This window comes from Rutidosis leptorrhynchoides, chromosome 2 (genome assembly GCF_046630445.1).
Source record: "Rutidosis leptorrhynchoides isolate AG116_Rl617_1_P2 chromosome 2, CSIRO_AGI_Rlap_v1, whole genome shotgun sequence".
Lineage (NCBI taxonomy): Eukaryota > Viridiplantae > Streptophyta > Magnoliopsida > Asterales > Asteraceae > Rutidosis > Rutidosis leptorrhynchoides.
In genome coordinates, this window is record NC_092334.1 from 622,897,404 (window position 1) to 622,969,492 (window position 72,089).

A 72,089-nucleotide genomic window follows, 5' to 3' on the forward strand; every position below is an offset into this window, starting at 1 on the left:
CACGCCTAATTGACACGAATCCTAAAGATAGATCTATTGAGCCTAACGAACCCCATCCAAAGTACCGGATGCTTTAGTACTTCAATTTCATTTTTATCATATCCGAAGGATTTCCCGTAATGATATGAGATATTCTTATATGCATCTTGTTAATGTCGGTTATCAGGTGTTCAATCCATATGAATGATTTTTTGTCTCTATGTATGGGACGTATATTTATGAGAACTGGAAATGAAATTCTTGTGGTCTATTAAAATGATGAAAATGAATGATTATGATAAACTAATGAACTCACCAACCTTTTGGTTGACACTTTAAAGCATGTTTATTCTCATGTATTAAAAAAATCTTCCGCTATGCATTAGCTCATTTTAGAGATATTACTTGGAGTCATTCATGGCATACTTCGAAAGACGTTGCATTCGAGTCATTGGGATCAACAAGATTATTATTAAGTCAATTATAGATTGGATATATTCTTAAATGGTATGCATACCTGTCAATTTCCGATGTAAAGAAAGTTTGTCTTTTAAAAACGAATGCAATGTTTGTAAAATGTATCATATAGAGGTCAAATACCTCATGATGTAATCAACTATTGTGAATCGTTTATAATGTATATGAACGGGTCCTTTCATTTGGTATCAGAGCTGGTATAACGCCGTCCATGTGTGGCGAGTTAGTCGTAAAGGAGGTTCTCACAGTGTTACCTGTGATGAAGCATTGGCTCTTACTCCTTTCGATCCCTTACGAGGGTTGGCAGTAGCCGAGAGGCAGGCCCTAAAATCAGTATCTGAGGTACACTCAGTGGTCACCAGGTAGTTATCTGGGAAGGCACTGGGTGGGACGGTGGTTGTCCCCACTAATTATAGTTGGTATCAGAGCGGTGGTCTTAGCGAACCAGGTCTGCATTAGTGTGTCTAACTGATAAGTTGTTAGGATGCATTAGTGAGTCTGGACTTCGACTGTGTCTGCATGTCAAAAGTTTTGCTTATCATTTCTAGTCGAAAATCATCTGCTTATCATCCTTAGAAAATTACCTGCTTATCCTTATTAGTCTAGACACGTCTTGCTACATTAATTGCATGAGTAATGTATAGACAAAATTTATATCTTAGCGTATCTTCCAAATCATATCTTATCGTATCTGTTACTTTAAACTTTGCCTGACATATCCCGCAAATTCCTCCGTAATCTACGAAATCTTTTGATCTATATATATATATATATATATATATATAGATAGATATCCTATGTAAATAGAATACCACCCGATAGTCGGAAAAATCATTTTATATCGAAAAATCCTTTATCCAATCGTACGAAATGGAATTTGTCATCAGTTCAAGTCACTCGGATTCCGAAATGGAATCTCATTCAAGCTCCGAAAGCATTGTGACCGGAATGGATCAGCCAATCAGTCATCATTTATTCTGGATGAATTGGGGATGGGCTCGTAGCCTCCTTAATCATTGGAGATAAGAAGAAGTCGATCCTTTCCATCCACCACATTGCCCTCTTGGTGATGAATCTGAAGCACTTTTCGGCGAACCTGTTCGAGACACTATTTTCTCTCTCATTTCTAGAGTATCTCGTCACGATTATATACTACATCAAATTCTAGATTTTATTTATCCGCTCGTCCGAACCGACAATCACCCCGGTGTACTAGAAGAAGTCAACGAACTTCGCGCTCGGGTAGTGGCTTTAGAGAATATGGTGCAGAGATTACAAACACCAGCAGCAGCACCAGCAGCATAATCAGTACCACCATCATCAACGCCAACAGTACCATTACCACCTCTAACCACAACCGCGTCGTAAACCTCAACTTCACAATCTGTCCCACGAGCATCAACGTCATACGCACCATAGATACCAAGGAGTACCAATAACAATAACTGACGAAGTATTAATTCATAACTTCATTGGAGAAACATTCCGCGACGATTATGTAATCTCTAAAGTCTTAGAGATTATCTAATCTAGCCCTAACCATAAATCAGTTAAGCGAACCAAAATGATAGAAGGAAGAGTAGAAACCCTGACAAAAATGGTGTGTGATTAACAAGCTAAACTTGTTTTACCAACAGCATCAACAGTACCGTCAGCGTCACCAGCATCGTCAGTACAGTCAACATCAGAATCAACAACACCTATAACATCACAAATTCTGTCAGTTCAAGAATCACTGTGGACATCATTACGAATCAATAACGCGTATATTGTATCAACGAGTTATGAAGAATTACATCATTCCCTCTGAAGAAATTATGTGTATATTTTATATATATATTGAAATAAAAAAAAATCTTTCCGTGCTAAGCTATTGTGTGTGAATCTTAACTACTCGGTTAATTCATATTACAAATATGCAATAATGTACGTCCTTCGCCCGCAACTTAACCATCGTTAACTACAATCTCTGTCTCAATTCAACAAATTTCAATTCATAATAAATCAAGTATATATTGGATTTTACACTTTCATCATCGATGTACCCAAAACTTTTCAGATACCATCATTTGTACTTTGCGAAGTTCACAAGAAGTTAACAAAAACCAACATCACGCCTCAACAAATAACGAAGTATTGATTCATAATTTCAATATTATTGAAGAAATACTTATGTAATCTCTAAAGCCTTCAAGGGATTATTCAATTCTAGTTCCAACCGTAAATCGAATGAGTTTAATTTAGTATTAACTCATTAAAATCTATGTTACATCTGAAAAGAATATATATATATTTTCATAAAGACTGTAATAAAATTCTTTTGTACAAAATATTAATTGTGAATTTTTTTTTTAACGGGTAGGTAATACCCGAGATATATATATATATATATATATATATATATATATATATATATATATATATATATATATATATATATATATATATATATATTCATAATTAGTATGTTACAATTCTTCGAATCTGATTAAGCAAATTATCAACTATACTTCCTACTTTCACAATAATATACATTCTTTCATAGAAATCAAAACAACCATACTCATTCAAACCCAATTACATATTATGATTTTGAAACCTCAGAACTCAATTCTAGATATAACCGGTATCATCACTTTTAGATTTCTACATCTTTTAAAGCTATACTTTGACTTCAAAACTGTGTTAGAACCTCAAATGTATATTAACGATTACAATATGTGTTCAAACCCTTCAAAAATTTCTGAAGACACTTCAAATAATGAGCAATCGAGATGATGATCCAACTACATATTACCCACAGTTATGTACTTAAAAAGCTCTCGAAACCAAAGTCATAATTCAACACATATCTGTGTCAAATCCTTTGGCATTTATTAGCAAAAATGACTTTTCAATTTGTCACAGCTCCAGCAAGTCAACTTCGACTCTTCATTCGACGCAACCTTATTATAACCCTGATATATATGCGTGCTCTTTTATTGTTACTGGGGAACTTTTTGTATTCCACCACATTAGCAATAAACTTATTCACAACTTCATTGATCTTTAAGCCTCTCCGAAAAATCGCTGTACCTATTCATTTGAAACATCCGCATCTTGTAACAAGAATTTTCATGCCAATTACTGGGAATCAGCAATCAGTATTTTGAAATATCGCAGCATGTCTACGCCAACAGTTATATGTGTACATATAACGTCTATCTTCTGGACTTACATACTTCGAATGTGAAGTTTATGAAAAACACACTAAAATGCGAACTAATTCTCCGAAAGTGGAAAAATGCTGATGAAGCAGTAAAAACTGTAAACGACTTGACAGTAAAAAGTTTGATGATAAAGATTAGTGTATTAGCGAAGTTCAGAGAAAGAGAAGTTTTGGAACTAAAAAACAGATTGAGCAAAGTATGAAGGAGGCTGTGGACAAATTACAAAGACTGAACCTACCTTTAAAGAATACAAATGATTCAGTACCTGCTGAAGTCATTAACGAATACCTTGCTCCTGACTCTAAATCCCTGCGGACAATATTCTTCATCATCCTCTGATATTAGAAATTCTGAGATATCATCGTATCTTTCATTATAATTATCCTCCATATTTTTGAAGATATTTTCTTAATTATTCTTATCTAAAATCATTTACCTCTTCGCGCTATCTGTATTACATCATAAAAGAAACTATTTTAGTTTCTAAATTCTGAAACATTCGAGTTTAAAATAGGAATATATTTTTTTAAGTAGTGTTGGGAGCTGAAGCATGAGTTAGTATAATATAATGACACTTGATCAACGTGATTGTATTACAGTAATTCATGCTGAGTTTCTAAATGGAACGTGATGATTCACAGGCCATACCGTCATCATGTGCCATATTACACGACTCTTGTATTCTACTTAATCTCTAAAATATCAAGAAAATATTTCTTGATGATTCGGCTTTTTCCGAGGTATTCTGGTAATTTGACAAGTCAAGATCGTTCCATTACAATTTCCTTCCTAGAACATTAACAATGTTTATTCCAAAATTCATATCTGCGAATTCTGTACCATTACAAGTGGTGCTTAATCGCAAGAAGAAGAAACGAAAGGACAAAATTCTGAAATAGAATATAGGGTATAAACCACAGCAAATAAAAGAAAGCATTAACTGGAGATGACAATGATTATGGGAGACAGAAGTAGAGACATCAAAATATAAGGGAAGATATAAAACCCAACAACCACCAAGAAATTATAAACCGTATATGTCAATGCATATAGCAATATAAAGACACGGGAGAACTAGAAACACTATAAACCCAAGAGTATAGTAGAAGTAAATAGATTCTTCCGGCGGTAGATGAAAAAGAAGAATGATCGATATGAAAGTTAGAAGTATATCGAGAATCAGAACTGGATGGAGCATATTGGCGAATACTTTAAAATATGAGTTGAGGGAGAAAGAATAGAAGGTGTGAGTTGTAAGGAAACGAATGAGGTGGATTTATAGGAAAATCTCCAACAGAGCAATCAAAATGGATGATCGCATTTAAAATGGATCCTAATTTCCTTAATCAAATCTTATTACGAAGATTTTCTCCAAATCTCTGGAACTTAAAAAAAATCAATTCTATCTACGTCAAAAGATATGCCGAATCTATAACTACTCATTTCACTCTTTTGGTGATAGCTTCACTCGTACTCTTCACAAAAAAATCAAAATGTTTTTATCCATATTACTCAATGATGAAAAAACCCTAATTTTCATCTTATATGCGTCATGAAAACATATTTATTGTCAGCCATGACCATCCCAATCAAATTTCGGGACGAAATTTCTTTAACGGGTAGGTACTGTGACGACCCGGGAATTTCCGACCAAATTTAAACTTTAATCTTTATATGTTTCTGACACGATAAATAAAGTTAGTTAAGTTGAATATCAAAAATTTTAAACTGTGTCCATACATTCATTTAAACCTCGACCAAGTTCCAACGATTCACGAACCATTAAACAAATATGATTATATATGTATGTGTATATATATATTATAACTTAAAACGTAAACAAAATATTAGATTTAATACTTTACATGATTGTATCTGTTTCAAAATGTTTATCGATGGATTTAGAAGATAAGATTAAATGATTGAATTATTAGATACATTGAATTATAATTACGAGTCTCTGTTAAGAGGTCCACTATGATTTGAGAAATCTATTCTTTTTAACGGTATTCGGAATAAATGGTAAAGTGATTTATAAATAAGAATAAAAGTGTCATTAACAAGGATTGGACAAAAGTTAATGGAAGGTTGAATTTTATAATACTCGATTGATCTATTTTCAAAAGTATGAAAACGCTTTTCAGTATAATGGCACTTGATTATTCAAAATGTTTTTGATTAAATGAACCTAGGTTGGTATATTGATTGTTATATATATAAATAACTTGCAACGTGTATATAAAACGTATTCATTAAAATATATATGTTTCCAAATTAGTTTAGTACACGATAGTAACTCTCGTTTAGTGATACGAATGATATTTAAAAAGTTAGTACATGAATGAATTATATCTATTCAATTATCCAAATAAAAACGTTACGAGTTATAATATTTTTCTAAACGATTATAAAACGAACCTTGAAATATAATTAATTTTGAAAGACTAAATATTATATCATTAGATAAATATTTCAAACATATATATTATGTACAAATTTACAATTCTAAATAAAAAAATATATATATTTTAACTCAGTCATAAAACGTCCTAATTTAAAATAATATATTTTGACAAACAACGAGTCACTGATTTATAGAAGCAAATGACCACAACACTCAATTTTTATAAGTTACATTTTTTTAAAATAATTTATTGATAAGTAAGTCAAATTATTTTTAAGGGTACGTAACGTAAAAGGCTAGTTTTCTAAACATAAGAAAGTGTGCTCGAAAAACCGAAAGTGGTACATGAGTCGAGTGACAACGTACAAGTCATTTTAGTAAAAATTACATTTTTACCATGAGCGTAAATATAATATAATATATAATTAATTATATAGATTAAATAATTATTTATAATTAATATATATAAAATATAAGTGTCGGCATGGATTGTAAATGGATACCAGCTGAGAAACCTTGTCATGCGACCGCATGAAGAAGCAACATCATCCCCATGCGATCGCATGGGGATCAAATCCTGGAAAGTTGTTTAAAAGGTCGACGAGTTCATTCTGTCTCACACACACATATATTCATCCATCTATATTACTCTGTATATATTTATAATTATATTTATATTATTATTATTATTATTAATCATATTATTATTATTAAGAGTGTTAAGTGTTATTATTATTATGTATTATACATAAAATACTACGACGAGGTTCTGCCCGCGTGATTCCAAAATGAGCTTTTCGAGTAGGATAGGGCTAAGGAAATTATGGGTTATAGCTATGGAGGTGATGGGTATGGTTCATGGGTATACTCGTGAGGTGAATCTAGTGTTTATCGTCTCCGTTGCGTCTATGTACCTTTCCTGCAATATTGAATCTCAATATTGATACGTAAGCGCTCATAATTTAATTTTTACATACTATTAGTGTATCCCTGACTAGTGCTCGAGTATTTAGGATTATGCATGCTTGTACTTTTGATATTGCCTTTAGTTAGGTTATGTTGAATCCTGAATTAGTTACATATGCGGTTGAGATAAGGTATAAGATATGCATGTCGTTGGAAAGCTAGCGAAAAATTAAGAACTTTTTCCTTTAGATATCGAATGGTTTCGATGAACGGATTTGAAGTTATAGTCAATCGAATTTTTGTATTATTATTAAAAATGATTATTATTATCGTCGTTATTATTGTCATTCTAGTTTTATCTTATTATTATTAGCTTTATCAATAAAAGGTTTTATCATTAAAAATTGTTATTTTTATTATTATTATTACTATTGTTATTATTGTTAAAGTTATAATTAGTATTATTATTATTATTATTATCTAATTATTATTATTATTATTATTATTATTATTATTATTATTATTATTATTATTATTATTATTATTATCATTATTATTATTATCATTATTAAATTATTAATATATATACATCATTATTTAAAAATGGTTATTGTTATTGTTATTATTATTATTATATTATCATTAAAATAATTATTAGTATTATCGTTAATAATATTATAGTAATTATCATTATTAGTATTATTGTAATTAAAACTAATATTAGTAACATCTAATTATTTTGATTACTATTATTATCATTATTATGAAAACGATATAAAAGATGATTAAAAGCTATTAAACGAAACGATTAGGAAATAATGAGTATGAGTATCATGATGAAATTAAAATATTGTAAGATATTGATTTAGATAAAACTACCGTTCTTAGTATTTTTTATCATTACTATAATTAAACGTATCGTTAGTATTGAAATTATCATTTTAACAAAAACTATCATTTTAAATGAAATGTCATTGTTATTATAAAATATCATTATTATTATTATTTTAAATAAAATTATTATTTTAAAGTTAATATTAAAAGGTATCGTAAATATTAAAGTTATTATAATTAGAATTATCATTTTATCATGATACCAATTTGAGAAAATATAAATATTGATATTTTTATTAATTGAATAATAATTATTATTATTATAAAATAATATAACTTTTACTTATTATTATCATCAATGTTATTTTATCAAATAAATATGTAATACAAATAATATAATTACCTTAATAAGATTTATCATAATATTTTTATGAACTTTATAAATTTTATTACTTAAGATATATAAAAGTATATTTTTTTTATATATAAAGTTATTTATTAATAAATGAATTATATTATTTACTTTATTAAATCTTTTAAAAATATTTAGAGATATAAAACGACGATATTTAAACTATATAATAATCATGTATAAATTTTGGAAATCATTTTAAGTCAAATTGATTTTTGTCGACTTTTGCATACTACACTCGAGCATTAGGATTGTGGTACACTATGACTTGACCTAAATTGTTAGACAAATATTGACCAACATATAAATATATATAATTAATTTAGGTTTGTGAATCCGAGGGCAACCTTGCACTTGTTCAATGACGTTATATGTATTTTTACTACGAAATACAGTATGGTGAGTTTCATTTGCCTTTTTACCCTTTATATTTTTGGGCTGAGAATACATGCGCAATTTTTATAAATGTTTTACGAAATAGACACAAGTAATCGAAACTACATTATATGGTTGAATGATCGAAGCCGAATATGCCCTTTTTTGCTTGGTAGCCTAAGAATTAGGGAACATCACTAATTTTGAGAACATCACTAATTGACGCGAATCCTAAAGATAGATCTATTGGGCCTAACGAACCCCATCCAAAGTACCGGATGCTTTAGTACTTCGATTTTATTTTTATCATGTCCGAAGGATTTTCCGAAATGATAGGGGATATTCTTATATGCATCTTGTTAATGTCGGTTACCAGGTGTTCAATCCATATGAATGATTTTTTGTCTCTATGCATGGGACGTATATTTATGAGAACTGGAAATGAAATTCTTGTGGTCTATTAAAATGATGAAAATGAATGATTATGATTAACTAATGAACTCACCAACCTTTTGGTTGACACTTTAAAGCATGTTTATTCTCAGGTATTAAAGAAATCTTCCGCTGTGCATTAGCTCATTTTAGATATATTACTTGGAGTCATTCATGGCATATTTCGAAAGACGTTGCATTCGAGTCATTGAGATCAACAAGATTATTATTAAGTCAATTATAGATTGGATATATTCTGAAATGCTATGCATACCTGTCAATTTTCGATGTAAAGAAAGTTTGTCTTTTAAAAACAAATGTAATGTTTGTAAAATGTATCATATAGAGGTCAAATACCTCGCGATGTAATCAACTATTGTGAATCATTTATAATGTATATGAATGGGTCCTTTCAGCTGTGTCGATGTCTTTTCGTGTAGCAACGTCGACACCTTAGTAGAATATTTGTACTATTTGATAAGTGTCTAAACCGTGCTGAGGACATCCTCTCAACAACTTTCCGAATCTTGTTCACGCCTCATATAATGTTTCATTTGGCTTTTGCGCGAACGTAATAATTTCTCCTTGAAGTATCATGGCTTTAGATGCCGGAAAGAATCTTTTAAGAAATTTCTTAACTATAACATCCCATGTGTCAATCGCTCATTCAGGTAATGATTCTAACCAATCTTTGGCTTCTCCTTTTAAAGTCCAGGGAAACAATATGAGATAGATCTGTTCATTCTCAACTTCTCTGATTTTGAATAGAGTACAAATCCTATTAAAGGTTCGAAGATGTTCGTTTGGATCTTCTTTTGGCGTACCACTATATTGGCACTGATTAGTTACCATGTGTAGGATTTGTCCTTTGATTTCATAATCTGGCGCATTAATGTCTGGTCGCGTAATGGCATGTCCTTGGCCAGTGCGTGTAGCTCTCATTCGATCTTCCATACTTAGAGGTTCCGTTATTTACATATTTGAAATTGTTGAATCCGAATCACTAGAAGATTCTGATTTAACGGTTTGTGGTTCAGGAGGAATGATTAGTGGTTCAAGATCTTGGAATTGTCCTTGAATATCCTCCGGGTTCTCAATTGTGAGGTCAGGTTCAAAAAATAGATTATCAGAAATTTGAATTGGAGTACTCGTTCGACTAGATGATGATTCTAAAGAAAAATCAACAGCGGCAATATTAGCTAAATGTCTTGATCGAGTTACAGGTGGTGAACGTATGAAAGGTGGTGAACGTTTTGCTCGGTGCATTCACTGAATATCCTATTAGTTATAAAGATAAAAATTATATTAGTTATCAAATTAATAGACTTTTCTACTTTTGCCCACGTTTTGAATAACCAAAAGATGCAGCAGGGAGCCAGGAGCCTTTAAGTCGGAAAATCCACAACTCAGCCACTAACAAATCCAACTATTACTACGAAGCAGAAAATTTTGGATGTCTATCAATTTAATCGCTTGAAATAATTTTTCGTCGATATTTTAAAGAAATTCTAGGAAATTCTATGTCTTAAAAACTAGAGCGTAGAAATGAGAAAGAAAAAAATGCTCGTCGAAAAACATCGAAAAATAAAAAGTCGAAAAATAATAATTAGAAAGTATAGCGTCGAAACTTAAAAGTCTAAAAATTATAATCTAAAAAGTTGCTCCTAAAGGTATTAAAACTTAAAAGGAATTCTATATCCAAAATGGAAATAACTTAATTAGGCACTAAAATCTAAAAATTGCGTCGCAAAATTCTAAAGCGCCTAAATCTTAATTTAAAGAAAAAGCACTTAAGGGATTTTACGGCAAAATCTAAAAAATAGAAATATAAAATAACTACGGCAAAAACTAAGTTTAAAACTAATTACGAACGATAAATATACAAATTACGAATAACTGATAAAAAAAACAAAAAGAAATTAAAGTGATAAAAATACCATTTTTTTTTAAAAAAATATCATTTTTATATTATTATTTATAAAAGTATTAATATAAATAATAATAACTAAAACTTAAAATACAAATTAAAACTAAAACTAAATATTAAATATAAACCCTAATTAGGTTTTAAATAATAATAATTAAAAATTAAACCCTAATTATGTAATTAATGATCCTAGGTATCAGCTGTCAGAGCAGCTCCGCGATTGCTGCGGTTTATACCTTCGAAGCCCCTCGATTGCGGATTTAAACAGTGATGGATCCGGTTTAGGCTTAAAACAGGTTCGGCCTGGTACTATTCCTTTGTGGGCTTCAGTTTTGGGCTTCAGCCAGTTTTGGGCCCCGTTGCTGTTTTTAATTTTTACAAGATTTTAATTTTAAAAAATAATTTATATAAAATAAAATAAACTTATATTTTAAAAACTACAAATAAAAATAAAAAATACTTTATAATTTTATATATTTTGAACAAACTCTTAAAAATATATTTTTTTTATTTTATTTTTTTAATTTTTTTTTATAGTTTTATATTTTTTCAAACTTATATATAATTATATTTTTACAAATATAGATTAAAAATATAGTGTTTCGCCGAGTCCCCGGCAGCGGCGCCAAAAACTTGATATTAAAGCGAAGGGGTACGAAATAGTATTATTTTTTTACTACGAAATACGGCGAAATATGATACAAGTTTTATTTATTTATATAGATGGGATATACCTAAACCTTGCTACAACACTTATAGGCAGTGTACCTAATCATAGAGTAGTGTAGTTTTTAGTAAGTCCGGTTCGTTCCACAGAGAGCTACTGATTAGGTACTATATTTTTAACAACTATATATATATATATATATATATATATATATATATATATATATATATATATATATATATATATATATATATATATATATATATATATATATATATATAAGTAGTAATATTATAAAAGGGAGGTTTTACCGTTTAATGACCGGTTTGTCGATTTTAAATAAAGCGTAAAGATAAATGACAATAATTAAAGTGCGTAAAATAAATAACAATATTTAAAGTTGCGATAATTAAAAGTGCGATAAGAAATAAAATGAAAGTAAATAATGACAGTAAATAAAAGTACGATGAGATATAAAATAACACAATTATGCTTATTTAAACTTCCGTAACCATGATGTTTGACGTTTTGATTTTAATTTATTACTCTGGGTTAATTGTCCTTTGTCCTAGATTTATTTGATACCTATCTGGTTTTTGTCCATAATAGTCCATCGGTCATAATTATAAAATGCTCGTCAAATTAACCTTATTCCCGAAGTCAAATATTCCAACTAATTAGGGATTTAAACTGTAATAAGGTTTTAATACTTTGTTAATAATTACACCAGGTTATCGACTGCGTGTAATCCAAGGTTTTAATACTTTGTTAACAATTACACCAATTACCCTTGTATGTAATCCACCCCTGTTTTAATTAGTCCATGATATATTAATTTTTCAACTTGGCCAAAATGAATAATCAATTACTCAGTCCAATTAATTAATTAAATGATTGTAAATGATGTCGTATAAACGTCACTAAATAGGACATTCGTAATCATTTTAATAATTATTAGATTAACTAATTTGAAGATAGGTTCGACATGTTCCAATGAGTTGTCATTCAATTAGACAATACCCCCCACCTATAAATAGTCAATAGTCCAATGTCCACAAGTGTCGGTCTTTTATCCAAACCCGAATTATGGTACAAAATCCAATAACCCCGTCTTAATATTTACTCCAACATCACGATTACTTTGGCTCAAATAAGCATAAAAATAACTTAGTTACGAGACATTAATTTAAAAAGGAAGAACATAGCTTACAGTGATTATTAATTTCGTAGCGTCGCACGGACAGAGTTCTGACTTAAAACCCGTAAAACATTCTTACAATAACCTTATTATTATTAAACTTAAATTATAATTATAATTATAAAATATAAATATATAAATATTGAGAGAGATAGATAGATCAGGGGTATGGAGTTTGGCAGAATTCGTTGGCTTTTATAGGGGAAATTGTGTCAGGGCTGCTCCGCGATCGTGGTACTTTTGTGCCTTGGAGCTCCGCGATCGTGGAGTTTCACACTCCAGCTCACCAATTGATTTAAACGTGGGAGGCTTTATATAATATAATATATAATATATATATTATAATATATAATATATATAATTAATTATATATTATATTATATTCTTGTGCATAGGTGACTTGTAATTTTAGCTCCGTTGAGTCAAACTTTGATAGTTGGTTCATGTCTCGGTTTCGGATTTTTGAACGCCTTTTCGTATGCTTAGATATCTGGTACTTTGCGTTCCGCGACTTGTACTCTTATCAATATTTAGACGTTAATTATGAATAATTGGAACCACTTGGAGTTTAACTTGTACATTTGAGCTTTTTGGTCATTTGCGTTTTTAAATCGTCGTTTTCTTCTTTTGTCTTCGAACATATTTATTTAAACGAATATTACATAAAAATAGAACAATTACAACTAAAAGCTTTACATATTGGAAGGATATTGTGCCTAAATATATGTTCATTTGGAGCACGATCAGCCCTCCTGTTGGCCCTGTGTGACAATGGTTTAAGATTTGACTAGCTTCATCTCCGAATACACATCGGCGTATTATTCCATCGGGACAACTTTTAAACAAATGTGGATCTTCCCAGAAATAGTGTTTTATATCACTAAAAATTTCTTTCGTTTTTGGTACGACAACCCTTTTTCAAGGAATCCACATACTAAGTAGTTTGCATAGTCTGCAAACCTTGGAATTTCATTATAATCGATTTTCAATAGATATTCATCAGGGAAGTTATCTTGGATGGCCGATTCATTTAGAACTTCTAATTCAGGATTTTCAAGACGAGAAAGATGATCAACTGCGAGATTTTCTGCTCCCTTTTTGTCTCAGATTTCAATATCGAACTCTTGTAAGAGTAAGATCCAACGGATTAATCGTGGTTTGGCATCTTATTTTGAAAATAGGTATCTAAGAGCAGAATGATCAGTATAGACCACCGTTTTAGCTAGAACGATATATGAACAAAATTTGTCAAAAGTAAAGACAATAGCAAGGAGTTCTTTTTCAGTAGTTGTGTAATTCGTTTGTGCTCCTTGTAACGTCTTACTAGCGTAATAAATAGGTTGAAATCATTTTTCAATTCTTTATCCTAAAACGGCTCCCATTGCAAAATCACTTGCATCGCACATGAGTTCAAATGGTAGATTCCAATTTGGAGTTATCATGATCGGCGCATTAGTGAGTTTTTCTTTAAGAATATTAAAAGATTTGATGCATTAATCTGAAAAGATGAATGGAGCATCCTTTTCTAGGAGTTTATTCATAGGAGTGGCAATTTTAGAAAAGTCTTTTATGAAACGTCGGTAAAAACCGGCATGCCCTAGAAAACTCCTAACTCCTCTAACATTGGTGGGATGTGGAAGTTTAGCAATTACATCTACTTTAGCTCTATCCACTTCAATTCCTTTCTTTGAAATTTTATGACCAAGAACGATGCCTTCTTTAACCATGAAATGGCATTTCTCCCAATTAAGTACTAGATTTGATTGCTCGCATCTAATAAGCATTCGTTCAAGATTAACTAGACATGTTTCAAAAGTATCACCGAAGACTGAAAAGTCATCCATGAAAACTTCCATGCATTCTTCTATCATATCGTGAAAAATTGCCTCATGCACCTTTGAAAGGTTGCAGGGGCGTTGCAAAGTCCAAATGGCATGCGTTTGTAAGCAAAAGTACCATAAGGGCACGTGAAGGTGGTTTTCTCTTGGTCCTCGGGTGCGATTGGAATTTGAAAGTATCCGGAGAAACCGTCAAGAAAACAATAGTAACTATTCCCAGCTAACCTTTCCAACATTTGATCAATGAAAGGTAAGGGAAAGTGATCTTTTCTAGTGGCGTCATTTAATTTCTATAATCAATACAAACACGCCATCCCGTTACAGTCCTAGTAGGAATAAGCTCATCTTTTTCATTTGTGATGACAGTCATGCCACCCTTCTTAGGTACACATTGAACTGGGCTTACCCATGGACTATCAGAGATTGGATAAATTAAACCTGCATCGAGCAGTTTAATAATTTCTTTCTTAACAACATCTTGTATATTAGGATTTAGTCTTCGTTGGCGTTGCACATATGTTTTATGACCTTCTTCCATAAGGATTTTATGTGGGCAATACGAAGGACTTATACCTTTAATGTCATGAATCTTCCATGCAATAGCTGGTTTATGAGCTTTTAGCACGGAAATGAGTTGAGATTTTTCATTTTCCGTAAGAGAAGACGATATTATTACAGGTAATTCAGATTCACCATGTAAATAAGCGTATTCCAAATGGTTTGGAAGTGGCTTTAACTCTAATATCGGTGGTTCTTCTATCGATGATTTATATCGATATCTGTCTTCCTCTTTCAGCATTTGAAGTTCTTCTGTTGTTGGTTTGTATTCATTAGCCATAAGTGTAGCTAACATTTTAGCTTCATCAATTGGTTCAGTTCCTTCTCCTAAAGAAAATTCTCCTGTTCCTTGTAATTCTAAAAATTATTGTAACAATTCTGCTTGTGAATCTATGATTTGAATATAATAACATGTATCATCTGCAGATTGCGGTTGTTGCATGGCTCTATCAATAGAAAAGGTAACACTCTCGTCCTCTATACTTAGGGTCAGTTTCTTACCAAACACGTCTATTATTACTTTAGCCGTGTTTAAGAATGGTCTTCCTAATATGAGAGGAACTTGAGAATCTTCTTCTATGTCCAGAATAACAAAATCTACTGGAAATACTAAAGTACCAACTTTAACTAGCATGTTCTCCATTATCCTTCTAGGATATTTTACTGATTGATCAGCTAGTTGTATGCTTATTCGTGTTGGTTTCAATTCTTCGAGGTCTAGTTTAGCGTATAGTGAATACGACATTAAATTTATACTAGCACCTAAGTCTTCCAATGCTTCTATTGAACTAAGACTACCCAGAAAATATGGAATTGTGAAGCTTCCTGGATCTGAGAGTTTTTCTGGTAATTTATTCAACAGCACTGCAGAACAATTAGCATTCATTGTAACAGCCGAGAGTTCTTCCATTTTCTTTCTATTTGTGATTAGATCTTTTAGGAATTTAGCATATCTTGGCATTCCTGAAATCAGATCAATGAAAAGAAGATTGACATTTATTTGTTTAAACATATCCAAGAATTTAGATTGCTTGGCTTCAAGTCTTTCTTTTCTCATTTTACTCGGTTAAGGAAGCGGTGGTTGGTATGGTTTAACATAAGGCTTTGCCTTAACTGTGTTATCTTCATTAACCTTTTCAACTACCGGTTTTGTTTCCTTCTCTTGCTCAGATTGTGATGCTTGTGGAGTAGGAATAGAGTCATCGAAAATTACAGGTATTTCAGGTGGTTTAAGTGTAATACCACTTCTTGTAGTAATGGCTTTAGCTGTTTCATTTCGGGGGATAGCATTTGTATCGCTAGGTAGACTCCCTGATTTTCTTTCACCTATCAACCTTCTAGGTTACTTACTTCTTGTTCCAAATTTTGGATTGAAGCTTGTTGATTTCTAAATGCTTGAGCATTTTGTTCATTGGTTTGTTTCTGAGATGTGAAAAACTGCGTTTGAGACTCAACTAGCTTCGACATCATATCTTCTAAATTTGGCTTTTTATCATCGATTTGTGGTGGTTTATTTGGAAAAATAGGTCTTTGCTGGTTGTAAGTATTATTAGATACTTGTTGATTGCTAGGACCTTGTTGGTTTTTGTATGGAATATTTCGGTTATAATTCTGATTTTGATTGTAGTTTGGTCTTGGCGGTTGATAATTATTTTGATAATTATTTCCAGGCATTTGGTTCATGTATGAAACATTCTCTCTTTGTTCCATTGTTTGTTCAATACTGAGACAATCTTTTGTCAAATGTGGTCCTCCACACTGTTCACAACTAATGCATATTGCGTGAATATCTTTAGTCACCTTTTCCATTCGTCTCTCGAAAGCATCTAACTTTACAGAAATGGAATAAAAGTTATGGCTAGAATCGGATCTAGCCGCTTTAGATGATTTAACAATGTCTTTTTCTTGATGCCACTCATGTGAGTGGGATGCTGTGTTATCAATAATTTTGTAAGCTTCAGTTGCGATTTTCTTCATAATGGAACCATCAGCTGCTATGTCGATGTCTTTTCGTGTAGTAATGTCGCATCCTTGGTAGAATATTTGTACTATTTGATAAGTGTCTAAACCATGTTGAGGACATCCTCTCAACAACTTTCCAAATCTTGTCCATGCCTCATATAGATTTTCGCTTAGCATTTGCGCGAACGTAACAATTTCTCCTTGAAGTCTCACGGCTTTGGATGTCGGAAAGAATCTTTTAAGAAATTTCTCAACTAAAACATCCCATCTATCAATCGCCCCTTCAGGTAACGATTCTAACCAATCTTTGGCTTCTCCCTTTAAAGTCCAGGGAAATAACATGAGATAGATCTGTTCATCCTCAACTTCTCTGATTTTGAATAGAGTACAGATCCTATTAAAGGTTCGAAGATGTTCGTTTGGATCTTCCTTCGGCGTACCACTAAATTGGCATTGATTAGTTACCATGTGTAGGATTTTTCCTTTGATTTCATAAGCTGGTGCATTAATATCCGGTTGAGTAATGGAATGACCTTGGCCAGTGCGTGTAGCTCTCATTCGATCTTCCATACTTAGAGGTTCCTGATTTTTCATGATTGAATTTGTTGAATCTGAATCACTAGGGGATTCTAATTTAATGGTTTCTTCCTCGACAATCTCCGGATGAGTAATTTGTGGTTCAGGATCTCTGAATTGTCCCTGAATATCTTCCGGATTCTCAATTGTGAGGTAGGGTTCAAAAAATGGATTATCGGAAATTTGAATTGGAGTACTTGGTCGACTAGATGATGATTCTAAAGAAAAATCAACGGCGATTATATTGGCTAGATGTCTTGATCGAGTTACAGGTGGTGAACGTATGAAAGGTGGTGAACGTTTTGCTCGGTGCATTCACTTAATATCCTATTAGTTATAAAAATAAAAAAAATTATATAAGTTATCAAATTAATAGACTTTTCTGATTTTGCTCACGTTTCGAATAGCCAATAGATGCAGCAGGTAGCCAGGACCCTTTAAATCGGAAGCCCACAACTCGTCACTAACAAATTCAACTATTACTACGAACCATAAAATTTTGGATGTCTATCAATTTAACCGCTTAAAATAATTTTTCGTCGAAATTTAAAGAAAATAAAGAAAATTCTATGTCCTAAAAACTAGAGCGTAGAAATGAGAAAGAAGAAGAGTGCGTCGAAAAACATCGAAAAATAAAAGGTCGAAAAATAATAATAAGAAAGCGTCGAAACTTAAAAGCCTAAAAACTAAATATTAAAACTTGCGTCTAAAGGTATTAAAGCTTAAAAGGAATTCTTAACGAAAAACGGAAATAACTTAATTAGGCACTAAAATCTATTTAAAACAAAAACGATAAGTGACGTCGTAAAATTCTAAAGCGCCTAAATCTTAATCTAAAGAAAAAGCACTTAAGGGATTTTACGGCAAAGCCTAAAAATCTAGGAATATAAAATACTACAGCAAAAACTAAGTTTAAAACTAATTACGAACAATAAATATACAAATTACGAATTAAACGTTTAAAAATACAAATTATAACCAAAATGATAAAAATATAAATTTTATAAAAATATTATTTTTATATTATTATTTTATAAAAGTATTAATTTATATAATTAATAATAATATTAAAACTTAATATTACTAATTATAAACTAATATTAATAATTAATTAAATACTTAAACCCTAATTAGGATATTAATTAATAATAATAATTAATAATACGTAACCCTAATCCGTACGTCTGATGATTCAGGCCTGTCAAATCACCTCATGCGACCGCATGAGGTTTCCTTAGTCTGTCCATGTATTACACCCCCAGTTAGGGCCTGGGCGAAATGTGACTTAATATCAAACAACCAACATATTATAATAAACGAGAACAATACTAAATGATAAAATCAAACTTTATTGAGAGTACGCAGCGAAAAATGATATGTCGTTACAAAGGAATAAAGTAATGTTTAAATGCAATAGTAATAAATGCGATATCTCTTGATCCTATGTCCAAGTAGCATCACATAAGCAGTAAGTATAAGAGCTTGAATCAAACAGCACCCGAGACAAAACATGCTAAAGTGTCAACCAAAAAGGTTGAGTGAAGTTCATAGGTTTAACAAAAGTTTGACCGTTGTTTTAGACCACAAGATTTAGTTTATAAAGTTGATCTCCCGCAGGATCAAAAAGTTATGCCATTGCGTGATATTTAGACTAAACGTTCAAGTTTGCCCCAAGAAAAGTTATCGTTTATACTTGTCGGTTTAATTTCATTATTAAGTAATACAAAGACATAGTCAAATGTATCGGGGACGTTACTCCCGATAGGCCTACCCCCAATAATTAAGCATGCAAGCAGCAATTAAAAATATCACTGTAGGGACTTAGTCGGACATAGCCGGGTATAGCATAGTTTTAACAGTTGGTACTTGTGTCTAAATTGTGAAATGTAAAAACAGCATGTGTCTCACCCCAAGAATAAAAGTAAATAAGTTGCGCAATAGTAAGTGGGGCTATGAATTCACCTTAGTAAGTAGAGAGAGAGCTAGTTATTCCTCGGAATAAAAAGTTGGACGAGTGAGCAGAAAAGTCAACCTATGACATTTAAGAGTAGTAAGTGTTTTTACCCATGTTTAAATAAATATTTAAGTATGATAGTGTTTTAAGTATAGTTCGTTTTCCTTTTCTAGTAAGTTAGAAAGTTTCCACTTTTAGTAGGTTTCTTATCTTAGTAAGTTTCTATAACTAGAAAGTTTCTACATTAAGAGTGTTTTCCATTTTAGGATACTTGCCGTATTAGATAAGCTTCCAATCATCCCTTTCCCTTCGAATGGCCATTTCAGGTCTAGGGGCTTGAGCTATAGGACCCTTTAAATCGGAAATCCAAACCCTTCCGCCTAGAGTTTCGTAGAAACCATTCGTCAAGAAAGTTCGAAGATCTATACATCTCTAATACATATCCCAAAATGTTTTTATGTGCTACAATATAAGTAGTAGGTTATAGGTGCTAGTAATAGTAATAATGTATACATGTTTATTAATAGTATAAGTAGTATTAAGGTTTCATTAATTAGGGTTAGTTAATTAAAGTAGTAATTAATAACTAGGGTTTAGTAATTAATGTCCTAGGGTTTAATAAATTAGGGTTTTATTTAATGTAGTAATGATTAGGTAATGATTAGGGTTTTAATAATTAAAGTGTTATTAAATAATTAGGGTTAGGTTTAATAAATTAGGGTTTAATAATTAATTAGGTTTAGGGTTTAAGTAATTAGGGTTTAAGGTTTTAATATGTATATGTATGTATTTTTGTGTATGTGTGTGTGTGTGTGTATATATATATATATATATATATATATATATATATATATATATATATATATATATATATATATATATATATATATATATATATAGGTTTATTTTGTTTCCTTAATTAACCATAACAAATCTTCCATGTAATAACCTAGGGTTTTAAGATCAAAGTTTCCTTTCCCTTTTTTTTCTTCTAGTCGACATGCATACATACATATATATATTTATATTTTTTTTACATTTATAGATCTAGGTGTTTATGTATTTACTTATGTATAACAAGCTTATAATATGAATATGAATTAACAAAGATTAAAGTTTATGTAAATAGTTTAGGGTTTATGTTATACCTTTGAAGATTCGAAGATAACTAACGAAGAAAAGAAGATCACGATGAAGATTGAAGATTAAAGCCTTGAGAAACTTGAAGAACACCTTGAAGATTCACGAAGAACACGAAGAACGCGAAGAACACTTGAAGATCACCTTGAAGATTGGTGGGGATTTTGATGGGTGGTGGTGGTATTTTCGATTTTGGGCCGAAAATAAGAGAGAGAGGGAGAGATTTGGGAGAGAGTTGTAATTGTGATTTGGTACATAGAATGGGTTAGCCTAGGTCTCTATTTATAGGGAGGATAGGATTATTCTAGAATTAAGGTTTAATAAGGAATTACTTAGAGAACAAGTTGGCTTGGAAAAGGGGTCATAGGAGGGTGTCTTGGCCGAAATTTTGAGGGGTAGGAGGGTAATTTTACCCTCCCTAAAATCGGCTAGGGTTTTAGGGTTAGGGTTTAACATTTTTCACTTTAAACTTTGCACTTTAATTTAGCTTAAATGGTTCCTTAATTATCCAAGTTTAATTATTTTTAATACACAAGTTTTAAAGTTATTTATTTATTCACAAAAGTTTATTAACTTATTATTTTTATTAACTTGTCGATTAATGTACAAAGTTAATTATTATATTTTATAATTATTAACGCTTAACAATTATCGATTAAAGTTTAATTATTAAGGTTAATTATTTTGTTGGGCATTTAATAAGGAAAAGTATAGAATGAAAAAAATGAGGGTCATTATACCATGCGATCGCATGGCTTCGGGTACCAGGCCTTTGTTGGGCTTCGACAGGCTTCGGCCCAATTTTAGTATTAATTATATTTTTTTTTCTGAAAAGGTTTATATAAAATATTATGTAATAAAAATTTATATTTAAAAAAAAAACTTTACTTATTAATTTTAATTTTTAACAAAAGAAATAAAAAATATAAACTTTTTAATTTAAACACTTAAAAATATAGAAATATATTTTTTTTATGTTTTTATATTTTTAAAACTTATGTAAATATATTTTTACAAAAATAGCTTAAAAACTAAATTTTTTATTATAGCGTTCTATGGCGTCCCCGGCAGCGGCGCCAAAAATACTTGATGTGTGCGAGGTGTAGTACGTAATACTATTAATTTTTACTACGAAATACTACTAAATACGATACAATTTTACACAAGTTATTTATTTATTTATTGAATGGATATACCTAAACCTTGCTACAACACTTATAGGCAGTGTACCTAATCGTAGAGTAGTGTAGTTTTTAGTAAGTCCGGTTCGTTCCACAGGGAGCTAGCTGAGTTTAACGCTATATATATTTTAAGCTATATTTGTATATATATATATATATATATATATATATATATATATATATATATATATATATATATATATATATATATATATAAGTAATATAGTAGTATTATTATTATTATAAAAAGGGGGTTTTACCGTTTAATGTCTGGTTTGTCGATTTTACGTCTTAAATCATAATTAAAACCTAATGTAAAATATTAAATATAAATATAACTTAATTTAAAGCGTAAAGTAAATGACGATAAATAAAAGTGCGATAAATAAAAGTACGATAATTAAAAGTGCAATAATTTGAAGTACGAAAAATAAAATGACGATAAATAAAAGTGCGATGAGATATAAAATAAAAGAATTATGCTTATTTAAACTTCTGTAATCATGATGTTTGACGTGTTGATTTTAATTTATTACCAAGGGTTAATTGTCCTTTGTCCTGGATTTTTCGATATGTCCATCTGGTTTTGTCCATAATAGTCCATCGGTCATAATTATAAAGTGCGAGAGTCTTCGCCAAATTAACCTTATACCCGAAGTCAAATATTCCAACTAATTGGGGATTCGAACTGTAACAAGGTCTTAATACTTTGTTTAATGAATACACCAGGTTATCGACTGCGTGTAATCCAAGGTTTTAATACTTTGTTAACAATTACACCAATTACCCTTGAATGTAATTCACCCCTGTTTTAATGAGTCCAGTGACTATTAATCCATCCCCGTGTCCGGTCAAATGAACAATTATTAGTATTTATAGATATCCCGCCCACCGTACCCAGTCAAGCGTATGTGGTTATATATAAATATGTCAAATTATAAATCTCTATATTAAATCAACGAGATATCATTTAATTAATATAAAGCCCATTAATAGCCCATAGTCCAATTTCCACAAGTGTCGGTCTTTTGTCCAAACCCCAATTATGGTCCAAAGCCCAATAACCCAGTCTTAATATTTAGTCCAACATCACGATTACTTTGGCTTAAATAAACATAATAATAACTTAGCTACAAGACATTAATTTAAAAAGGTTGAACATAACTTACAATGAGTATTAATCGCGTAGTGTTACACGGACAGAATTTTGACTTACAAACTTAAAACATTCGCCACTATAACCTTATTATTATTAACTTAATATTAAAATTATAATTATAACATATAAATATAAATATATATTGAGAGATAGAGAGTAATTGAGAAATATGGTGTACTCCTCTCGTCCGAATTTGATTGCTATTTATAGACCTGGCCAGCAACAGTATCCCATGCGATCGCATGGGATTAAGCCTTCATGGCCATGCGATCGCATGGCCTCCTTCCACTGGTCACATGTCGATTAAAACGTGGGCTGCTGAGTTTTATTATAATATATAATATAATATATATAATTTTACATAATTATATATATTATATTATATTCTTGTGCATATTTGACTTGTACTTTCAGTTCCGTTGAGTCGCGCGTTAATAGTTGGTTCATGTCCCGGTTCCGGATTTTCGAACGTCCTTTCGTATGATTTAATATCTTGTACTTTGCGTTTTGCGGCTCGTACTCTTGTAACTTTTAGACGTTTCTCAGCAATAATTTGAACCACTTGGATTGTACTTTGTACTTTTTAGCTTTTTGGTCGCTTGCGTCTTCAAATCGCCGAATCTGTCTTTTGTCTTCACCTTTTATTATTTAAACGAATATCACTTGTAAATAGAACAATTGCAACTAAAAGCTTGTCTTTCTTGAATGATAATGCTATTAAATATGTGTTCGTTTTTAGCATTATCATTGGCTATTTAACGATTAGCCAAATCAATAATGATTTTTATCTAAAAACAGAAAAGAACAATATTTTTGGTATTTTTAAGATTTAAACTTTAAAGCAACAAACAAATAAATAAGATAGTTGTAATCAAATAGGAGAACGAATGCTTGTCTAGACCTTTTATACCTAGTATTGGATGCATTTAGATTAAGCCCCAGTTATTATCTAACTTATGTGAATTATCTAGTCGGTTCACCTGGAATTCCCCAGCGCAAACACTTAACTAAGATTACACTACACGGAATTCTCCGTAGCCTAAGACCTCCTAAATGTGACTAAATATCTCGACTGAGATGAAGACACGAATCACAATCACACCAACTCTCGTTGTGTGTAATTCACCACTATTTCGTTTAGCCCTTTGAATCCAATTTACTCTCGTCTCCGAGTAAGCAAACAATCAATTAAGTTAAACTAATTGTAAATTTATGTACTAAATTAATGAACTCTCGTCCTATCAAACAAGTACACAACCAATTGAATCGAAAAGTATAGCTTCAATAAGAATCGTTCTTTAATTCAAACATCAAATCATCATTAATTAAAAGAATAACTGATAAGTAGCATCCAATACAAAGGTTTATAAATCTTGACAAACATTAAATAACTTAGCCAATAATCATGGCAATAAAAGAAATCAAAGTGACAAATAATACAGAAAACATTGTTTGATAATTTAGAATCAACCTAACACGACAAATCTTGATGAGTGCTAAGATTGATCCTTGAAATCGGTATGATTGGAGCGTTACAGTGACCTTGGAATTCCCCAAAAGTGACTGAAAATCGCCCTTAATGCTCCCAAAATCGGCTGCCAAAAAGATAACCCTTGAATAGAAACTGCAACCTTATTTATAGCAACAGAATATCTGACCGACCCCATATGCGCAGTGCGCATAAATGTGCGTGGTGCGCACTTTCAAACAAAATACGCTGAACAAAATTTAAAAGACACTGATCTGTTTTGAAGCACATATGCGCGGTGCGCACTTCCCCGCGCGACGCGCAACCCTGTACACAGCATTTCTCATCCATTTTTACTTATAACTTGACTAAATCACAACCAAATTTACCCGACAATATAGAAACTGCTGAAAACGCGCCATAAACAACATAAATCAATCAAATAACACTTCTCGGCTCTCAAATCATAACATTCCAAATAATCGCGAATAATAGCCAAAACCGTATCCGAATGGACTAAAAATGACGGATATTGCCATGATAAACATATGAGAAATGTGCAATATCACAAATGCTTTTTGAATTTTTTTTTTAAATTTAAAATACAATTATTATATGAAGGTTGTACAATATACTTCAAAGTGTGTATATGTGTTCATGGGATGTTTTGTAAAAGGTTGTATAATTTGTTTTAAAGTTTGTACATATGGTCATGCGAGTGTTTTATCATAAGGTTGTACATAATGCTTCAAATATTGTAAATATGATCATGATTGTGTTTTACCATAATGTTGTACATAATGCTTGTAAATATAGTCATGAAGGTGTCTTATCAAAGATTGTACATAATGATTCATATATTATATAATTAATAGGTATATATTTTTATTAAATATTATTAATTATTTTAATGATATCATCACATGAGCTTAGAATAGTTTTCTTTATTTGTGAATTTTTTTTAATTTGAATAATTTTTATTTATGATATTACGGAGTATTATTTTAGAGATTTATTAAACACTATACATAGTTATTAGTTAGTATATTTTGGATGATATAGAGTGTAATGCATTATATATTTAATATTCTAGAGATAGAAATGTTAAGAACTCTACTTCCACCAAGCTGAAAAATATATTTATGACAGGTTTTTTGATGACTGGCTGCATTAATTTTCAAATATATATAAAATAAAGATTTTTTGGACCAATATTTTTATAAAGATATGATCTCGTGGACACACTTTTAACTTTAATCTTATGAAATACGATAATCATATAGGCAGCAAAAATATTACATGGTTCCAAATTGATGAATGCATGTCCCCTCATTATATATATGCAAGTCCTATATGGATGTGATTAGACCTATTATTTATTATTGTTTTTTATTATATCATTATAATAGTGGAAAGTGGAATTTGTTCTAGGTTGTTCCCTTGCTAATTCTTACTCCGTAGTAGAAAGTATTTCAAACACACTATTTGAGGATTATATAGTTTGGTCTTTAGTGTGTTTGTCACAGAGTTTATAGAAGTTGATGGAAATCTAAGCTTAATTTTAAGTCTTAGCTTTTAGATTTGTTTGGTTGACAAAATTTTAAGAGCTAGTTTAGAAAAATAAGTTACTTTAGTAGTTTATCCAATAATAATCCAAAGTGATTATCAACTGTTCTTGGTAAAAACATTAAGAACATGTTAGAATCAGAAATGTTTATATGCGTTTTGTTACGGTGTTGGAAATATCGAGGTTGTATAAACAATATATATATATATATATATATATATATATATATATATATATATATATATATATATATATATATATATATATAGTGGCGATTCTAGGATCAAAACTCAATGAGGTCCTATACAATATGAGTGATACTTTGTAAAAAAATTTCCTAGTGAATGACTATTTACTTCCATAAAAATCACTAATTTTGAAAATATATGGGGTCCTATCCATGAATTTAGTGGTGTCCTATACAATTTTTGTAGTATTTTATACATAAAAAAAATTTAACTAATGGGGTCCTTTGACCCCACTCCACTCTAAGTGGAGTCACCACTATATATATATATATATATATATATATATATATATATATATATATATATATATATATATATATATATATATATATATAGTGGTAGGATCAAGAGGGAAGTAACTATTCGGGAGAAGCAGGGGAAAACAAAAATTTTTTTTTTTTTCGTTTTTTGAAAAAACTTTGTTCACGAACATTATAGATGAGATGAAAATATGAACATTTAGTAGAGACACTTTGTGATAAATGTTTTTATTTTGGCGGAAAAACGCTCGAAGAAGTAATATATAACAATTATCGTGTTTTTCGAGCGTATTTTGAGGTTTTAGCTATTGGAGTTTAGATATTAGGGTTTAGATATTAGGGTTTATAGGGTTTTGATATTAGGGTTTAGAAATTTACGGTTTAGGGTTTAGATATAGGATTTAGATTGAGTTTTTAACACGAACGGTTTAGAGTTTAGAGTTTAGGGTTTAGGGTTTAGGGTTTGGTGTTTTGGGTTTATGGAATAAACCCAAAACACCAAACCCTAAACCCTAAACTCTAAATCGGGCTAAATTTTACTTCACAAAACATGAAAAAAACGTTCATATTCTTCACGAACAATATTATCTTGAATGTTATTTTTGTCGATCGTTTTCCCGCATAAATAATAACATTCATCACGAAGTGTCTCTTCTAAATGTTCATATTTTCGTGTCATCTTGATGACGGAAATTGTTTTTCAAAAAAAACGAAATAAAAAATAAAAAATTTTGCTTCCCCCCGCTTCCCCCCGATTGGTTACTTCCCCATTGATCCTGCCTATATATATATATATATATATATATATATATATATATATATATATATATATATATATATATATATATATATATTGGGGATAAGGGATAAGGGGATAAGCAAAATGAGATTTTTATATCTTTTACATTAGAGCTCCAATTTTAAATTAAAAAATTTCCGTGATTAACTGACATTGTGTAAATTCATAATATATATATATATATATATATATATATATATATATATATATATATATATATATATATATATATATATATATATATATATATATATATATATATATATATATTGAGTTAGGGTTTAGATTTAGGATTTATATTGAGTTTTTAACACGAACGGTATAGAGTTTAGGGTTTAGGGTTTAGGGTTTGGGGTTTTGGGTTTAGGGACTAAACCTAAAACACCAAACCCTAAACCCTAAACCCCAAACTCTAAATCGGGCTAAATTTTGCATCACAAAACATAAAAAAAAAAAAAAAAAAACGTTAACATTCTTCACGATCAATATTATCTTGAATTATTTTTGTCGATCGTTTTATTGCATAAATAACAACATTTATCACGAAGTGTCTTTTCTAAATGTTCATATTTTCGTGTGATCTTGATGCCTGAAAAAAAAATTTGCTTCTCCCCGATTGGTTACTTCCCCATTGATCTTGCCCCTTATATATATATATATATATATATATATATATATATATATATATATATATACATACATACATACATATAAAACTTTAAAATTATTTTCACTAATTATCATTTAATTTTCATAATAATGATGTCATTATTATTTTATATATTAATTCTACTTAATTAAAAAAAATTAAAGAAATACAAATAATAACACCGACAATATATGCATGCCGATTTTTCATTCAATAAGGTTTTAACGATTTTAAATTATATATACAAAATAAAAATAAATACAAATCGATAATACTATTTTACTGATTTACATTAAAACATTAATTCTAATTAAAAAAAGATACAAAATCAAAACAAATAAATACCCAGAATACATAACTACCCCAGACACAACTTTTTAACAAATTGTACAATCTTTTACAAAATAACACATGATTACATATACAAACTTTGAAGTATATTGTACAACCTTCATATAATAGTTATTGTATTTTAAGCAAACTTTATTATTATTATTTAGACAAAATTTCATTCATCGTCTCTGAACTTTACATCAAATTTGACTCCTCGTCCTTTTTCTTTTTTTTGTGCATCCCTCGTCCCTAATGTATCGCAATTCTACATCTCTCGTCCTTTTTCTTGACTCCTCGTCCTTTTTCCTTCTGTCAATTCTACATCCCTCGTCCCTAAAAAGGACGAGGGATGTAGAATTGTGATACACTGGGGACGAGGGATGCACAAAAAAAAAAAAAAGGACGAAGAGTCAAATTTGATGTAAAGTTCAGGGACGAGAAATGCAATTTTGTCTATTACTTATAATAATAATAATAATAATAATAATAATAATAATAATAATAATAATAATAATAATAATTATTATTATTATTATTATTATTATTATTATTATTATTATTATTATTATTATTATTATGATTATTATTATTATTCAAATATGAGTTCTCTTTACGGGATTAATTACGTTACATATGTATCAGAAATACAGGTCTCAATAAAAGATTGTAATGTAGGTTTTTATGACAAGGAAAACAGTAATTGTGATGAAAATTGGAAGAGGGTGGTGAGAGAATGAATGTAGTTCATTTATTTTGATCAAGTTAAGTACATCAATATATTTGTAAAAACAACGACAAGTTTTTTAGTCGGAATCCGTGATTCCATGGGTCATTAAACTAAATGACTTCAACATTTACATTCACTTAATACCTAAAACATATCATTAAACTGTTTAGTAAAAATAAACCCGTGAACTGTGATTTCACGGGCCATTTCACTAGTAATTTCTATAATCCCTCACTTTAATTGAATTGATAGGGAGTGTAACAAGACAAAATTACGCTAGTCGTTATTGAGCTTGTATCCGACCTTCTTAGGTAAAATTAAACTTTTTTCTTGCTGGCGTAGTCTCTGAACTTTTACTTTGCAACTCCGGTCGTTCCTCCGTCTATATTCCGTTCAATTTTTCTGTTATCTTATCCCATGTGCAAGATACATGAAGGTATTTTAGTCTTTTTATGAATTTTGTCTAATTTTTTTTATGAATTTTGTCTAATTTTGTCAGGGATGATGAACGTAATCTTATCTAATTTTAATCTTGTTCTACCCTTTTCCATTTCTTCTTTTAATCATTCATTCGTGCTTCATTCATTTTACTAAAACATTAAAACACCATCATTTGAAACGCGAGATCCAAATTCAAAACTAACTATACAAAAATCAGATATGAAAACCAGCATAAAAAACATGAAGTAGAATATTAAACAAGCATCAAATATATGAATCAAAAATTGAATAAGGAACATCAGTCATGTTTGAATACTTTGAACCTCAGATCCACATAACAAACAGAAAATTTAATTGAGCCATGTGTCATCATCAAGCTTTTCCCTTTAATTACATAAACCGTTCCATCCCCTAAACTTTCGCCACTTCAAAAATAAAAGAAAAATAACCACGATGAACAAAGCGACGAATTAAAAATCGCAAATCAATATTCATATTATTAATTAATCGAGGAGCGCAATCGTTGATCAAATCGACTTCATGATTTCCTACACAACAGATTTACAATATTCCAATTTAGATTAATTTCAGATCTGACTCCTCCAAACAATTGAGGATCTTCGATCTGAAGCAAAGCCAACCAATTTCGATATGACGCGAACAGATCTAAAGCAAAACCCCCAATTTGTTTTTATTTCTGGATCTGATTACGTCAGCGATTTGATTGTATTTTCTGAAAATTTATTGATTTGACACAAGAGATGATGACTATGGATCTGATTTTGTACAATGGATCTGATTTGTGGATAGTTAGTTTTGAATGTGGATCTCAGGGTTCCAAATAATAAAGATGTTTTAATGTTTTAATGTTTTAATGAAATGAATGAAGCATAAATGAATTCTTAAAAGAAGAAATGGAAAAGGGAAGAATAAAATTAAAATTAGACAAAATTAAGCTTCGTCGCCGCTAACTAAATTAGACGAAATTGATAGAAAGACTAAAATACCCTCATGTGTCTTGCACATGAGATGAGATAACAGAAAAATTGGACGAAATATAGACGGAGGGAAGACCAGAGTTGCAAAGTACAAGTTCAGGGACGAAACCAGTAAAAAATAAAAGTTTAAAGATGATCTGAGAAGACTGAATACAAGTTCAGAGACGAAGAGCGTAATTTTGTTATGTAATAATTAAGACAAGTTTGGAATCCACATCACTTTCGTGTCCATTAATAAACCAATACATTACAATATAGAACACTATGTGCTAGAAAAAATTCGATACCACCAACTTTTTACCTTACCAATGGGAAGGCTTTACCATGAGTATATATTATGCATGTGTGAAGTTTACATTATAATTTAGGATATATATATATATATATATATATATATATATATATATATATATATATATATATATATATATATTATAGACAAAATTACAAAATTACATTTTTGATCCCTATGGTTGTAAAAATTGTACAGATGATCTTTTTTTTTTAATTATCAATTTTGATATGAAGGATTTTAAAGTTTTCAATCGTTCATTTAAGATTCCGATATTAACAATCGTTAAAATTTTCTATTAAGTAGAATCATATGCACAACACATGAGAGTATTTTCGTCACTATTCTTTCCATCTCTTTTAAAACTTGTGTTTCATCTTCAAATAAACTATAATTTTTTGCCCTCAAAATTTGTGTTTCATCTTTTAAAATTTGTGTTTCATCTTCAAAACGAACATATTAGATGACCTTCAAATTGAATAGATATGGCGATGGTTGTGGATTTCTTTAGAAGTGGCGGTGTTTTTAGTAGATGGAAACAAGCCCGGAGTCAAAGCTATGTCTCAATCACTGCCATTGACCCTCCACTGCCGAAACTATAACTTGCAACTTAGCTCCATTTATGAATTAATGATGTGCTTTGGTAAAGATTTACACAAAATGAAACTAACAAAACGAGTTTCTTGCGGTGTCCATATGTAAATGATGTTATTTTAATTTAACTAATTTTATTGGATTTGTATAAAAGAAGAAATTAGGGTTTATGTTTGTGGTATTTAGATGTTGAAGGAGATGATATATAAAGATCAGAAATTAAATGGACAAAAATATCATCATGTGGGGAGTTAACAGAATTCAACTAACGACTGTTAGTGTCGGGGATTTAGTTGAAATGCTTAGAAACTTCAAGGTCATTCAATTCGAAAATGAGAAAAGGTCATCCATGCATTTTTTATTTATTTATTTATAATTTTTTTTTAATGCAAATTTTATGGACCAACGGCGTAAATTTGTGTATTTTAAAAGTAACTACTCCGATATATAATTTTAATATGAGTTGATAAATAATTACATTTTGAGTTTAAATCTATACTCGAGATAATCTTTACGGGTAACTCCGGTGGTCAATCGCTCCGGCCTTTGATATTTAAAGTCCAAAAACTATACATGTCTATTGATCAAGTAAATAGTTGTCTAAGTGCAAGTCCGGTGAGGATTGGAGTAGATCATTGACAAGTCTTCAAAGTCTTCAGAGTACGTAACAAACCGTAATCAAGATAAAAATATTGAGTTGGTGGTTAAATGATGATCATCGAAAAGGTGTGATGATCATGTAAACCACCATGAGAAATGAGAGGTTAGAGAGACTCCTTAGGGAAATCGTGTCTAATTTTTTTTGAACGGCTGTATTAAGGTCATTGACGGGGGCCATTAGTCAGCCACCCGATCATATCCAGAAAGTCACAGGTCATGCTCACTTCCTACACTCGTTAGGAGAAAACTCAGGATATTGCACCGAAGAAAAACCCTCTGAGGGAACCTTGCTAGGTTTGGGCAGAACCCACCATTTGCAAGAAACTCCCAGAGGACTCCATAACTAATTGCAAAGTAAATTGCATTATGAAATCCTCACTTGAGGCTTCAACTCGAAACCTCTCGAACATCAATGAAAGAGCTGTAACCACTCAGCTAAATGGATATGGTTGGGAAACCATATCTAATGATCCTTTTGAGGGTTTACCCATCAAGTTAGTGAGAATGCGCTGAGTTGTTGTGATGACCAAACAATGCAGCTTAAGTGTATCTACTGATAATCACTTATTATAGTAAAAGTCTAAGTGGAAATACTCACAAATTCTCATTACTAAAGTGATGTACCTAATTACTTCAAAAGGAATAATCTTTGAGGTAAACGCATCACTAATTGATTTTAACAAGCAAACAACTTAGAGTCCAACTTAATCCTTCCTCCACTAGGACCAATAATTTACATGTTTAACATATAACTCCGGCTGAGTTTTTGTCAAAAACTAATTGGCGATAGAGTAATTAGTAGCCAAGAACATATATACAAACATAGTACTCCGTAGCTAGCTTGTTTTAACTTATATCTACCATTTTAATTTATTACGTATTATGCTATATATATTTGTTCTTTTTTACTAACTTGATAAGCTGTATTACTTATTTATATCTACTATTATAAGTTACTCATCTCCAAGATTCTTATAGCTAAAATTTCTGACATAAATTAGAAAAAATCCAAAACGCATGCATCCAAGAAGACTACTTTTCAACTGTATTAGTATATATACCACCAGAAGCCACTCTGTAGTCACAGATACATAACTCGAAAATTCAGAAGCATGTCTAAAGAGTGGATTAAGCGGGTGTATGTTCGTACCAAGCCTTTCATTTTCATGATTTTCTTGCAGACTTCATATGCGGTTAACGGATTAGTGGTTAAGTCTGCACTAAACAAAGGCTTAAATCATTACACTTTTGCTGTTTATCGTAACGCGTTTGCAGCTCTCTGTTTTGCTCCTTTTGCTTTCTTCTTTGAAAGGTATGATCTTTCATGTTACTTCTTGTATGTCATCATTTTTTTTATCTTTGCTTTTTTGACCCAAACAGGAAAGTTAGGCCAAAAATGACTATTTCCATCTTCATCAAGATTATGGTTCTGGGACTACTAGAGTATGTATTCTATAATTTATATACTTTTTGCAAAACAATGAAAAATCTTCATTCTTGTAAATTGTAGCATGTCTTTTTTATTAATTTTCAAGTCTTAATTGCTACAGAGTATTTTTTAAGCGTATTTAATTGTCGAATAACGGTTGATATTGTACAATAGGCCTGTGATAGACCAGAATTTGTACTATTCTGGAATGAATTTAACAACGGCAACCTTTGCAACGGCTATGTGTAACATCGTTCCTGCCATTACTTTTGTTATGGCTTGGATATTCAGGTATTCAATTCTTGTTCACTAATTAGTTAGGTACTAAAGGGCTTCCGGCCTAGCGATATCACGTTAACTCATGTGTTGTGAACAGAAAAAGTGTGTTTGTTGCTCAAAAAAAAAAAAAAAGAAAAAAAAAATTAGTCAGGCAGTTTACTACGTCTACGTGTAACTGTTTTTGTCAACTATTGTTGGGGTCTCTTAAATTGGAAATTATCATTGGTTCTTCAAAGTAACAAAATTTTTTTAGAGGCAAGATTTAAAGTAACAAATGGCCTGGGCTTGTTTGTTTTTGTAGACTTGAGAAGGTGAAGATGAAGAGTTTACATAGCCAAGGGAAGATCATAGGGACATTAGTGACGGTTGGGGGAGCGATGATAATGACACTAGTAACGGGGCCCGTGATCCAATTTCCATGGACACATCAGCATACGCTTCATCAACAATCTTCGGTTAACACGAAAAGTTCTCATGATCAGATTAAGGGATCTCTCATGATTACTGCTGGTTGCTTTTCTTGGGCAAGCTTTGTCATAGTCCAAGCAAGATAAATTTCACTCTGTATATATGGTTATCATTTATGAATTTCAAGACCTCGAACGCTAGGTGTCAATGACCGGTTCAGGAAATTTTTTTTTTTTTTTTTTTTTTTTTGACGGGGCAAAATGTTAAAAAATAACTACAACTATCCTAATAGTGTTTGACACTTTTTGAATGAGTTTTTCACACTTATAAGTGTGAATATAAGTTGGAAGCGTGGAAAATATGGCGTCAAAGACTTTGATGTGTGAAAAAATGTTACGCCAAAATTCTTAAGTGTTATTAACTTTTTGACATTTTTAAGTGTCATTGGTTTCCTTTTTTGAAGCTTTCAAGTGTTACAAATTTTGTAATAATACTTATAAGTGTCAAAAACATGTCAAATTATTCACGTTTTAAAGTGTCAAAAATAAAGAAAGCGTCAAAAAATGAAACTTTTTATTTTGTAGTGAATATAATAACTTACGATGTTGAGCTTTAACATATAAATACATTAAAAAAAATTCGGTCTTCGGGGGCGGTTGACCAGTTGCTCTACGCTGCATCTGCCCCTGTTAACAGTGATTAGCTGAATGTTTTTTAAGTTCGGTATTGACATACGTTTATCATTTCGAAACGTGGTCATTGATAATTATTGTGATAAATTTCTTGAAGAAGGTACTGCACCTAGTTTTGGTAGCAAAAATGTTTTTTATTTTGATTGTTTGATGGTAAAAAAAAAAGGCACTGACATTGAAGTCATATCCGGCTGCGGTTTCTCTGACAACGCTCGTATGTATGATGGGATCATTGGAAGCGTCAGTACTAGCGCTTGTCGCTGAGAAGGGGAACGTCTCGATCTGGTCGCTTAATTGGGACGTCAAACTATTTGCTGCACTTTACAGTGTAAGCAACAATAACTATACTTGTATCGATTCCATACTAGTTATCAGCTGTATCAATATTAGATCGTTAGATCTATTTTAATTTAATTTTTGTTCATTGCCACAAATCATATTGACATTCAATTCATCCATAATCTTTAGAACTAGTCTGGGTCCATCGCGCGGGCTCTTGGTCAGGTTTGAACGTAGTTAGTTTCGTTTTGTTGGAAAAATTATTTCGAGTCTAACGGTGCTGTGAAAAAAATTTAACTCGCGACGAGCAGAAAGATACGGCTTGTCCTAGTGTTTAGCGTTTTTTAAAAAAATGTCCGTTTCGAACGTACTTTTATCGTTTTGTTCATAAAATTATTTCGAGTAAGACACTGTTGTCGGAAAAATTTAATTCGCGGCGAGCGGGAAGATACGGGCTGTCGTTGTGTTTAGCATTTTTTAAAAAGTGTCCGTTTCGAACGGTCCTAGTTTCGTTTTGTTCGCAAAATTATTTCGAGTTTAACGGTATGATTGGTGAAATTTAACTCGGCTCGAGGAGGAAGATACGGACTGTCGAAGGGGTTGGTAGGAGTTTGTATTTTAATTTAGAAAATTGACAGTTTACATCCCTAGAGTTTGGGGTAGTTTTTGTAAGCTGTTTATAGTTAAGGGGGGAGTTTTGAAGTTTTTGAGTGTAAGTTTTGGTCAATGACGTTTTGACCAGTTTATTGACTGGGTTAAGTGTCAAACGACACAAAAAGTCATGGGTTTTAGTATGTAGTAGTAGTAAAGGTTAAGGTTAATTAAAGGTTAATTAATAATTAATAATAATAATTAATTAATAATTAATAATAATTAATAATTAATTAATAGTTCAAAGGATTTGAATCTTTAAATGGTTCAAATGATTATATAATGAATTGATGCAGGGAATAGTGTGTTCTGGATGCGCATACTACATTTCAGGACTAGTAATGCAAGAAAGAGGACCGGTTTTTGTGACAGCTTTCAACCCTCTCGGGATGGTAATTATCGCCATTTTGGGGTCTATGGTCCTAGCCGAAAATTTGAACTTAGGAAGGTACTATACATTTCTCAATCTCCACTTGTTTCTTGTCTAACTTTATCTGCGCCCTCATTGAATAAAAATGTATCACAAAACGAAATAATATACATAAAGCAGTTCAGAATACAGAAGTTAAATTATGTGTACATAAAGCTAAAAGCAATATCTTAAGAAGATTAGGGCTGGAAGACAATAATTATTCGAATGAATGAACTTTGTTTTCCTAAATTATCTTCAACTGATCTGTTTTAGCGTTCTTGGAGCGATAGTTATCGTTGTTGGGCTATATCTGGTGATATGGGGTAAGAGCAAGGACCAAAACCAACAGGATCACAAGACAACACAAGATCAATTACAGAATGATGCTGATGAATCTTGTGTAAAAGCATCTAGTGATCTTGAATCTGTTTAAGGACTTGGTTGTATTTCTTTATCATTTACGGAGTATATGTTGTTCAATTGTGTATACTACTTACAGATACTAAGTTATTTTTTTGCAGTCGTATTAAACTTTTTTTCATTGTTGTAAATTAAAAACAATATCATGTTATGATTAATCAGTTTTATTAATCATAAGTTTTAGTTATGATAAAATAAGTGTTGGTTTTAGACTTCTAGTAAATACTATTGAAATGACCCGTGAAATTATGGATTTGTTTAAACGAAACAGTTTAATGATATGTTTTAGGTATTAAGTGAATGTAAATACTAAAGTCATTTAGTTTCATGAACCGTGTAACCAAGGATTCCGACTAAGAAACTTGTCTTTATTTTTACAAACATATTGATATACTTAATAATTTGGTCAGAATAAATGAACTACATTTATTCTCCCACCACCCTCTTTCAATTTTCATCAAATTACTATTTTCCTTGTTATAAAAGCCCTAATTACAACATTTTATTGAGACATGTATTTCACATACATATGTAACGTATTTAATCCCGTAAAAATGTAACGTATTTAATCCCATAAAAAGAATTCATATTTGAATAATAATAATAATAATAATAATAATATAATGGTTACATAATTATAATTGTAAATATAATTATAATTATAATAATCATAATTATAATTACAATAATAAAGTTTGTTTTAAAAATTGAGTATTTATATTTTAATAATAATTATTAGTAATAATAAACGGAAGGTGATTCTCACACACTACTTTTTGATCCATAAACATTTTTTTCTCATAAACTTATGCCCCTAGATTAATATAGGGAGTTGAACTTATATAATTATTGTAATTATACTTAAGGGTATAATAGGTAATTAGGTGTATATGATTTAAAAAATGGTGTATGAAGATTACATCCCATAACAAATTCCTCTTGAAATTTTTTCAAAAATTAAAATATAATTATTATATAAAAGTTGTACAATATGCTTTAAAATTTGTACATGTATTCATAGGGTGTTTTGTAAAAAAATTGTACATTTTGTTGTAAAGTTTGTACATATGATCATGAGAGTGTTTTATTATAAGGTAGTACATAATGTTTCAAATATTTTACATATTAATATATGGTTATGGGGGTGTTTTACCCAAGGCCGTCTCTACAATTTAGAGACCCTAGACGAAAATAAAAATGGACCCTTATACACGTTAAATTTTCAATACGAAAATATTTTCAAGACAGCCGTAACAAAATTTTTTATTATCAAATATTTTATTTAATTTACTTAACTATTCGACAATTGTATATATATTAAAAATTTTGAGCCCTTCTAATTTTTGGGCCCTAGGCGGTTGCCTATGTTGCCTATGCCCAAAGACGTCTCTGATTTTACTATAAGGTTGTACATAATGTTTCATATATTATACAATTAACATGTCAATATTTATATTAAATATAATTAATTTTTTTAGTGACAGTATCATGAGCGCTTAAATTTTTTTCTATTTAAAATTTTTTTTAAGCTTAAATAATTCTTATTTACGACATCCATTATTATTATAGAAATTTATTAGATATTACAGATACATTGTTAGTTTTAGGTTGTTGGAGCTTTGGCTTGGTAAAACAGTGAAGTACGTGATTAGTGGGTCACGTTTCAAGAAGAGAATTAATAGGAAAGTAGTTAGTGATAATGCTATGTATTTTTGGGTATATACACGTTTTCTTACCAAGAACAAAATTATGACAGAAAGTTTTTCTCCTTTTCCTTTTATGTCATCGATATGTGCTTTCTAGTGTGAGTCTCATCTGACCCCGTTATTTTGTATCTCCGACTGTGGATGTTTTCTTTTTGAAAACGTGTTCGATTTTATATAAGTTTTCGTATCTTTAGACGGCAAAATAATAGACTATAAGCATAGTCTATGATGTGCTTTATTGTGTTAGCTTCGGTTTGTATCGTTTTAGTTAAGATGTGGGTTGATTCTGTTGTCGATTATGCTTGTTTAGATTTTTGGTCTTTTTTCGATTTGCGGTTTTCTTTTAGTGTAGCTGAGTCTTGATGTTAAATAGTCATAGATTGCTCTCGCTTTCTAGGTTCGAGCCTCTTCGATAACTCGTATCTCTGAGTTAAAATCGTTTTGTTTTGAAAAACGATTTCGTTTCAATATGAGTTCGCGTTATTTTTTATTTTATTTTTTTAAAATAGAGTATAATCATATTAGCATTATTAGTATTCACATTTGACATTATTAAATAGAAATTAGAAAAGAAAAAAAAAAAAACAATTATAAAGAACAAGTCCAGAAAAGCCTAAGAGTCTAGGCCTATCCTACTTTGGCCCAATCCCACCCGTTCAGGCCTTAAAGCTACCGATAATGGGTCGATGTAGGCTGTAACCTATCATCCTTTGCCACGAATAATCTGAAAATGGAGCAAGCTTGTTGGTATGATAAAACTATTTTTTAATTTTTTTTTTACCATTTCTCGATTTCTCGATTTGTTGATATAATAAATTATTAGTGAAATAACTCGTGAAATCACGGGTTTGTTTAAACGAAACAGTTTAATTATATGTTTTAGGTATTAATTGAACGTAAATGCTAAAATCATTTAGTTTAATGACCCGTGAAATCACAGATTCCGACTAAAATAATTTTTCTTGTTTTTACAAATATATTGATATACTTAATTTGGTCAGAACAAATGAACTACATTTATTCTCCCACCACTTTCTTTCAATTTTTATCACAATTATTATTTTTTTGTTATAAAAGCTACATTACAACATTTTATTGAGACATGTATTTCGCATACATATATAACGTAATTAATCCCGTTAAGAGAACCCGTATTTGAATAATAATAATAATAATAATAATAATAATAATAATAATAATAATAATAATAATAATAATAATAATAATAATAATAATAATAAAGTTTGCCTAATATTGAGTATTTATATTTTTAATAATAATTATTAGTAATAACAAATGTCTCTTTAATTTTTTAAAAAGAAATTAAAATACAATTATTATGTTGTACAGTATGCTTTAAACTTTGTACATGTGTTCATAGAGTGTTTTCTAAAAGATTGTACAATTTGTTTTAAAGTTGTACATATGGTCATGTGGGTATTTTTTCATAAGGTTATACATAATGTTTCAAATATTGTACATATGGTCATGGGGTGTTTTACTATGAGGTTTTACATAATACTTCAAATATTGTAGATGGTCATGGGGGTATTTTAGTATAAAGTTGTACATAATGCTTCTAATATTATATAATTTAAATGTTAATAAATTTATAAAAAAATAATTAATTACTTTAATAACATCATCATGATGGGTTTAAAATTTTTTTCCCTTTTTTTGAATTTTTTTAAAGCTTGAATAAGCATTATTTATGAAATCATCATTTTAGATATTTATATGATACTATAGATAGATAGATTGAATTTGAAAACTCGTATTTATAAAATACGGAGTACAAGGTAACAAGGACAACCAAAATCCTCATGGACCCTTTAATATCCATTTGATTTAGCTTAGGGATAGCATCGGGTCGGGTTTAGGTAATCTCAGACCCGAACCTGATTAGAAAAACTCGTTTCAAACCCGGACCCAAACCCGTCGGGTCCCCATTTAGTTACTAACTAGCGAGTATTCGGGTCCCCATTTACTTACGAACTATTGGATAAATGAGTTATTACACGGGTATTCGAGTCTTTTTTCTGGTAAATGGGCCGAGTAATCGGGTATACGGGCCGAATAATCGGGTATACGGCCAGCTAATCGGGTATACGGGCCGGGTATATGGAATCGGGTCTTTTTCGGGTATACGGGCGGGGTAATCGGTTTTGTGTCTAAAACCAGACCTGGACCCGAACCCGCGAAATAATTAAAAACTATCTCCATACCCGACCCTAGACCCATTTACCCTGCCCGAATCCGGCCCAATTGGGTTTACGGGTTTCCCCATTTATACGGGCTTATTATTATTTTTTTTTTTTTTTTTGCTATATAAAACCACACGGCAATTGCAACCCATAGTCTTAAAGTTGAGTCAAATGAGTCAAATTTTTGGTTCAATTGAGTCTTCGAAAAAAACTAGACCTGACAATGTAAACTAAAACTTAAAAACTGTCTAATAAATTTTTCTCCAACCTATTAAGTCTCATACAATATATAAAATACAACAACAACAACAACAACAACAACAACAACAACAACAACAACAACAACAACAAAACTCAATACCACATGATTGGTGTATGGAATACGTAAGAAGTAGACAATTATTCCCCTATCCGAGATAAAAACAAGTAATTTCTTCACCCAGAGTGAAACACTTTCAAAAGTAGAGAAAGTCATCACTCTGTATTCGACAGATAAAGAGATTGCTTCCGAGTAGACATCCGGCCAATAAGTAGGAACTAAAAAAAATAGTATAGTGAAATTAAAAAATAAATAAAGATGCCATGAAAATGATAGAATCAAATTTCCATGGGTTTTAAATCATGCCTAGAATTCAATTTAGGCTTTAAACGGCAGTCAAGTCGCCAATAAATCGACGCTTCATGTTAACTCAAAAATAGAGCCGAATTTCAATAAATAGAGACGAGTCTAATGAGTCTTGTGAATTGGTCAAATGAATCAAACATAATAAGATTTATCCATCAGTCATTTATGAAAGCATTAATGGTTATATCAATTATTATGTATGTTAATATTTTCTCACACACACACACACACACACATATATATATATATATATATATATATATATATATATATATATATATATATATATATATATATATATATATAGTAAATAATAATAACTAAAACAATATAATAAATGTAAAAGATCAAATGTAAAAGTATATGACCTGTTTGGACCCATTTGACCCATTACCCGTTTTGACATGTTATCCAAACCGACCCAACCTGACCCGTCACCCATTAAAATTTTTACCCGTTTGACCCATGATCCATTTTAACGCAAAACCGTTTTGACCCGTTATTCACACCGACCCAACCTGGCCCGTTTTCCATGTATAAAACACTCCAACAAATATAACCTTACCCGTTTGACCCATGATCCATTTTAACGCAAAACCGTTTTGACCCGTTATTCACACCGACCCAACCTGACCCGTCTTCCATGTGTAAAACACTTCAACAAATATAATCTTGTAAAACAACTAAAATATTCTAGATCATGGCCCAAGTATGGTTTGTTTATTACGAGCCGACTCGGCATCAGCGGCTTCGTGTCGCACTGGAGTGATCTAATATGTGATTCCGCACTGGAGTGATCCAATATGTGATTCCGCATGTCTATCCGTTTCCTTTTCAATACTGATCGTGAAACAACATGAGCAGCAGGATGTTGATGTCCGAAATTCGAAGTGAAATTTTTGATTTATCCATTTCTAGTCGTCATGGAAAAAAAAGGTGGAAAGAAGAAAGAAATTATTTTCTTTTTTCTTGTCCAAGAAAACTTACATTAATATCTACATATTCAACAGTACTGTTAGGACTCCGAAGTTGTATAGTGTTAATGTGAAATAAGCTTAATTGATGGTTCCTTAGAAGAGGGCTATATAAGGAACCTAAGTAGTACTAATTAGATAGCCATTGCATTGTAACTGAGTTCTAGAAGCTGTGGAATGTAATTTGTACCGATTCTCTCTCTTACCGAATCTCCTTCTCACCTACCGAATCTCATTCTATCTTACCGTTTCTCTCAATCTCAACATGATCTGACCTATCATTTGGTATCAGAGCTTCCAGGGAGTGATATTACATCACTAGATCGATCCAGAGATTGAAGATTACAGAATCTGAACACTCTCGGTATTTTAAATCAGACTCGGTATAATCGAATCTGATAATCTGAAGTTCAGATTCCTGTGATAAGTTCAGCGAAGGTGTATTAGGTTGATTAGAAAGAGTTTTGATCATCATTACAGCTTTTTAACATCAATTATGGAGAATCAGGTTGATTTTTAGAGTTTGTGGCTAAAACTCTCGGTATTCATCATTTCTAGCTTGATTCTATAGTTAAGTAAAGATTTGAGGTTTCAGTTGTGATCGTGAGGTGTTTAATCACATTTCTGACGGTTTAATTTCATCAATTCTTCAAGTTTTGAAGATTTGATACACATTCAGTATCGTAACTGCCATACCGAATCTGCTTTAAGTTAATAATTCTCATTCAGTGTTGCAGATTGTGGTGTGTTTGTGATTTTATCACATTCGGTTTGGTCATACGCAGCTAGTTGGTGTGATCTGGGAAAGGATTTGTTTGAAATTCTAAGTTTTCATACTTAGACTCGGTATTGTCAACTGCTACAGTTGACATTCGGTATTCTATACATTCGGTATCTTTGTTATTTTGTGTGATACTAACGTGTTTCCTTGTGCAGCAAGGTTACAGAATCTAATTCAAAGGGATTGAATTGTGTTTGAACTTCATATTCATACAGAATCTGACTACCGAGTCAGATACCGAATCTAAATCTCTGTATCACTTAATTCATTGGTTTAAGTGTTCTCAGGCTTCAAGTCTTGTGGTTACTGAATCTATACTGAATCTGGGTGTGTTACTTGTATTTCTAATCAGTTTCTGTTACAGAATCTGGTTTACCGAATCTGCTACAGTACAAAATCTGTACCGAATCTGCTATAGTACAGAATCTGTGCTGAATCTGCTACAGTACCGAATCTGACATTCTTGTTAGATTGTTGTGATTTTTCATCTTAGATTTGTGTAATACCCAATCTTTATCGAATCTACCTCATTTTCAAGATGTCTACTCAAGATACTTTGATCATTGGATCATATTCCCGTCCTCCAGTGTTGTTTGATGACAAGTACACTCAGTGGCTTCAGCGTATCACTCAGTACATAGACTACAAGGGTGAGAAAGCAAAGTACATATGGGCTTCTCTGAGAGATGGTCCAGTTGTAGATTATCATCCGGATACTGGTATGCCAATTTCAGTCTATGAACTTTTTGGTGATAAACGTGAGAGAGCTCAGGGTGACATAGAGGCAAAGAACATTGTTATGCAAGCTATCCCGTATGAATTGTTTGAAAATGTTGATAGCAACACAACAACAAAAGATATATGGGATGAGATCAAACGACAGCAAGAAGGTTATGACATATCAGATGTTACTAAACTGAATAAGGCTCTGGGATTTTATGAAGACTTCAAGCAGGAATCTGATAAACCACTCAAGGATACCTACCGTCATTTCAATGGTGTTCTCAATGAGTTGAAAAGGTGCAAGATCATAAAAGTAAATGCTAAAGTCAACATGAAATTTCTCAAAAAGCTCAATACTGATTGGCTTCCTTATGGAACCATTGTTCGATCAACCAAAGAGATTGACAAGATGACTATTCATGAGCTTGTTGGAGTTCTTATGCATTACCAACCTGAAGTATCTAAACTTCAAGAAGGAAGGAAAGAGTCATCTCCAAGTGATCCTCTTGCTCTCATTGCCAAAAAGAAGAGCAAATCATTTACGACTTCCAAAAGCATGTCCAAGAAAGTGCTTGTTGAAGATTCAACCGATTCTGAAGAATTGAATCTGTCTGATGTTGATGATTCTCACCTTGAATTAGTCAAGATGGCAGCCATGTTCACAAAAGCCATGAACAAATACAAATTCAAAGGCAAATCAAGCAATCAATGCAAGAATTCATCATCTTCCTCGTACTACAAGAAAGCTGATCAATCAAAACAACAACAACGTGCTGATGATTCCAAGATGGATGATTCAATCTGTTTCAATTGTGGCAAAGCTGGTCATTACTCTCGTGAATGCAAAATGCCTAAGAAGAAGGATGCAGCTTACTAAAAGAAGAAAATGTTGTTGGCTAAGATTGTAGAAACTGGGGGAGAGCTGAAACCGGTTGATGATACTTGGTTTAACTGGACTGACGATTCAGATTAAGAGGTTGAACATGCAAATGTTTGCAATGTGACTAAGCTCATCAAAGCTACGGAAGCAATGGAGAATTCTGACTCAGCATCTGATGATGATGAGGTACAATCATCTGAAATTCCACCTGATTTTATCAAAGTGCAAAATGACATGATGAAGAATTTAGTCTCAATGTCAAAAGAAGTCAAAGGTTTAAAATCTGAAAACAAGGTTTTAAAAGATAAAATCAAACTTTTTGAGACCAAACCATCTTCATCTAAATTACAATCGGAACTGCAAAGATTGACTGTCCAACTCAGCTCCATGGAAACTGAGTTGGAAGATCCTAAAAAATCAGTTCATCCGATTAAGGTCGAAAGGACAGATTATCATCTAAAATCGGAACGACTTGCAGAAAAAGTTCAATTTCTAGAAAAAGATCTTTCTGATTTGAAAACTCAACATGAACCCACACTTTCAAAGCTAAACAATAAAATTATTCAATTGGAAAACAACATCATTGAAAAGGACTCTGAAATCTCTTCGTTGTCAAAAGAGTCTTTTGAAATAAAAGCACAACTTGCTCGATATGAGGAAAAACTCTATCGAATAGATCAATCTAAAGCTATCATGAATATGGAACTTTCAAAACAAACGATTTTCATGAATAGACAAAAAACAATTCATGGTGACAAGTGGGGGTTGGGTTATGAAGATCCTAAGATCTTAGACAATGCTTCCAAAAAGATTCCAGGATTATATCATTCTGATTACTTTTAAGCTGGTTTACCATATCATTTTGTGCATGCTTCTGATGATGATTTTGATGATATTATTGTTAATCACAAATCTAGAAAATACCATCAAATTAGCTTAATGTATGAGAAAATCAGTGCTAAAATGGGTAAATCAAATCCTGATTTCTTGAAGGAACTTGTTGAAACTGAAAAGAATATGCAACATGAAAATTATGTGCCTAAGCGTAGACTGGTTTATATCCCAACACTCATGCTAGAGAAATACATTTTAATGCTTGAGAATGAAGTGTTTAACAAACCTAGTTCTAGCATTATTGCCATAGATGAGGTGTTTGATGAACCAACTTTTGATGTGAAACCAATTCTACCAGCTTTGCCTGCATGTTCTGATAATGTTTTCCGTAAAGACCTAGCACATGAACTAACTGTCTTCTTTGAGACAGAATTCCTAGGTCAAACTGATTTAGATGTAAAGGTAGAACCTCGAGATGAACCAACTCCTGTAAACCTGATAGACTTTGATAAACCAATTGATCATTTGAATGAATTTTATGCGAACTTACCTATTGTACAAAACTTGAAACGTATACTAGGTGAAGTTGAACAGGAAAACGTTGATTTGCAACTTAAGTGTCAATCATTAGAACAAACGCTTGCTTTGTGTGATAAATTGTCTCCACTTCCTAAGAAAGAATGTACTTATGATTTTAAGGAAGGTGAAGTGATAGTTTCTGCAGAGGAATTATGTCTTGAGATTGAGAGCTTAAAATAAAAAATAATTCAACTGAAACAGGGTAACGCACTTAAGCAATCATCTATTGTTGAAACCATTGTGTCTACAAGTGTTGGTGGGATGACTAAGAAGGGGAAGGGGACAACAACATCTAAGGATGTAAAACCCATTACTATTCTTAAAAACCCACTACGTTCTCAATTTGAAAACCGTGTTTCAAAAGTTGCACCTTCAACACAATTTGTTGTCAAGAGAGTTCATTCTCAAAATGGTTCGGTGTTAACTGAAAAGATTCCTATGATTCCAATGTCAAATCAATCAAAGGAAAGTCTTTTACAAAAATCAGTCAAGTCAACACAACACAAGAGTCCAAAACCTGATTTGAGTGAGTATGATGCAAAGGAACGTAAACTCAAATTGGAAATTTTGCAAAATCAATCATCTCATGTGTCAACTGAAAAGTTTGGACGTCTAACTAACAGAGGTGTTTTTCGTGTCACAGGTTATAATCCAAATTTGACTTACAAGTCTGTATGGGTTCCTAAGTCCATGACCAACTAAACCAAAGAATTCTGCTAGTCGACCTAGGAAATCATCTCATGTTTTTCAATTTTCTTCTGTGAACAAAACATCTATTTGGAATAAGTTGTGTGCTAAGACTTCTGATAACGATGTAAAACTTGATATTGCGTATGATAGTTCATGTAATGTGGTTTTAAATGATGCTTTGTTGTTTAAATTGCATGATGCTTTACGTGATTATCTCATTGTTGATCCAAAGTTTATTGTTGGTACTAACCGAAAAGGACCCAAGAAACTTTGGGTACCTAAACTCTAGGAAATTAACGTTTACAGGGTTTCGACGTCTGTGTTTAGTATATCGATTCCGGTTGTTCTCGACACATGACGGGTGATAAATCCTTGCTTGTCAATTTCATTGACAAATTCCTAGGAACTGTTACTTTTGGAAATGATGAGATTGCAGCAATAATGGATTATGGAGATTTTGTGAAGAATGGCATAACGATCAAACGGGTCTCATATGTTGAGGGTTTGGGGTGCAGTTTATTTAGTGTTAGCCAGTTTTGTGATGGAGATCTCAAAGTATTGTTTGAACGTCGTCAATGCTCGGTGCAAACCACCGAGGGAAACGATCTCCTTGTTGGTAAACTTTTTGCTTCACTTTATACTATTGACCTCAATGATGCACCATCACATGGAACCATGTGTTTGGTTACTCGTTCAACAAAGGAAAATTCATGGTTATGGCATCACCGGTTGTCTCACTTGAATTACAAGGGTATTAATCGACTAGTCTCTAAAGACTTAGTTGATGGTATTCCAAGCTTTTAATATGATAAGCATCATGTGTGTCCATCATGTGCGATGGGTAAGCTGAAACGGACTTCTCATCCGACTAAGCAAAACCCCAGTACTTCATCGTCCTTGCAATTACTGCGTATGGACTTATGTGGACCCATGAGGATTTCTAGCCTCGGTGGCCGGAAACATGTGCTTGTCATTGTTGATGACTATACCCGATTTACATGGATTTTCCTTCTCTGGACTAAGTCAGAAACCCCCGCCATTATCATTGAGTTCATTAAAAAGACTCAACGCTCTTTTAATAAACATGTTAAAATTATTCGAACTGATAATGGGACGGAATTTAAGAATGACCTGCTTGATAGTTATTTGACAGATCAAGGCATTGAACATCAGTTCTCTGCTGCACGAACCCCTCAACAGAATGGAGTAGTCGAACGACGTAATCGTACATTGTACGAAGCAGCACGAACGATGCTTGCTTACTCCAAACTACCTCCGAAAATGTGGGGGGGGAAGCCATTTCTACTGCATGTTATACCTAAAATCGCTGCATCATTAATAAACGTTTTGATAAAACTCCTTATGAGTTACTATACGGTAGACGCCCAAATGTCAAATATTTTCGTGTCTTTGGTTGTATATGCTATGTGCTTAACGATTTTGACAGCCTCAGAAAGTTTGATCCACATGGCGATCAGGCCATATTTCTTGGTTATTCTTCGAACAAAGTTTCCTATCGTGTTTATCACAAACGGACAAAGACAATCAAGGAAAGCATTAATGTAAGGTTCAATGAATTATCGGGAATGGCTTTTGAACAACTCAGTTCAAAACCCGATCCTAACCTGGCTATTACTTCTTCCGCGTAAAACTCAATTTTCTTGAAGAAGGGTGTTCCTACGGTTACAACAGAGGAACTGGATATCTTGTTTGATAGTCTTTATGCTCCTCAACGAAATTCAAATGTTCAAATCTTACCGGTTACACCAACATAGTCAACTACTGTGGAGACTCAATCAAGTATTTTTGATGAAGATACACCACCAACTGATTCACCCGTTGCTTCTTCATCCTCCCTCCCACCTCTAGATACAGATAATCTTGAACCAATTCAAGATTCATCAGTTGATACAACTCCAGTTGTTTCTCCAGATACTCAATTGAATCCATTAGATGGTGTTACACCAGATCAAGCAGATCAAGGCTCAATGTCAATAATGGTTGATGTTCCAACGGATACCACTGATGTACAACCTCTTCCACATAACAACCGAGGGACTAAAAGTCATCCAATTGATCTTATCATTGGTGATGCATCTGCTCCAATCTCAACTCGAAGGGCTACTCGGAATATGTGTTTATACACTGCCTTTCTTAGTAAGATTGAACCAACAACGGTTGCTCAAGCTTTACTAGATCCGAACTGGGTAGTAGCAATGTAAGAAGAGATAAGTCAATTTTATCATTTGAAAGTTTGGCGATTAGTTCCAAGACCAACGGGTCAACGACCAATAGGGGTTACGTGGATTTTTAAGAACAAGAAGGACTCTGATGGAATTGTGGTTCGAAATAAGGCACGTCTTGCGGCCAAGGGATATCGACAACAAGAGGGTATTGATTATGACAAAATGTTTGCTCCGGTTGCTAGGATTGAGGCTATTCGTCTTTTCCTTGCATTTGCTTGAAGTTTACGGTGTTTCAAATGGACGTAAAAACTGCTTTTCTGAACAGTCATCTTCAAGAGGAAGTTTATGTTGATCAACCAGAAGGCTTTGTCGATCCCTTTCATCCAAACCACGTCTACTACTTGGAGAAAGCTTTATATGGTCTAAAGCAAGCACCGCGTGCATGGTATGAGACCTTGACAAAGTATTTGCTGGATAACAACTTCTCTTGTGGAACGATTGATACAACGCTATTCATCCGTAAAAATCACGGTCACATTCTCTTGGTTCAAATTTACGTTGATGATATTATTTTTGGTTCCACATCCCTGGCCTTATGCAAAGATTTTGGTGACCTTATGGCCAACAAATTCGAAATGAGCATGCTTGACCAGTTAAATTTCTTCTTGGGGTTACAAGTAAAACAATTACCAAATGGGATTTTTATTAGTCAAACAAAGTATATCAATGATATGCTAAAACGTTTTTAAATGACTGATTTAAAACCAATGACAACCCCAATGAGGACTTTACTGGATACTGATGCTAATGGGGAACCCTTTGAAGTAACGCTTTATATGGTTGGTTCTTTAATGTATCCGACTGCAAGTCGACCAGATATTACACTTGCTGTAACTGTCTGTGCCCGCTTTCAGTCTAACCCTACGACATCTCACTCCAAAGCGGTTGTTAGGATTTTTCAGTACCTTAAAGGTACACCTAACCTTGGGATCTGGTATCCTCATGGATTCGATTTCAATCTCACTGCTTATACTGATGCGGATCATGGCGGTTGCCATGTTGATAGAAAAAGCACATTTGGATCAATTCAGATGTTGGGGAATAGGCTAGTTGGTTGGTCATCCAAAAAGCAGAACTGTGTGTCTTTATCAACAGCTGAGTCTGAGTACATTGCTGCAGCTCACTATTGTTCACAAGTTTTGTGGATGCAAATTCAACTTTTGAACTATGGCTTTAAGATTTCTAAGACCCCTATTTACTGTGATTCACAAAGTGCTATTGTAATTACGAGCAACCCGGTCCAACATTCTAAGACTAAACACATTGATATTCGTTATCATTTCATTAAGGACCATGTAGAAAAAGGGGATGTAGAGTTATACTTTGTGCCTACCAAAGTGCAATTAGCTAACATGTTCACTAAGCCCTTAGATGAACTTAGGCTAAAGTTCTTGATCAAAGAAATTGGCATGGTAGAGTATAGTGCTTGACATTCCTTAGATCTGTTGGGATTTATACTTAGGATCTTGTGTTTAGGGGGAGTAGATACATTCTAGGGGGAGCAACTACTTCTTTTGCTTTAGATAACATATTTCAAGAGGGAGCCTTACTTTTAGAATTCTGTTAACTTTCTAGTATTAAATTTCAATGGTTACGAAAGGGGGAGGTAACTCATTGATGTCATATTTCAAGGGGGAGTTAACTCATTTTCTTGGGAATATATCAAAATGGTGATTTACTTTCTTGTATATCACATTTTGAGGGGGGAGAAAAAGGGATAAAATGAAAAGAAAACTGTTTTTCAATAGTGAATTTCATTAATTCTTTGTTTTTATCTGAAATAATTCACTAAGGCTTGTATACATCTCAGTATGCAACCCGTTTTAACAATTGGTATCACTGAAGATTTATACTTTGTACATAATTCAATATTTTCTAAGTACAAATCTTGTTTTTGATAAAATTCATAAAAATTGGAAAAGATAAAATCCAAAAATATTTGAATTTTACTGAATAAATGCTAATTTTAGCATTATACCGAATCTAACAACCAACAGTGCAGATTCGGTAAGTACAAAATTTTCAATAATTGTCTCAGAAATATTTTTCACGAAAAGATTGAAATGAATATTGAGAGGAAAAGTCAATTTGTCAAGATTTGAAGTTAAATTGATAAAGTTTTGAAAAGTGGACTGTATTCGGTATAATAGGCCCATTCGGTAAAGCCCATTCGGTATTTTATCTTCGGTATCTATAAAAGGAGGGTCAAAGTCAAACTAACTCTCTTACTGTTCTTAATTACCTATCGAGTCTGACTGAACATACCGAATCTACCTAATCTACCGAGTCCGTCCTTATCTTTCTTCAAATCTTTGGTATATTTTCATTTTAATCAATGTTTAAGATACGTAATTGTAGATCTGAGATAATTAAGTGTTTATCAACCAGAAAAGATCAAAATAACTGGATTATGACTTTCAATTTTGAAATATTGTTAATTATACCGAATCTGAGTCGTACTCTTTTAATCTTTGATTAAAGTCAATTAATTTGGATAATTAATATGAAATCTTGTCTAATATGAGTTAAATTTGATTGATTTATCATTTGACCGAGTCTGATAACATGGTTAATTGCTTATTTGATGGATTATGTATATACCGAATGTGTTCTATCTATAGTACCGAGTCTGTTCAAACAATTAACATGTTGTTATGCTTTAATTGAGTGGTTAATTGATTTTGGTTGTGTTCTTGCATGATATGTGATAGAATATGCATGTTTGAGTGACTTTCTGTTAATTTTGAAAATACCGAATCTGTTCTTGTCTTGATACCGAGTCTGACATTTGGTACCTCGAAACTTTCTGATTTTTATCTTCGAACACTTAACATATTTATTCTGGATCTTTTTGAATTGAAAACTCAAAACTCATTTGGTTTCCATATCTTAAAATTTTTGGTATACCGAATCTTCTTAATTGTGTTCAAAATTGACTAAGTGTTGTTCAGATTATTTATGGTATATACTTGATTACATGATAGGGTATACTGTGATGAATATTGTATGAATATCATGTGTGTCAAATCTTTGTTCATATTTTGTATAAATGATGTTTTTAACTTAGAAAAATCATAAAAATTATAAAATTTAGAAAATACAAAGGATTTCAAAGGCAAATAAGAATAGAGATATGTGATTTATGTTAAATATCTTGTGGTCTTCTATTTCTTATTCATACAGCTAAATGGCGAACAATCACTTCATCAACTCTGAAACTAACATTCCCTGCAACTACTGGACTGCAATACTGGAGAGGTACACATTATGGCCTGCTCTCAGTACTACTGCCAGTGTGGCATTGACAGATCTGGAGCTACTTAATAGAACTATTAGGTTTGTGGAAGCTACACAACCTACTGCTGAAAATCTAGAGGGAACACAAGCTCGCTTTGAATTTCAACTAAGGGGAGTTCAAGGGATGAGGAGTATCACTAAGGCTGATTTCAGGAGGATCTTCAGACTTCCTCTTGTACAAAATGCTCCTGCTTTCCCTGCTACTCAGCAAATGATGAATGCAGTCTTCGATCTTGGTTATGTTGGAGCTACCAATGTTCCACCAGCTAAGTTTTAGAAGAAATATCTACACTCAAGGTGGTATGTGATCTTCTCAATCATCAACAGATGCTTGCTGATGACAAGGAGTGGATCCGACAGCCTTACCATGCCAATGCTGAAGTTGTTCTACTCTTTCATAAGAGTAGAGGCTCCTGACTATGCTGAGCTTCTATGGGAACTGGTTCAGGCACAAGTTGATAAGCCAAGGGGTTCATACATCCATTGTGAAAGGTTTTTCTGTATCTTTATCCATGATGCTATCACTGCTTGCAGAAATGCAAATATTTTTGTACCAGGTACTCATGGATTACAGATGAAAAGATTTGGGGAGCTGAAGATGAATACCCCGGTGATTTCTGACAATCAATTCACTGCGCCGATTCCAAATTGGCTTGTGGGGCTAGCTGTACCCCAAGACGCTCGAATGTGCTCTTATTTTGAGGCCGTAGGAATACCTCTTCCGAACCCGGCACAACAAGAACAAGTTGAACCCGCCGTGGTTCCAGCCCCAGAGGTTGTAGAGGAACCTTTAGTACAACCACCCGAACCAGCTAATCCTCCACTTAGGGTGAACCTCAAACGTTCTAGGGTAGCACACCAAGCTCAACCCGTGAGGATCAGGGAGCCTAGTTCACCTAGGATTGAACCAACCCTTTTAACAACACCCGAAGTGAGCAGTGACACTGATTTTTCAGCAACCGAGTCATCCCCTGAACCTTCTCCTAAGAGAACTCGATTTATACCTGATGAGATGATTCAGACTCCGCCAACCCAACGAGTAACTAGATCTAGGACTTCGACACCCATCATCTGCCAAACAGTTACTCCAACCGTTGGTGATACAGACCAAGACCTAAAACCAATTAGGTCACCCTCACCCATCTCCGTATCACATCCAATAATAACAGTAAGCCCTATGCTAAATGAAGCGCAAGCTTCGGTAGGCAAGAGATCTAAACGCAAGGATGGTAAAAAGACCACTAAGCCTATCCAATCTAAACAGGACTTAATAATAAATCCTACACAGCAAGATGCTTCGGCATCTAAGGAAGTAAAGTCTTCCTCTGCAGTAAAGTCTGCGTTGACTCAATCGATTGAGGAAACTCAATCATTGAAGTCCAGAACGGCCGAAGGGGAGCCGAAAAGTCTTGAAAAGGCACCCTACGTATCGGCTGGAAATCCTCCTGTGCCTCAACATACAACAAGGTCTCGAGGTCCGGCTTATCTTGATGGGGGAGATCTGCCGCGTCTCATGGAAACGAGTCAACAAGACAATCCTTCGGGATATTTATTAGACTTCCAGTAGACTGATCCTTTGGTTCATGAAAGTGTTCCATTGGTTCAAACCACTTTTCTTTCGAATTCTGAAACTCAAGGTCTAGAGGATGAGTCGTTAACTGAAAGAGATGTACCACCTCATGGTATATCAATGATTTCAGGATTCGGAGATAGCAATATCTCTGCGAGATCAAAATCGACGGGTAGTTCTACTACTTTGTCAGAGTCCCATGAGACTAAAGTCATGGAGGCGGATGCTTCGAAAGAAACTTCACCGGCAACAACTCCGGTTGTTGCCCAACCTCCATCAGAAGGGGATATCACGAATCTGACTAGTAGTATGTACAACCCTACATATAAGAATAATACCACATATATATCCTTACCTGCCCTCATGGCAAATCAAACACTTCCACCGACATCGCCTCCAACAGTTACTGCTGATGCTGATGTTGTTCGTGGTTACACCGTTGTTTTACCAACTGGGTCACCTTCTCAGAGTTCGAATAGATATGGATTACAATATCTCTCTGACAATGAGGTGGAGGAACTATATCTTGCTATGTTTGCTAAACGACCTGATCTTGATGAAGTTCGCGAGACTATGATGATTTATCTTGAGCAAGCAAGAGTAACCATGCAAGTCACCTGGACCAATTCACATGCCTGATCATGATGATTTCGATCCCGACAATCTTCATGAGGGGGAGAATAGACAAGGTAGTTATCGGTCCAGTGGTTTTCAAAGGTCAACGTATGAAGCTGGTACATCTAGTCAACATAAGGATCAAGATGTTGTTGATATATCTGATTCTGAAAGCGATGAAATTGAGGAAATTTAGTGTGAAAGTTTTCTAGATGAATCGGAAGGTCAGAGAGAGGGTGACTCATGGATGCTTATGATTACGGATTCAGCTGATCAAGTAGAGAATAAGTCAGCTCAAGAGGAATACCAAAACTTCGATAATATTGAAGATATTTTAAAGGGGTCATCGAGTGTCGCCAATGAATTCAACGATCATCAATTTGTTAACTTGTCATCTCCAACTGATGAATTTGGGATACACTTTGAGAAGGAGATTTTCTCTAATGGCAAGGAAGATACTATGACTCCTCCTGATCTGAATGTTCCATTTTAAATTGCAGAGATTGTTCTTGAGCGTGATGCTGATTTCCAATTAAGTGAGGAAGAAGAGAAGTTGATTCTTCATTCACCATTCATTGAACAACAAGTGTATAGAATCTATGGTGATTCTGATCTCGTCCTTTCTGCATCAATAAGTGTTCTGGGTGCATGGAAATATCATAAGAAACCAGAATATCTCAAAGCTTATCTGAGTGTTCGTGACAAATATAAATTGAAGAATGAAGAGAAACTTCAAGTTCAGCGAAATTCAGAGATCAAAAGCATAAATAACATTTTGATGATTAACAAGGATGGACTAAAGATGCCATTGTTTCAAGTAACAAGAATGGATGATGAAGATTATCAATTCTCTGAGGCAGATTTTGATAGATTGAAGATGGACGACATTATTTTCATTTACAACCACTTGATTAACTTGAATGAATCTGCAACAATTTATCATGCTACCGCGATGAAGGCAGTCTACAGATTTATTCTTGACTCGATGAGATGGATGTCAGTTCACGATTTTCAAATGGGGTTAGAATCTGGACACAAAAAGCTCGGAATCAAACCGCCAAATCAAGTAATCGAAGAGCTAAGATTTATATCCTTACTTCAAGTAATCGAAGAGCTAAGATTTATATCCTTACTTGAAGTAAGTGACAGTCCTTATGGGTTTGTGTTGGTCAATTCTCACTATACAAAGATTTTCATCAGAGTCTCAGACTTCAGAAGATACTCAGACGGAACGTTGATGTATGCTTTCAAATATTTGAGATGGAGACTGATCAATAACTGCTATTCAACTGAAGATAATGAGATTGTCAAACACATTCTCACAAGATTGAAAAGTCGTCTAAAGACAAGAGTGAACATACGAAGATATGGGAATCTCAAGGGATTCAAATCCAAAGTTCACTTTAGAGGAACAAAGGTCCTTTAGATGTTTTAATAGGATTATATTGTAAAGTTCACATTTAACACTAAGGGGGAGATTGTTAGGACCCCAAAGTTGTATAGTGTTAATGTGAAATAAGCTTAATTGATGGTTCCTTAGAAGAGGGCTATATAAGGAACCTAAGTAGTCCTAATTAGATAGACATTGCATTGTAACTGAGTTCTAGAAGCCGTGGAATGTAATTTGTACCGATTCTCTCTCTTACTGAATCTCCTTCTCACCTACCGAATCTCATTCTATCTTATCGTTTCTCTCAATCTCAACATGATCTGACCTATCAAGTACGACAACTACAACAACAAATAATAATAATAATAATATTAATTATAATAATAATAATAATAATAATAATAATAATATTATTATTATTATTATTATTATTATTATTATTATTATTATTATTATTATTATTATTATTATTATTATTATTATTATTATTATTATTATTATTATTATTATTATTATTATTATTATTATTATTACTATTAATATTAAACTGTAGTTTGGATTCAGTTATTCAAAACCCTTTGTTATTTAATAAATCATGAGTTTTGTTGTGATAAGGTTATTCAAAGACTTGTTAATCATGACAAATCTGTGGGCATAAGCGATAATTCAGACAAATATGTTTGCCAAACCTAAAAGCAGTTTTTTGATCACATCAAGTTCATCATTAAACCCTTATACACTAAAAGCCTAGTCGGAATATGTTGCCCCCTTCATTAAACCCCTATCTACCTCTCATCTTAAAACCCTTCCACACTTCCACCATCTTCTTCAGTTATTTTTCCCCACACACAACAGCGTCACCGTCAACAGATCAACAACAGAAATCGCACCAGAAACCTAGAATTGATTGTTGATATCATTGGCGCAAAATCATAGGGAGCGTCATCATCAGTATATTTGGCGCCAGGCCCGTCGTTTTCTCCGCCAGTAACTACTCCATGATACACACCGTCATCGTCTCCGCCGCTGATCTACCAGGTAAACTTTTGATTTTGTCAGGAATTCGTAAGTTTTAGGGTTTCAGGTAGGAATTTAATTTAACCCTAAATCTAGGTGTTCATTTTGATATAGCTAGGGTTTCAGGTAGGAATTTAAATTTAACCCTAAATCAAGATGTTCATTTTCATATAACGTTATAATGATTTATTGAATTAAATTCAACCTGAGTTAAATCTTTATGTTAACTTCTCATAATCAAAGGTAACTAAGTAAATATGAAATTAATATATATAAATGATATTGTGTTTTGGTAGTTGTTACTTAGACATTGATCACTTATTTCGTGACTCATATTTGAATATTATATATGTTCTATAGTTTGTATGTATCTAAATTCATATTCTGTATGTATACATGTTTTTAAACCATCTACTATATGCTTTTTGACTACTTAAACTGACATTTTCATTGATAAGCAAACAATACTAATGGTGTTATTTATTTTTATTATCCCTGCGGATGTTCCAAATGATTGTATCATTCTCAAGTTGTGAACTCCTTAGTTGTGAAGAAGCTTTGTAAGTTGTTTACATCTGCACCGATTTTATGTTTGTGTTATTTTCATTTTGCAATTTAGTTTTAAACTTTGTTGTTTTGTGTGAATTGGTTTTCATTTGTGACATGTTATTTTGTTCTTTAAAAAATTGATCGATAAGACCAAAGTTTGTGGGTTGCAATTTCATGTTCATGCTCCATTATATCTGTTTTCTGTTTAAAGGTAATTGGGATATTAATTTGTGTATTTTGTCTTTCGTTTTCTTCTTCTTTATTGGGTTCATAAGTTTTCCTCTAATGGTCGATGATTTTTGGTTCGCGATGGTGCATCACCAGATTGAAGAATAAAAAAAGTACCAGTTCGTAGCCGTTTCCTTTCAAGTGGTGGGTGAGCATATGTAACTTTGGACTCCCCTTGAGACGAAAACCAGTTCATATAATTGTCATATCACAACACATGTGTCATCGGGATAAGCCCACCTACATTATCACCAACAACATCACCAAAAACATAATTGTTACAGGTACTATATTTGCTCTTTTTACACTTAGCATTATTTTTTCAGTCAACAATATTATGTAGCTTGGCTTTAACATATATTTTCTTGCTTAAGCTATGCTTATTCAGTCAACAATATTTTTTTAGTCAACAATATTATGCAGCTTGGCTTTAACATATGGTTTATATTGATTTTTTGGTGACTCGGGCCTTGATTTGTAAATGCTATTCGTACGCAGGGCAACATTAAAGTTGCACATATGATTATTCATGTTTTCTTGCTTAAACTTCATGTATTGGCAAGGCAGCCATTTACTTTAGACATTGATTGAAGTTTAGTGTTTTGACTTTATATTTAGTAACATTGTCATCTTTAGCTACCATCAAAGGCCCTGCCGAAGCTTCCATCAATGTGGTAACTCAGAAAATAAATTGTTAAAATTATTTGATTTGCAATTTTTGAAAAAAAAAAATGCTAACTTTAACAATTTCAGGTTGACATCATACTAAAGGAGTTGGTTTGAGACGACCCGTCCTAATCCACCTGGACGAAGTCTTCAACATTTGGTCTCATTGCGAGGTACTGACCTAAATATGCCATGAACGACTCCGAGTAATATCTTTAAAATGAGCAAATGCACAGCGGAAGATTTCTTTCATACCTGAGAATAAATATGTTTTCAAGTGTCAACCAAAAGGTTGGTGAGTTCATAGGTTTATCATAAACATTGATTTCAATAATTTTAATAGACCATAAGATTTCATTTTCATAAATATCATACATCTCATACAGGCATTTCGCAAACTGTATAGAGATAAAAATCATTCATATGGTGAACACCCGGTAACCGACATTAACAAAAATGCATCTAGAATATCCCCATCATTCCGGGACTCTCATCGGATATGATAAATCGATGTACTAAAGCATCCGTAACCCGGATGGGTTTATTAGGCCCAATAAATCTATCTTTAGGATTCTCGTCAATGAGTGGCAATTATAACGTCCAACTAATTCTTAGGCTACCAAGCTAAAAAGGGTGATATCCGGTATAATAATCCAACCATAGAATGTAGTTTCAAGTACTTGTGTCTATTTCGTCAAACATTTATAAAATCAGCGCATGTATTCTCAGTCTCAAAATATATATTGCAAAAGCATTTAAAAAGGGAGCAAATGAAACTCACGATACGATATTTTGTAGTAAAAATATGCATACGACGGAACTGAACAATGCAGGGTTGGCCTCAGATTCACGAACCTATATCAATTGTATATCTATTAAAACATATAATGAAAATCACACAATTTCATTTATTAATATATATTATTTATATATTTGTAGTTATATAGAATTCATACTAAGTTCCATTTAAAAACGTATACTTATATTATATCTTAAATTATATGTTATATATATTTATTTTGTATATATATATTTTTTAAAATGATTAATATCTATACATTTAGTTATACTAATATATATATGATTAGTATTATATTTTTAAAAAAATATATCATTAGTTTGTTATATGTAAGTATTTATATAAATAATGTTAATATTTTTGATATATAATTATATGAAATATTAAGATAATTATAGTATATGTAATAAATATATTTAATGTACAAAATATTTATTTGTTAAAATGATAGTTTTGATAATAATGATTTACTAATAATAATAATAATAATTTTATTAATAATGATAATACTAATAATAAAAATGATAGTTTTAATGATAATAAAATGATAACTTTAATAATACTAATATTAATAGTAGTAATATTAATTTTTAATAAAAATGATAATGATAAAAATAATTATTAGTAATGATAATATTAATAATGATAGTTTTTAATAATAATAATAATAATAATAATAATAATAATAATAATAATAATAATAATAATAATAATAATAATAATAATAATACTTACATTAATAATCATAATGATAATAATAATAATAATACTTATATTAATAATAAAAATGATAAAATTAATAATAATAATAATAATCATAATCATAATAATAATAATACTAGTAATAACTCTTATATTAATATTAATAATAATAATAATAATAATAATAATAATAATAATAATAATAATAATAATAATAATAATAATAATAATAATAATAATAATAATAATAATAGTATTAATAATATTACTACCTAAAGAAACAAGCTTTCCATAAAAATATGTCACTGCCCAAATTCGAACCCGCAACCTCTCGCTTAACAAACACTTATCTAAACCATTGAACTACGCATCGTTTTCTTGATTTAGCTTGCACTATTATTTATTTAACATGGGTGCGTGATGGGTTTCGGTCCAACAGACAAGAGCCTATTCAAGCAGCCCATCAATTTGATTCCAAGCCCAGCTACTTAATTAAAAGATCCACAATTTAAACCTATCTAATAAACTTGTGGCCTGCATCCCAACACAAGTAATAACAACCATTGGTTCGGTTGTAAAAAAAATATGAACATAACAGCAGCCTTTTTATTCGATGATGATGGATTTGTGATGGTGTCTGGGTGTTGATTAAATGGTGGTGAAAGGTTCTCGATTTACTAGTGCTCAGTAATAGATGGGAAAAGAATGGCTGGGAGACCAACGAGCTAATGTACACATAAAGTATATATCTCGGGTATAAATCTTTCAATGATAGAATGATACTAAGTTTCACAGTATTCACCATTATTTTCACAATCGTAAATGAAATATCCCGTTCATATCGATTATAAACGTTCCATATTAATTGATTTCGTTGCGAGGTTTTGACCTCTATATGAGACGTTTTTCAAAGACTGCATTCGATTTTAAAAGAAACCATAACCTTTATTTTATCAATAAAGGTTTAAAAATATTACGACGATTATTAAATAATGATAATCTAAAATATAGCGTTTTCACACGACTATTACATAATGGTTTAAAATAATATTACACATCAACTTAAGTCTTCGAATGCAGTTTTTAAACAATATTATACAAGCATGCTGACTCCAACTCTTGTCCATACATTAGCATGCAATAGCGGAAGCTCTTAATAATCACCTGAGAATAAACATGCTTAAAACGTCAACAAAAATGTTGGTGAGTTATAGGTTTAACCTATATATTTATCAAATTGTAATAATAGACCACAAGATTTCATTTTTTTTTTCATAAATATACATCTCATATCAGGCATTTCGCAAACTGCATAGAGATAAAATTCATTCATATGTTGAACACCTGGTAACCGACCTTAACAAAATGCATATAGAATATCCCCATCATTCCAGGACTCTCATCGGATATGATAAATCGAAGTACTAAAGCATCTGTAACTCGGATGAGGCTTGTTGGGCCAAATAGATCTATCTTTAGGATTCGCGTTAATTAGGGGCCATTTCCCTAATTCTTAGGCTACCAAACTAAAAAGGGGCATATTCGGTTCGATAATCCAACATAGAAAGTATTTTCGATTTCTTGTATCTATTTTGTAAAACATTTATAAAACTGCATGTATTCTCATCCCAAAAATAATAGATTTTTAAAAGTGGGACTATAACTCACTTTCACAGATTTTTACTTCGTCTAAAATTTAAGACTTGGCTACGGATCGATTCACGAACCTATAACAAATATATACATATATATCAAAGTATGATCGAAATATATTCACAACATTTTTTTATTACGTTTTAATGATTTAAGTTTATTAAGTTAGCGATCCAACGTTAGTAATCTACAACTAGTTGTCCACAGTTAGATGTACAGAAATAAATCAATATATATATTATCTCGAATCAATCCACGACCCAGTGTATACAAGTCCCAGGCTAGATCATAACTCAAAGTATATATATTATTTTGGAATCAACCTCAACCCTGTATAGCTAACTCAAGCATTACTGCATATAGAGTGTCTATGGTTGTTCCATATAATATATATAGATGGGTCGATATGATATGTCAAAACATTGTATACGTGTCTATGGTATCCCAAGATTACATAGTATATGTTAGAATACATGTATAATACAATATAAGTTAGTTAAGTTATGGTTAGTCTAGATTTGTTACAAAATTTTCGTAGCTAAAACTAGCAAATTTATCCAATTTTGTTTTACCCGTCATTTCTTCGTTTCAAATCCGTTTTGAGTGATTCAATTTGCTATGGTTTCATAATGAACTGAAATTTATGAAACTAAACAGAAAAAGTATAAGTTTATAGTTAGAAATACAGGTTACAAGTCATTTTTTAAAGAGGTAGTCATTTCCGTCGAAAAAACGACATCTTGATGACCATTTTGAAAAACATACTTCAACTTTGTGTTTAACCATGATTTTTGGATATAGTATCATATTCATATGAAATATTATTTTTCCAGAAAACAAAATTCCAATTCAAAGATTAAGATAGTTTTTATTTTTCTAACCCAAAACTGCCCCCGGTTTCACTACGACGGCATATGTCCAGTTTTACGGTGTTTTTCGTGTTTCCAGGTTTTAAATCATTAAGCTATCATATCATATAGATATAGAACATGAGTTTAGTTGATTTTAAAAGTTAAGTTAGAAGGATTAACTTTGTTTGCGAATAAGTTTAGAATTAACTAAACTATGTTCTAGTGATTACAAGTTTAAATCTTCGAATATGATAGTTATATATATATGAATTGAATGATGTTATGAACATCATTACTATCTCAAGTGTAGTAGGTAAACCTACTGGAAATGATGAAAAATAACTTGAGCTTCAAAGGATCTTCGATGGCTTGGAAGTTCTTGAAGTAGAATCATGACACGAAAACAAGTTCAAGTAAGATTACTACTTGAATTAAGATAGTTATGATTATAGAAATTGAACCAAAGCTTGAATATGATTCTTACCTTTGATTTAGAATGAAAACCTACTGAGATTAACAAAAGTTTCTTGATCTTGGATGATTACTTGGAATGGATTTGAAAGCTTGGAGGTAATCTAGCAAGTTTGAAAGATTTATTGAAGTGTTCTTGAATGGTTGTTTTTATGATGATTAAAGCTTGTAATTGAAAATAAAAGATGGTGAAAATGCTTGGAGATAACCAAGTATGATGTTAGGAGTATTTTTAGAGAGAATTTAGAGTGTAAGTATGAGAAAATGGAATGGAAAAATGAGGTGAAATCATAAAAACGTTTTTACTCATTATAAAGAAAGAAAAGATTCTTAAGTTTGTTTTCTTGCTAAATAATTCATGCTAGTTGACAAATGGTTGGTTCCACATGTTCCTTAATCATTTAAGGCTGCTACGGAGCAGATTTTTATGTGTATATACCAATAGTGTGTACATCTAGGAGCTGGGTATTGTACGAGTACGAATACGGTTGCATATGAGTAGAATTGTTGATGAAAATGAATGAGGATGTAATTGTAAGCATTTTTGTTAAGTAGAAGTACTTTGATATGTGTCTTGAAGTCTTTCAAAAGTGTACTAATACATCTAAATACACTACATGTATATACATTTTAACTGAGTCGTTAATTCATCATTAGTCGTTACATGTAAGTGTTGTTTTGAAACCTTTAAGTTAACGATCTTGTTAAATATAATTAATTCATTGTTATTATACTTAAATGAGATGTTAAATTGTTATGTTAACATGATAACATGGTGTATGAATATATCTTAACATCATACATATATATGTTAAAATACTATTACAATGATAATTGTTACATATATATATTGTTTCGAAATCCTTAAGTTAGTAGTCTCATCTTACTTGTATAGTTCATTGTTAATACACTCAATGATATACTTAATTATCATTTTATCATGTTAAATATAGTATATAAATATCTTAATACAATACATATGTATTTAGTAAGACGTTGTTATAACGATAATCGTTATGTATATCGTTCCGAGCTTCATAATTCAATATTCTCATTTTTTATGTATATCACACATTGTTAATATACTTAGTGAGATACTTACTTATCGTAATCTCATGTTAACCATATATATGTCCATATATATATCATCATGTCGTTTTTACAAGTTTTAACGTTCGTGAATCGCCGGTCAATTTGGGTGGTCAATTGTCTAAATGATACTCATTTCAAATAATCAAGTCTTAACAAGTTTGATTGCTTAACATGTTGGAAACATTTAATCATGCAAATATAGTTTTCATTTAATATATAATCATGAAATAATCATGGAAAAGTTCGGGTCACTACAGTACCTACCCGTTAAATAAATTTCGTCCCGAAATTTCAAACTGTTGGAAGTGTTGACGCATCTTCTGTAAATAGGTGCGGGTATTTTTTCTTCATCTGATCTTCACGTTCCTAGGTGAACTCAAGTCCTCTACGAGCATTCCATCGAACCTTAACAATTGGTATTTTATTTTGCTTAAGTCTTTTAACCTCACGATCCATTATTTCGACGGGTTCTTCGATGAATTTATGTTTTTTATTGATTTGGATTTCGTCTAACGGAATAGTGAGATCTTCTTTAGTAAAACATTTCTTCAGATTCGAGACATGAAAGGTATTATGTACCCCGGCGAGTTGTGGTGGTAAGTCAAGTCGGTAAGCTACTGGTCCAACACGATCTATAATCTTGAATGGTCCAATGTACCTTGGATTTAGTTTCTCCCGTTTACCAAATCGAACAAAGCCTTTCCAAGGTGAAACCTTAAGCATGACCATCTCCCCAATTTCAAATTCTATATCCTTTCTTTTAATGTCCGCGTAACTTTTTGTCGACTTTGGGCAATTTTTCAACCGTTGTTGAATCTGGATGATCTTCTCGGTAGTTTCTTGAATTATCTCTGGACCCGTAATTTGTCTATCCCCAACTTCACTCCAACAAATCGGAGACCTGCACTTTCTATCATAAAGTGCCTCAAACGGTGCCATCTCGATACTTGAGTGATAACTGTTGTTGTAGAAAAAATCTGCTAACGGTAGGTGTCGATCCCAGCTGTTTCCAAAGTCAATAACACATGCTCGTAGCATGCCTTCAAGAGTTTGTAATGTCCTCTCACTTTGCGTATCGGTTTGTGGATGATAGGCAGTACTCATGTCTAGACGAGTTCTCAATGCTTGTTGCAACGTCTGCCAGAATCTTGAAACAAATCTGCCATCCCTATCAGAGATAATAGAGATTGGTATTCCATGTCTGGAGACAACTTCTTTCAAGTATAATCGTGCTAACTTCTCCATTTTATTATCTTCTCTCATTGGCAGAAAGTGTGCTGACTTGGTGAGATGATCGACTATTACCCAAATAGTATCATAACCACTTGCAGTCCTTGGCAATTTAGTAATGAAATCCATGGTAATGTTTTCCCATTTCCATTCCGGAATTTTAGGTTGTTGAAGTAGACCTGATGGTTTCTGATGTTCAGCTTTGACCTTAGAACACGTCAAACATTCTCCTACGTATTTAGTAATATCGGATTTCATACCCGGCCACCAAAAGTGTTTCTTGAGATCTTTGTACATCTTCCCCGCTCCGGGATGTATCGAATATCTGGTTTTATGTGTTTCCTTAAGTACCATTTCTCTCACATCTCCAAATTTTGGTACCCAAATTCTTTCAGCCCTATACCGGGTTCTGTCTTCCCAAATATTAAGATGTTTTTCTGATCCTTTGGGTATTTCATTCTTCAAATTTTCCTCTTTTAAAACTCCCTGTTGCGCCTCCTTTATTTGAGTAGTAAGGTTAGTACGATTAATTATATTCATAGCTTTTACCCGCATAGTATAGTGACCCGAACTTTTCCATGTTTATATATATTAAATGAAATTATTATTTACATGTTTAAATGTTTCCAACATGTTAAGCAATCAAACTTGTTAAGACTTGATTAATTTAAATAGGTTTCATATAGACAATTGACCACCTAAGTTGACCGGTGATTCACGAACGTTAAAACTTGTAAAAACTATATGATGTCATATATATGGATATATATAGTTAACATGGTATTATGATAAGTAGACATATCATTAAGTATATTAACAATGAACTACATATGTAAAAACAAGACTACTAACTTAATAATTTCGAAACGAGACATATATGTAACGATTATCGTTGTAACGACATTTAATTGTATATATATATATATATATATATATATATATATATATATATATATATATCATATTAAGATATATTAATATATCATAATATCATGATAATGTAATAATTTAACATCTCATTTGATATAATAAACAATGGGTTAACAACACTTAACATGATCGTTAACCTAAAGGCTTCAAAACAACATTTACATGTAACGACTAACGATGACTTAACGGCTCAGTTAAAATGTATATATATGTAGTGTTTTAATATGTATTTATAAACTTTTGAAAGACTTCAAGACACTTATCAAAATACTTCTACTTAACAAAAATGCTTACAATTACATCGTCGTTCAGTTTCATCAACAATTCTACTCGTATGCACTCGTATTCGTACTCGTACAATACACAGCTTTTAGATGTATGTACTATTGGTATATACACTCCAATGATCAGCTCTTAGCAGCCCATGTGAGTCACCTAACACATGTGGGAACCATCATTTGGCAACTAGCATGAAATATTTCATAAAATTACAAAAATATTAGTAATCATTCATGAATTATTTACATGTAAACAAAATTACACATCCTTTATATCTAATCCATATAACAATGACCAAAAACACCTACAAACACTTTCATTCATTAATTTTCTTCATCAAATTGATCTCTCTCAAGTTCTATCTTCAAGTTCTAAGTGTTCTTCATAAATTCTATAAGTTCTATTTTCATAAAATCAAGAATACTTCCAAGTTTGCTAGCTTACTTCCAATCTTGTAAAGTGATCATCCAACCTCAAGAAATTTTTCTTATTTACAGTGAGATATCTTTCTAATACAAGGTAATACTCATATTCAAAATTTTATTCAATTTCTATAACTATAACAATCTTATTTCGAGTGGAAATCTTACTTGAACTTGTTTTCGTGTCATGATTCTGCTTCAAGAACTTTCAAGCCATCCAAGGATCCTTTGAAGCTAGATATATTTTTCTCATTTCCAGTAGGTTTATCCACAAAACCTGAGGTAGTAATGATGTTCATAACATCATTCGATTCATATATATAAAACTACCTTATTCGAAGGTTTAAACTTGTAATCACTAGAACATAGTTTAGTTAATTCTAAACTTGTTCGCAATCAAAAGTTAATCCTTCTAACTTGACTTTTAAAATCAACTAAATACTTGTTCTATATCTATATGATATGCTAACTTAATGATTTAAAACCTGAAAACACGAAAAACAACGTAAAACTGGATATACGCCGTCGTAATAACACCGCGGGCTGTTTTGGGTTAGTTAATTAAAAACTATGATAAACTTTGATTTAAAAGTTGTTCTTCTGGGAAAATTATTTTTCTTATGAATATGAAACTATATCTAAAAATCATGATTAAACTCAAAGTGGAAGTATGTTATCCAAAATGGTCATCTAGACGTCATTCTTTCGACTGAAATGACTACCTTTAGAAAAATGACTTGTAACCTGTATTTCTGACTATAAACTTATACTTTTTCTGTATAGATTCATAAACTTAAGTTCAATGTGAAACCATATCAATTGGATTCACTCAAAACGGATTTAAAACGAAGAAGTTATGGGTAAAACAAGATTGGATATTTTTACTTGTTGTAGCTACGTGAAAATTGGTAACAAATCTATACAAATCATATCCTAGCTAACTTATATTGTATTATACATGTATTCTAATATATTATGTAATCTTGGGATACCATAGACACGTATGTAAATATTTTGACATATCATATCGACCCATCTATATATATTATTTGGAACAACCATAGACACTCTATATGCAGTAATGTTGGAGTTAGCTATACAGGGTTGAGGTTGATTCCAAAAATATATATACTTTGAGTTGTGATCTAGCCTGAGACGTGTATACACTGGTTCATGGATTGGGTTAAGATAATATATATCAATTTATTTCTGTATATCTAACTATGGACAACTAGTTGTAGGTTACTAACGAGGACAGCTGACTGAAAATATTTAAAACATTAAAACGTATTAAAAAATGTTGTAATTATATTTTGAACATACTTTGAAAGTGAGTTATAGTCCCACTTTTAAAATCTAATATTTTGGGATGAGAATACATGCAGCTTTATAAATGTTTTACAAAATAGACACAAGTACGCAAAACTACATTCTATGGTTGGATTATTAAACCGAATATCGCCCTTCAAGTCTGGTAGCCTGAGAATTAGGGAAATGGCCCCAAATTGACGCGAATCCTAAAGATAGATCTATTGGGCTTAACAACCCCCATTCAGGTTATGGATGGTTTAGTACTTCGAGATTATTTTACAGACGAGAGGTTCTGATTTAGGGATATTCTATGCATTAAGTTAACATCGGTTACCAGGTGTTCAACATATGAATGATTTTTATCTCTATGCAGTTTGAGAAATTCCTGATAAGAGATGTGTTTTAAAAATGAAATCTTGTGGTCTATTATTATGATTTAATAATATGTAGGTTAAACCTATAACTCACCAACAATTTTGTTGACGTTTTAAGCATGTTTATTCTCAGGTGATTATTAAGAGCTTCCACTGTTGCATATTAAATTAAGGACAAGATTTGAAGTCCATGCTTGTATAATATTGTTTAAAAACTGCATTCGAAGACTTATGTTGATGTGTAATATTATTGTAAACCATTATGTAATGGTCGTGTGAAAAACGCTATATTTTAGATTATCATTATTTGATAATCGTCGTAATATTTTAAAGGTTATGGTTTGTTTTAAAATCGAATGCAGTCTTTGAAAAATGTCTCATATAGAGGTCAAAACCTCCCGACGAAATCAATTAATATGGAACGTTTATAATCAATATGAACGGGACATTTCAGTTGGTATCTGAGCGTTGGTCTTAGAGAACCAGAAATTTGCATTAGTGTGTCTTATCGAGTTTGTTAGGATACATTAGTGAGTCTGGACTTCATTCGTGTTTCCTTTAAAAACGATTGCTTAACACTTTTGTTGGAAACTATATATTATTAACATGTAAATATTATGTGATATATTAACCTCTTAATGTGTTTGATATTGTGTGATAGATGTCTACCACTAGTACAAATCCCATCGATTCATCTAATAATAATGAAGAGTCGAATATAATTTGGGAAGATTCACAAATTCCCGAAGAGGAACCGGAAGAAGAGGAACCGGAAGAGGAGGAACCGGAAGAGGAGGAACCGGAAGAGGAGGAACCGGAAGAGGAGGAACCGGAAGAAGAAGAGGTTCCGGAGGAAGAAATATTGATACCTATAGTAAATTGATTAAATAAAATAAAATCCTCAACCAACGGACCAAAGTTAATAATGGTCAATGGTGTTTCCGCCGAGGAAGCAAAATATTGGGAAGATTATCAATTTTCTGATGAATCGGATCCCGATGAGGATTCCGATGATGTTATAGAAATTACCTCGACCCAATTTAATAAAGCAAAAGAAAATAATAAGGGAAAAGGTATAAAAATAGAGAAACCCGATTCCAACCCCGATGAACTTTATATGTATCGGCAACATCCGTATTTCCTAAAATGTAACAATGACCCGGGAACCTCTAAACCACCAGGTTTTTCTAAACCATTGTGGAAAACGACGGCTCGTATTAGAGGAACACCATATATTCCTAGAAAATTAGAAAAACGAACCAAGTCCGAAGAAGAAGAAACCAGTGATTCAGATTAGAGGGTTGTAATCATGTTGTGTATAATATGTATTGTAGTGTGCTTGTACTTTTATGTTCTATGTAAAAATTTCTTGTATTGTTTGTTAATTATCTTTTACGAATCTAATCCTTGTGTATTTTACAGTATAAAAACAAAATGGACGTTAAGGGTAGACAACCGAATATTTTAGAAGATCTACTAGAGGATATGATTCAGGAAATCTTATCTAGAGTCGGTTAGAATTCATCAGCGCAATTAATTATGGCAAAATTAACTTGTCAAACATTTGAAAGACTTTCCAGAAATGCCTTAGTTTATAAAAGGCTTTCCTTTGATAGGTGGGGTATATCACATTGGGGAGACCGTAAGTTACGCCGTGTTTTCTTTAAAGCATTAAATGCGGGGAACCCAAATGCAATTTTACGCTACGGTTTAAGAACCTATTTTGACTCAACATATCCCAACATGTTATGCTTACGGGTTAGTGATGTTCGCTTCTTACCAAAGTGAGAAAAAGAACATCGGACTACAGCTTTTAAATAAAACCTTCCCACAAGTGACGGATTAAGTAGTTGGGGTGAGAAACAAGGTTTTTAGATTATTACGGGGCTGTTGGACATTACGAAACCCTCGTCCTTTTGACAATATTACAACATGCTGCCTAGCCAATGGTTATAACGATTACTTTCCACAAGATCAAGGATGGGAAGTCGTCTTAGTAAAACCTGAATGCATGACTTGTTTCTGGACTTATGAATTATGTGTCTTTATTTCTTTTGCTGAACAACTTGCGTATTAACTAGAATTGCCTTCACAGTTGCCGAGTAGCAAAGTTATTATGTGCTATATTTCATCCTATATGTATAATAGCAGTATTGTAAGTTTGTAAAATATTGTATAAAGTTTGAACGCGAAATATTATTGTAAAAAGTTTTTCATATAGAATCGTAGTAGTTGAATTGTATAATAGCTACTAAGTATGAACTTAATGGGTAGGTACTACCCAAATTAAAACTATAAAATGCTAATATGAAGAAAAAGCTTTTATAAATAAGTTCATATTATGCTATGAAATACTATTGACTACTCTTAATATTCTATATGATTAACTTAATTCTTTTGGCTATTTTTGAAGGGAATGACACCGACTACTCGTCAGAACTTGAACATGAGTGAGGAAGACTTTCGTGCTTTCCTTGCAGCAAATATAGCCGCAGTACAGGCTACAATGCAAAATAACAATAACTCAGGGTCTAGCAGTGGAGTTAACTCCACAGGAAATCGTGTAGGATGCTCCTACAAGGCTTTCACTGCCTGTAAACCTTTGGAATTCGATGGAACTGAAGGACCAGTCGGACTGAAACGATGGACCGAAAAGGTCGAATCTGTGTTTGCTATAAGAAAATGTGCTGAGGAAGATAAGGTAAAGTACACCACGCATACCTTCACAGGTACTGCGTTAACATGGTGGAATACCTATCTCGAACAAGTGGGACAAGATGCTGCTTACGCACTACCGTGGTCAGCATTCAAACACTTAATGAACGAGCAGTACCGTCCCAGAAACGAGGTCAATAAGCTCAAGGTAGAGCTTAGAGGGTTACGAACACAAGGGTTTGATATTACCACGTACGAACGATGATTCACAGAGTTATGCCTACTGTGTCCGGGAGCGTTCGAAGATGAAGAAAAGAAAATCGACGCATTTGTAAAAGGGTTATTGGAAAGGATCCAAGAGGATATAAGTTCACACGAGCCCGCCTCCATACAAAAGGCAAGTTGAATGGCTCATAAACTTATAAATCAAATTGAGGAAAGGATTAAAGAACAGGCGGCCGAAGAAGCCAATACGAAACAAGTCAAGAGGAAATGGGAAGAAACCAGTGACAAGGGTCACAATTTCAATAATCAACCCAACAATCATAACTACAATCGCACCAATTTTTACAACAACAAACGCAACAACAACAACCACCCCAACAACAACTACAACAACCGTTTTAACAACAATAACAACCGCAACAACAACAATCCCAACAATAACAACAAGAGGCAGAAATTCTGCCAGAGATGTGAAGGATACCACCCAACTGGGCTCTGTACAGCAGTGTGTACTAAGTGTAATAGAAAGGGCCATGGTGCGACAAAGTGCGAAATCTACGGATCAATGGCTAAGGGAACAAATAATGCCAGAACAAGTTATGCAGACATTACCTGTTTCGGATGCGGGAAGAAGGGCCATTACAAAAATATGTGTCCAAATCCGGGGGATAATAATGGGCAAGGCCGAGGAAGAGTCTTCAACATTAATGCGGTTGAATCGCAGGAA

The 72,089-nt window shown here is 32.1% G+C and overlaps 1 protein-coding gene across 1 annotated transcript; it reads left to right on the plus strand.

Moving 5' to 3' along the window:
• Positions 1 to 33,262: 33,262 nt before the first annotated feature.
• On the plus strand, positions 33,263 to 36,892 carry LOC139893579 (WAT1-related protein At2g39510-like). The gene is made up of 7 exons (XM_071876749.1): positions 33,263 to 33,536; positions 33,605 to 33,667; positions 33,828 to 33,944; positions 34,234 to 34,477; positions 35,199 to 35,360; positions 36,259 to 36,410; positions 36,648 to 36,892. The coding sequence occupies exons 1-7, from the start codon at positions 33,337 to 33,339 to the stop codon at positions 36,805 to 36,807; spliced, it is 1,098 nt and encodes a 365-aa protein (XP_071732850.1). The 5' UTR covers positions 33,263 to 33,336; the 3' UTR covers positions 36,808 to 36,892.
• The last annotated feature ends 35,197 nt before the right edge of the window (positions 36,893 to 72,089 follow it).

What these genes read in the sequence shown, in the direction of transcription:
- LOC139893579 (XM_071876749.1), top strand. Translation starts at nt 33,337, where the DNA reads ATGTCTAAAGAGTGGATTAAGCGGGTGTATGTTCGTACCAAGCCTTTC. An exon ending in ATGGTTCTGGGACTACTAGA is followed by an intron (nt 33,668 to 33,827) that starts GTATGTATTCTA and finishes ATTGTACAATAG; the next exon opens with GCCTGTGATAGACCAGAATT. An exon ending in GTTATGGCTTGGATATTCAG is followed by an intron (nt 33,945 to 34,233) that starts GTATTCAATTCT and finishes TTGTTTTTGTAG; the next exon opens with ACTTGAGAAGGTGAAGATGA.